Source organism: Empidonax traillii, unplaced genomic scaffold, assembly GCF_003031625.1.
Source record: "Empidonax traillii isolate 1590-97213 ecotype Southwest subspecies unplaced genomic scaffold, ASM303162v1 scaffold1156:size184309, whole genome shotgun sequence".
Taxonomy (NCBI): domain Eukaryota; kingdom Metazoa; phylum Chordata; class Aves; order Passeriformes; family Tyrannidae; genus Empidonax; species Empidonax traillii.
In genome coordinates, this window is record NW_020956349.1 from 72,269 (window position 1) to 142,294 (window position 70,026).

The following is a 70,026-nucleotide window of genomic DNA, read 5'->3' on the forward strand; positions in this document are numbered from 1 at the left end:
AAAAAAATAGTAAAAAGATAAAGCTTCCTGAAACTGAAATACAAGGAAAATCGCTGGTGAAAGAATCTCAGCTTGTGAAATTTAAGTCAAACCAGTGAAAGTCCTCAACAGAGCAGCTCCTCAAACAACTATGATACTCAGTAAAATATTCATCCCATGTTCTTTAATCTGTGATTTACTTCTGTTCCCTTCACTACTCCGGGTACTCTTCATGAATTTCTTCCAACAAAGGAGTAGCTGACTGGAATATTGATCCTGTCTACTTTCTTGGCTTGGCAAACTGACTACTGGGAAATGCTGCTTTTCAGTGTTTTTCCTTAGAAATATGTGCACTGCTTCTGAATTCTTCAGTGTTTCTGACATGGAGGTGGTCAGGATCAAGAACCAACATCCATAAACATAGATAGAGTGTTGTAGCTTTGTGGTTAGAACCTGGAACCTTTTGCCCTGGAGCTGTCACTGACCTGTAACAGCTTTGAGCTAGAAGGTCAAGGTGTGGAGCAGAGAGAAAGGCTTTTATCTTCTGTGGGAGCAGAGTGGTTCTTCTATTGTCTGAATAGCGCTGTTATGTGGCAGTGAATAAAAACATGACCCTCCTGGGATGGTGAAAATGGAGAGACTGCTTTATTAAAACTGAACAAGTTCCTGTATTCAAAAAAGGTGAGGTTACAAAACATGGGGGGAGCAAACACAGTCCTATCCAGTCACTTCAAGGCTCTTCCTGGGACACCCATAACTGGTCATCCTTTTGCAGGCTTCCATCAGGACTTCAACTTTAGCATCTGTTATACATCCTGTAAGGATTTCTGTATGAAGGGTGCAGAATAGTGAGGTAAAATGTGTTATGGTTATTGTATGTGACTGGATCAAGAAAGGAAAATAATTTGTCAGTGTGTACAGGATAGGGTATCAATATTTTCATCTAAATCAGTTTTATTTTTCTAACAAAGGCCCTCAGTGAGTCATATAGTATTTTTCAGGGCCTACAAAAGATGACTGGGAAAGGTATAACTGATGTAAAAACCCCTTAAATTTGCTGCACTGTGATCTGTGATTTTCCAGAAGAAAAGCTTTAAGAGTGTCCATTCTGCAAAAAAACCCAACCAACCAGAGAGCACATAACCTGCTTAGTAAACGGGCTCTGTTTAAGAAGAACAAGATGTAAAAAATAATAGCTGAATAGAAAAAAACCCAGTGACTTAGAACCTAGCATGTCTCTGAAGGGAGAAGATAGTGTTTTAGCTGATTTCACCTCCACAAAACTGCTAGAGTTTTTTGCCAACTAACTAGCACATCACAGGATATAAAGAGTTAAGTGTCCTGCACTTAGAAGCAGAAGGCATGAAGGAGGGGAGAAAGATTTAAATAAGATTTGAAGATTTCTCCTCTTTCAGGCACAGAGAGAAATATTTTGTGAGTTAGGGACCAGGATCAACTGGTGAGACCCTAAAGCAGAAGTACTCAAGCAATAGCTCCAGCACTGCTACAAAGCAAACTGATGTTGATTGGACTTTGCCAAAGTGCTGTGCAAACTAAACTAATGAAGGGTGGCTAGCTGCAAGGAAGTACGGGGTCTGGGAACTAGGAGTGCTCCCTCCTCTTCATGCCCACATGCACACCCATGGTGGGAGATGATCTTGTCAGAAATTGGGTAGCTCTGCCCATAGGTTTCAAGGCAGAGACTGCAGGTGATCTGACCCCAAAATGTTCTGTTCTGCTTTACAGTCTAAAGGTTTGTTCCGAGGTTTTGAGAAAATTTGCCCTGCCACTGCTACAAGCAGAAGCAGACCTGCCTTGTCATGGCTGGCCTGCTGAGATATTTACAGTCAGCAGGAGGGGAAACACCTCCTGGCCCTGTGTGAGAGTAGAGGTGATGATTCAGTACCGGTTTACGGGGATATGAAAAGGACTTGATAAGAAGACTCCGAGTATAATCAGCAAGGCCACAAGAGGTCAAAAGTGTGTGTAAATCATGAATCATAACAACCTTGAAGCAATAAAATAAGACTGTGGAAACACAGTTTCCTTGAGAATATCCTTTATTTAAATTCTCTTCCTAATTCAATTTGCAGATAGACAAGGACAGTTGAAAACACCTCTGTTTGAGCTCGTGGTGGGTCTCTGCTGGCATTATGGTATTGAAGTTTGGCTTTGGAGTATCAAGCAGCTAGAATGTACTATTACTCCCATTCCTGCCAAATCTAGTTCTGCAACTTGGTGCTGGGGAAACCGTAACACCTTGTGTAAAGCAGTTAGCATAATGGGAACAAAAAGGCTAACCTCTCCAAATTTTAGAATTACTCTAAATGACCAACCTCCCTTCTCACATTTCAGGAGCAAAGATCCTAAGGGAAGTGCTACCAATGTAATGATTAGCAGGGAGTAAAAGATATACACCATAGTTTCCTCTGCACTGAGGACAACATTTTGGTAGTTTCTACAACTGCAGTCAGGTCTCACAGCGGGCTGACTGGACTTCCCTCTAGGTCTTTGTATTGGATTTACTTCCTAATACTACGAACTCACTGTTATATTTTTACATAGAATATAGAAATAGTTGGTATCAGTAACATAGGAATGTTACACACTACTAAGCTGGAAAACAAAACAAAGGGAGCAACAGGAAGTTTCCTTTTGCTGTAACTTTCGTAGTTGCTGCAAGTCCTTCTATGTTGCACGTGAAAGCTCTTTCACCCCTGGCTGGCTTTCATGGAAAGGTAACACTGTCCTCAGCTTCACAGCTAAGTAAAACTTCGTTTCGTCCTCTGTCCATGTCAGAACCAGGGCATTGTATTAAACAGTGAACAAGAATCAAAATAAAGCAGCTTCAGTTCAAGGTGAAACTTACTGTTTCAAGCAGGACAATACGGAGGCAGAAAGTTGAAAAAGTGAGCTCTGCCACTTCCTTTCTCCCCTGAGAGGAGGGATGTCTGCCCTGCTCCAGACACCCCACACTGCAGCAGTGTCGGCACTCTCTTAGTGTAAACAGCGAGTCAAGTCCACTGGTACCAACAAGCCCATGATTTTAGGCTTCTGCAACATTGGAGGGGATTGCTTTAGATGGAGTGGGCTGAAAACGAGGGCCGAGTCAGGCCCAATACATCTGCCCTGGCTGGAAGCAGAGACCAGACCTTCAGCATTTCATTCAAGCTACACAGGAAAATCCTTGGCTGCAGCCTGTTCCGAACGCATGACAGTCTCTGCAGAAAGGAGACTGGGCATGCCTGCCAGGAGCCTTGAGGAGGATGCTCTCTCCCATTTACCACGGTACTGCATCATGTCCTAGGCTAAACCGTGTTGCTGCCAGCATTTGCAGATACACTGAGATGCGTCAGAGTCCCCCGGCAGAGCCGCTGGACCGCACAGGCTGCCGCTGGGAGATTTAGTGTGTCCCCAAAGTGCCGGGAACAGGGAATACAGGAATACACACGCGGGCACACGCACGGGTGCGTGCGCGCAGCCCGGGGAGGTAAGTCCAGCCCCCGACAGCGGGGCCATCCCTCTGCTGCTGGATTTTTCCAGCCGGAGCATCTCGCAGGCTCTGCTGTGATTTATGGAAATCGGTTTCTGATGCGGGGGTTTTTCTGTTACGACAGGGACCCACGGACTGGAAGAGGCAGAGCTGCAGTCAGGGCAGGAGAAGTGAGAGAGGAAGAGGCGGGGAGCAGAGGGACACGGTGGTTTGGAGAGGACAGAGAGAGAAACAGGCACGGAGACACTTCAGGGATGGGTGAGTTATAACTAAGAGCAGGAAGAAAGTCAGAGAAAGCAAGAGAAGGAGAGCTGTGGGGAAGGGAAAGGAGATCAGAGACTGAGTCAGCCTACAGAGGGCAAACAGCAGGAGACGAGTTCAGGGAACACCCCAGCATAACAAAAAGGACCGATTTTGTCTAAATCTCCACCATGAGCACAAGGAAGAGCTGCTCCCTGCCATTGGGGCAAGGAGACCAGGAGGAAAAGCAGAGTGAGAGCACTCCTGACCTGGAGCGACAGGAGTGTGAGATGGAGCTGAGGAACAAAGCTATTCTGCAACAGAAGAGGCGCCTTAAACAGGCCACCCAGTTTGTGCACAAGGACTCTGCTGATCTGCTGCCCCTGGATGGCTTGACAAGGCTTGGCACCTCCAAGGATCTGGTGAGTCCAGTGGGACCCCATTTGGGAGGGAATCCTCCTAATAGCTTTCATTCCAGTTGGGAACTGCTGCCAGGTTTGGGAAAGGGTCGTGGGCAAAGATGAAACTTCCCTTCAGGATCAGCTAGAAGCAGGTCAGGGAGGAGGGAAAGAGTCAATCACTCATTTATTTTCATCCATATTCTCATGCATCCCCATAGGAACCAAACTCCTCGCAGAGGCAGGCAGATATGGACTGGAAGAACTCTCCAGGATCCAAGTTTCCACTCACTAGTACCTATATATGTTCATGTGACACGTATGTTTCCATGTGAGACATCTCTGAAAACCCCCATGTATTCCTGCATGATCCAGCTCAAACGCAGACTGCTTCCTGGACTCAGCAGGGAGAGAAGCACAGTTCATAAAACTTTGAGAGGCTTATGTTTGACCTTGTCACCTTTTTGCATTGTTTTCTCTCCCCCCTACTCTCTGGATCTGTGGAGGGGCAAACACAGGGAAGGACCAGTAGCTGGGCATGCAGGGAGATGCAGTGCCTGGCACTTGTGGATGACATCTTTGGGGAGGAGGCACAAGAGTGTGGCCTGTGGGCATCTCCTTGTGGAGATATTGAGCAGGAAGCATCAGGGAGAGAGATCTGTTCCAGGAGCCTGGCCAATCTGTGATCTGGAGGGACTTCCCCAAGGCTAGAAGCAGTTTCCCTGCAGGATCTCTTGCTGGCTCGACTGCAAACATACTCTCCTTGCTCTGGCAGTTTTCTTGTCTAACTTATTTCTGCTGTGGAGTTTAGCTGCTCAAGGATGCAGAGGTCTAAACTATTTTCCCAAAAGAGTGCCTAGGTCTAGTTGTGATGGGGGCACAACCACTTTTTCCGTCTGTGCCTGTGGGTGTCATAAAAGATCTTGCCCCTCCTTGCAGTCTGTGCTTCCCTCTGTATCCTCAGACAATCACAACACCGCAGATGCTCATGTGTGTGTGCCTCCCATCATTTCCCAGCTCCTGGGACAGGCTTCAAGGCTGCTGGAAGCAAGGCACACCGGAGCACGTGTGTGAGGGATGGGCAGGGTCCCTGGCACTGGGCCTGAATGGGAGATATCCACCTTGCTGAACCCTTCAGGTGCAGCAGCTCTGCCCTGTGCAGACGTGGTCAGTGCCATGTTCCCATGCTGGAACACCGTCCTGTCTCCCACACCCACCCCACAGCTGCCTCAGCAGCTGCTGAGAGTCTGTGGCTCAGCAGGGTAAAGGATGGCTCCTCAAAGTCACCCTGAGCTGTCACCTCATGTTCTGCTGGCCCCTCACAGCTGCACATACATGGACGTCAGCAGGGACTGGTCTGGAGTGTCCCTCTGGCCCTGCACACTGTCACTGCTGAAGTACGAGAGGGAAATCACAGAAGTGTTGTCTTAGCAAGGAACAGGGACTCTCCTCCCCGCAGGGAAGGAGATCTGGGCACGCTGTAGCCCGGAGGGCTCTGCTCAGGCTGGCAGCACAGGCAGGCAGGCACTGGCCCGCCAGGCCTGCAGCATTGCAGCTCAGACATCCCCTCTGGAGGGCATAGCCGGGCACACCCCTGGGCCTGTCCCTGGACAGCTTTTGGCAGGGTACGGGGAGGAGCCACTTCTGAGTGTTTTAGTGTTTGTTTGTTGACTCCAGCCACCAAGGCAGAGAGAAACACGTTTACCTGCTTTGCTTTGAAATTGACTCCTGTCACACCATGCCCCGGAGTGACAACTGGCACCCTGAAGCCACAAATGCTTGCTTGAGCAAGACAGTCCTTGTCCAAATCACTTGCCATGAGCAGCTCTCCTGGTTGAATTAACCATTCTAAGCAGGAGAATTCCTTGTGTGTAGACAGCATGCAAAACTCTGCAAAACACTTCATACTCCATGTTTGGTCCATAAGAGAATAGCTGAAACATTTTTACCATGGAGCTAGGGGGCAGCAAACAAAGCATAACATCTTTTCTGACATGGAGATTTTGCTCTGGCATTAGAGGGCAGAAAATAAAATATGGCCCCAGTGTGATGTTTGCATACATGGGATCCATGTGATACCTCCCTTTGTGCTTTATCCTGGAACAAGAGGAGAACTAGGCCTTAGATTTCCAAGAGCAATTCAGAAGTTCCTGCAACTTGATGGGATGCTCTGATATTGCTGTGACATTTTGGGGACTGCAAGTTAGAGTCCAAAATATGCTTTTGGTATATATCTCCAGGCATTTCTCCAAACCTATGAAAACCCCATCTATGTTTCCCAAATTTATCTGGATCCCTCCTGGAGGACAGGAATACAAAAAAGGAATGTACTGAAAACAAAGTGCTCAAGAGTTTGATCTTGGAGAGAGAGCAAAACACCCTAGAGTCCTATAGCACTTACACTGGGAGGAGAGTTTAATTGATTCCCCAAAACAGGTTCCATTGACAGTACCAGAGACTCCAGCTGTAGCCTTCCCAGATGTCCTAAAATTAGAGCAAGGCCACGTGTAATTTAAAACTAAATACCTGTTTTCTTTTGCAGTCACAGGCTGTTACTTTTTGCCACTCCTCTCTGTGTATTCTGGGAGTGATTCAGCTTATGCAATACATCCAGCAGTGCCTGAAACTTGATGGGCCCATCATGTCTCCAACGAGTAATTATATGTTTTTGTGGAGATCTCACATTTCCAGCTTTGTGGCAACAAGCATGATTTATTTTTTCCTAATGCCAAAATAAAATAAGTAACTACATGTTAAGTAACTGCATGAACTACATATTCGGAAAGTACCAAGAAGGTCTGAAGGTCTGGCTTCTTGCCTCCCAGAAATCAAGTTACCCAGCTCATACAATGTCACTAATCATATCAAGGCCTTGAGATTTCCTACCAGTGAGCCTGAACCTTCCCTAAGTTGCACTGGGAATGTGCTTTGACCCTTCTAAGTGCCCTGAGAGGGCTTCCTTTCCAGCTGCTGGCCAAAACACCCTTCAGGTCCTCCCTCACCATCCTCTAAGTCTAATTGTTTCTGATCAGTCCAAGAGGGACAACAGTCTCCTATTCTTCATCTTGCTGGTGAGAGAGAAGGTAGGAAGGGTCCCGGGAGTCTGGTCTTGATCAAATGACTCCACAGTCCCAGCAAATCCCCATCAGCACTTGGCCTCTTCCCAGCCTGAGTGGCAAGATGGAGAGAGAGGTGGCAGCTGCAAAGGGCCTGCTCTTCCTGTGGGAAAGGTTGCAAGGAGAGGGAAATGTCAGATTGTGAGAGATAGGAGGGAGGATGGGAATTCGAAGACCTGCTGTTTGTTCCCTGCCCTTTTCCCATGGCCCAGATGTTAGCTGGCAGCCAAACTGGCACTGTGCTCAGAGTATTTAGGAAGTACAATGGTCAGCTGTGCTGTGGGCCAGCACAGTAGGCTGGGAAAAGACTGGGAACAGAGGGATATTTTTACCTCACTTTTTCAACTGCTGCAGTGCCTCCCATGCAGCATGTGAATGATCTGACCCTCACCCCTTGAGTGACAAGAAAACAGAGGCATGAGGGACTTGGCATCTTACAAAGAGCGATGCTGAGGGTGACCAAAAAGCCAATAATATTTGTTCTGCTCCAATCACTGGGCAAATCTGACCAGTCAGGGTGCTTCAAGTGGCAATTTACACAATTCTCTGGCCTCAGTCCTCTGACCAAGCATGAAGCTGGCCTGAAGCACATGTACCCTGTGGGTGCCCATCTCATTGGCAGGTCTGGTGTAATTCACGCGTTCGGCCTGCACATTGACAATATCCTACATCAAGCTGCTGCACCATCTGGGATTTAATTTATCTTTTAATTTATTTTTTTTAAGAAAGATAAAAGCAACAGTTTATGCTGTAGCATATTAACCTCATTATATTCCTTGCCTTTCTTCACTTAGGCAGTTGTTATTGAGAATGCCATGGTCAGCTGCTCTCCTGGAGAAGGGCCATGGGGTCAAGTACATGGAGAGTGGACAAAGCTGCCTCCAACAGGCCTATTTCACTGGTGTTGCCCACTGTTGATTCAGTAGCAGTGATGGATCAATATTGGGCAAAAACTAGAGCATCTGATGTGGGGGAGCAGAGACACACTCCAAAGAACATTAGAAGCCAGTTTTAGTTTCCTCTTCAGGGGAAGCTTTCTGGATCGCTACAAATAATTGCTTGTACACCTAAAATTTCTGGAGTCCTGCCTTCTTGCCCACGGGAACGCATCACACACATGCTGCATCCTCTGTCCCCTCCCACATTAGAAGTTGTGAATGTGCCTGGCTGGTTGTCAGCACACACACACCCAGCAGTGTATGGCAGTACCTGAACAGATATGAGACTGCCCAGTGCATGTTTAGCTGAAGGAACAGATATGTGTGGGGAGACCATGCATTGGGCATGTTTTTCTCCTCCAATAGCTGCATTCCAGAGATCTGCCTGTCACAGATATCCCAACACTTTAACATCACCTTAGTGGCTACAGAAAAAAATCTTAGGATTTAAAGTAAGTTTTTTTGGGATAAGCCTATCTTTCATCAGAATGATCGGTTGGGTTAGGCATTTGCAACCTGCTTCCCTGAGCTAGCAAATGTCCTTGTCCTTAGCTCCATACTTAGCTGGGATTTCTCTTTCTTTGTGATGGAGACAGCAGCCACATAGTGTGGTCCAGCGGCGCCTCTTGGAAGGCAATCTGAACAAGCTGCGGGTTCAGTCTGCATGGGTTCAATCTCCACTGGCAAAAGACCGGGATGAAAAGGTGGAAAAGGGAGAGAACAGGAGAAAAGAGACTTCACCCCTGCTAATACAGTGCCAGGTAAGGCAAAAACACGGTGCTGCTGATTTCACAGTGATGGCAAAAGCTCAGAGCTCCAGCTGCCTCCCTCCTAAGGGCCATGCTGAGTTATAAATTGCAATGCCAGCTGCAGCCAGAGAGAGCAGATTTTATGCATGGCCTCTCCTAGAGTCTGGATTCAGGTCTTTCAAAATCCAGAGGAAAGCCTTTCTGCTACATGCATTCTAGTTGTCCCTATTTGAGGATAAATTACCTTAATCACATCTCCTTCCTTCCTTTAAAGGCCAGCTTTCCCATGATATGAAGTATTACATAACTGCATATAGAAGCAAGGAATGTCTCCTTATCACTTAAAGACAGGTGCTCCTTGCTGATTTACATTTCCTGGATCCAGTCTGGTCTGATTCCCTCGGGTGTCAAAGGACCTCCTCAGAGAGTGGCTAACTGTGCTCCAAATTAGCATTGCTGAGTCTCTTGATGGAAGCAGTATTTTTAGCTCCTTTGTCTTCTTATACCTCCCTATCCAGCAGAGCACACTAATCCCAGACCTCTGAACTTAGGAAAGCACATCCAAAAGCTCTGCTCCATGAAAGAGGGTTGCATGGTTGAAGCTGCTGAGTAATATGCATATATGAGATTTATCAAGATATAGACCTCGTACAGGGTGGATACAAATACATTTTAAATCTGTTTTTAATTCAGTTACCTGTCCTAAAAACATCTCCCATCTTTAAGAGAGTAAAGGCTATACTTCCAAGAAAAACACATACACCTTTTAAAATTCAGTTGGCACAATAAATTACAACATAAACACAGCATGGTAGCAAGTTTCTGAAAGGTAGCAAACAAAGCCACTGTCTAGTTTGTTTCGCAGCCTTTACTGTTGCAGTCAGGCACTGCTTACCCTGGGTTTTAGACTTTAATGTAGCCAGGTTAACATAACCGTAATTGGGAACAGACTAGTAAGTTAAATGGCTTTTTAGTGTAATTTCTCCAAATACCTGGAGCCTGGTTTTGAGCAAATAAAGGTGTTTCTTTTTCTTCGATAATCACCCTTTATTGTTCTGTATGAAGAAATTCAGTGGCAAAGGGTGGGTTTTTTTTGCCAGGCATGCACATTGAGCAAGGCATGTACAGGTATTGTATCCCAGGGGCAGTAGCTAAGTCATGGCAGGGTCCACTGGCAGACCTTTTGTGTTTCTAATGGACTGGACCCCAGCTGTCTCACACATTTTATTTTCCTTCACAGAGGAAGGTTAATGAACATCACAGTCAAGGAAATAGGTCTAACACTACCTGAATTATGCACAAGCATTTCTCTCTTTTTCTGCCCTTCTTACGAGCCAGTCACTGTTTGTCACACTTAATCTTCTTACACTGAAGGAAGGGAAGCTCTCCTCCTCTTCTTTTTAGTCTTGCTGCTTTTGATGTTCTCATTTGTGAACTTCAAAAAGCCTCTCCTGTCAGTAACAGATCTGTGGCAGGAAATAGGGCTCAGGCTGCCAGTTCATTTTAACCAGAGAGGTGAGCTGGTACCTTTTGGAGAACTTGATTATGGTGCAGTTTTTATTAAAACTGGAACACGACCCCAGTGAAGTCTTTTTTTCCTGACAGCACCTCCTTAGAAAAGATAGTCTACGAGCAAAAAGCTGCCATTTGAACACAGGCAAATATGCTGAAAATTTCAAAGTGCTAACAAATGAATCAACTGACTTGGAATTGAACTTGCCTGGGGAATAAGCTCAAATATCTGTAGAGTTCAGTGCTACAGGGAGATTCAGCCAACAAGTGTTTTCATTCTAACAGGTTATAGTTGCCCTGTGCCTAAGGCCTTTTTAAGTATCAGAGATCAGAGGCAGGCCCAATTTGTAAGACCTGTACTGCAGAGTCACTCACCCTCCTATTTACTTAGGTGGCTTGCCCACACGGTATTTTAGCAGAATCGTCCCTTCTTGTGACAGCTTTTGCAAAGCACTTTGGAAAGCTTATCATGACAGGCAGCTGCATCATAAAATCAAGCTGTTATTTTTTTCTTGTGGGGCTTGCATCTTGCTGACTTGGAAATAGATGCTGAAAGATTCCAGTGCTGTCCCAGGCTGCTTTTCTTCTATGCCAAAGCAACCTGGGGTTAATCAGCCTTTTGTTTGTTAAAGTTTTTAGACTTTGGAATTTACATTATTTCGGAACACATAGCTCTTTAAGTGATCCTTACTGATTCCTGTTCCCCTCTTTCTTGGAAATCCTCATAATTGACATTTAGATAAAGACTAATGGTGACTGGCAATAACAAACTGAAAATCCTGGAACAGAGATGAGAGTGGGTAATGTGATGAAAATCTTCTTAGTCCAAGAAGGCTTGCAGTTCTCATCAGCTGCCTGTGTAGTCCTTACCTCATCTGTATTGTATTTGTGATATGCTGGATGGAGGACTTTCCTCAGGCTCCTGGTGAGTTCTCTGGACAAACAGTTAGTGGTGTAATTTGAAAGTGGGTAACTTTTGTGAGGCTGCTGGAGCTGATAACTGTGCTGGGCTGTTTACAATGAATGAGATCAAATGTAATTTTCTACAGAATAATCACTGTCCTGTTATATCCTAGCAAGTTTCTAACTTGCAACTTTCCCAGCCTGCTCTGAAACAAAACTCAAGAATCTGCCTGGTGATACAGTTTAGGCTTATTATAATACAACAGCTCATGCTTCTCAGGTCAGCCTGCTCCCAAAGTGATTCCTTAGCAACTGCTATCCATGCTCCTGCTATTCTGTTTCTGAGAAGCTGATACAATGCTTTTTCTGCAGCTGGGCAATGAACAGTTGGCTTCTGAAAGCCACAGGGACAGTTAGTGCTCTCCCAGTAGAATCCACGTCTGTCACTGAGGAAGAGCTGTTTCAGCGTTGGCAGGTTGCAGTCTGGGCTAACGTGGTGGCACACCTGACCTGAGACTCATGGCCAATATGCCCACTTAGGTAGTGAGGAGGCACAGGGAAGCCTCTTCGGTGAAGCACAGTTAAGAGCATGAGGAGACAGACATTTAGGATGCATCTGCACTCTGTGCCTTTATCTTGCCTCTCTGCTCAGTCTGGCCACAGTCCTCGCAGGCAGGGCTGATTAATCAGTGAGGACCAGACAGCACAGACATTGCAGAGCTCTAAAATCAGAGGGGAGGCATTTTGTCATAGAATCACAAAATGATTTGGGCTGAAAGGGACCCTGTTGATATTTTGTCTGCAGCATTCCAGTATTTCTCACAGAAGGTATTCTGTTCTTTCTTTTTATTACTGCTGAAAAATAGTCCATTTTTGAAAACGAAATCTTGCAAATACTGGAGTTCATAGAAATCCTGGAAATAATGTCGCTCTCTGTGATGATTAATAACAATAATTAATTAATTATTGTTAGTTTAGTTAACAAATCATGAAATTGAAACATTTTCCTTGACCCTAATGGTGCTGCACTAAGTCTCTCATAACCATGCTGGTCTGCTTAAGGTGATTAAGCATTTAACCTTGTCAGGAATGAGCATAAGGGAAGAGGAGCAGTGGGAGGTTTGTTGCTGCTTCTGAGTGGCCAATGGCACAGAGCACCATAGTGGATGAAAGAGAGGGAATCACAGGAAAAACACAAATTACAGTAAGGAAAAAAAAAAGAGCCTCCTGGAAGGGAAGCTTTGTGCATGGGTTTTCGTGGGTGTTGGTGTAAGATAGAGCCTGAAGAACTAGGTAATCAAGAATGGGTATTAGGCACTAGAGATAGGTGAAAAACATATTTTGTAGATGGCAGTTACTCCATCTTTTCTAGTTCTTTTACTAAGTCCTGCTCCTCTTTTTTTTCCCCATAAACATAATTCTTACCAATGTCCTTTATGACCCTATTTTTTCAGACCTCTAACATATGTGAGACCTGATGTTACTTCATCACCTCTGGCCTGCCATTAAGGACCTCTGCACAGAGGGGGCAGAAAACACATGGCAATCACATTTCCTTTTCCCTTTCAAGTGCAGAGGGGTGAAGAAATGAAGTGAGTGAGGCATTGGGGATTATTCCAGTAAGATCAAGCCCAGGTGACTGGGGTGCAAGGCATCCAGTCTCTTCCTTTACTAAATGACATCAGATATGACTATTGTAGTTGTAATATCATGTCATACATCCTTGAAGAGCTATGTAGGAACATAATGCAAGTCCTACACAAAATAAACACCTCTTGATTAGGCTGTGTCTTGGATTCAGGAGTCACTTGAATAAGTCAGTTTATCTCAGGGGTATTTGTCCTGGGTGCTTCTGTTTCAGACTTCTCCCTCTGAAAGCTCTTCAACTGAGAACAAACATCTAGCCCTTGAAAATTGTTACCTGCAACACCAGAAGAAATGGAGAGATGACAAAGGCTTAGCAGAGGCCTGTATTCCTTTAGAAGCTTTTGTCATATCAATTATTGCTCTGCTAATAAAGTCCATGGGGATTTTCTGAACAAATTCACTAATTATGCATCCCTTGGCTGGAACACTGTTAAGGTAAAGTCCCTAATAACAAATAAGTGTCTGGGCAAATATAAATGAAAGAAGACAAATTCAAAAAGAAGTCTTTGGCAGAGGTTTGCAAGCAAATGTGGAGACCACCATAGTCTTGGATAAGTCTCCTGCCTTCTGACTACTACCTAAAACACCATGTCTTTGGCTGTGTTGCTCGGAAAGCTGGAGGAGTGAGTATGCACAATTTGAGCCTACAGTAATTATCTGTTGTTGTTTTTTCTAGTGCCAAGGTCAGGTATTGAAAGCGACTGTTAACACTGGGTGTCTACCAAACCTCATCTCCAAGAGCTGTTTAAACCAGCTGGGGTAAGTCTTTGCACAGTAGAGGAGGAGAGATCACTAAAAGAAAATCTATGGCAAGAACCTAGGCACTCTTGATTTCCAGCCCCAATGATTATTAGTAGCAGCTTTGCATGTGCACACAGCTGTTTAGGAGAAGGTGCAGAAGGTGGGATACAGGGCAAGGCATCAGGAGCACTGGCAAAGTTGTGTGCAGACCCCAGACTGGGAGGCAGAGCTGTGTCATTCTGTCTGTGTGTAGTGAAAGGCAAAGCTGCCCAGCTGATGGCTAGTGGTGAGGTTTTGCTTGTTGAATCTGCCTCCAGACATACTGTGTGAAAGAGTTTCCTCCTCCTGTGGGCCTGTTACCAATGAGAACAGGAAGAACTGGCATCAGTGGCAAGTCCTGTTTTTCCTACTCTTCCTCCACTCGAGGCAATAACACCTCTTGTGTCCCACAGGCTGCAGGAAGTGTCTGCCATGGACTGTGGAGACCTCTCTCTTCCCATCCCCAGCGTTGTTGGCCGAGTAGAACATATGGAGTTGCAATTTGGCCCAGAGACAGTGCTGTGTTCGGCACTGGTTGTAGGTGAGAGTGTCAGCCCCTCATCTCTCATATTTTTCCTGTGTCCCTCTTGCCCTGCCACGGGCATTTAGAAGGACCTTTAAGAAGAGTGTAACGTGGTGGGAGGCTTGGGGATGTGGTCACTTCCACTGCTGGTCAGCATCATTATGTGCTATGAATACCCTCAATCTAACCAAATGCAAAGGGCATAGGAAGAGTACAGAAAAGAGAGAAGACACTGAAAGTGGGGAGAGATTATGTGCTTTTTGGTCTTAACAAAGGATGTGGAAAATTCTCATTTACATTCTAAAATGTAATTTCTTAAAATTATGTACAAGACTTGATTAGTCCTCCGGTGCCCTATGTTCTATTGAGTGAGCACTTGTATCTCTGGCTGGAAATCATCAGAGAAGGTAACAGAGGGGATAGCTTATTCCCCAGGGTGTTTCTCTGTGTATTCATCTGCTTCTGCTGCAGGGAGGATCAAATTCACTGGGGAAATATAAACACACTCAAGTCTTTCTAGTTAGTGGCATTTCGACCTCTCGTAGCTGTGCCCTGTCCTCTTCAGTTGCTGACTTATAAACCTAAGGCCCTTGTGACTCCAGTCAGAGCTGGTAGTCAGAGCTCTCTTGCATGCTGAGCTCTCCAGTTGCTGGCACCAAGACCTACAAGCTCTGTGATCCATAGTAGTCAAGATAATCATGGTTTCTTCCTCTTATCAGCAACAAAGTTAATTTTGACCATCTTCAGGACTGCGCCTAAATAGCTCCTCTAATGGCTTATCAGTCAGTGCCAGAAGAGTGCTGATTTATTATTGTCACTGTTACCACCTGCTTGTTAGTGTTTGTGTGTTTAACTCATCATTTTCCTCATTGTTTGTTATCTACTTTATACTGAAGAGACCATAATCACATAAGTTTATGAATCAGATGTTATTGTATTCCATATTGTCTTACAGAAGAAACACTTGTTTAGATGGGCAGTATTGTATAATCCTAAACCTAATCAGTGTCTTCTCTCTTCTCAGAAGATGAAATGCTGGAGTTTTGCATTGGTCTGCAGACTCTGTGGTCTCTCAAGGTAAGGAACAGGTCCTTGCTTATTGCAGGGCTCATCTCAAGAAGTTCTCCAAGATCTATCTGGTTGCTGTAAGCAGCCGAAATACTCACATCCAGGTCTTTCAGGACAGTGCTTGTCACACAGCTGCCTGACTGGCTGCAGTATGTGCCGAGTCACTGATTCCTTTCCACTCCCGCTTAAGAGTTTTAAGAAAGGAAGCTCCCAAGAGGATACTATAACATCTCCCATTCTGTGTATTCCTGACTGTACAAGTTGTAAACAGGAAGAAGAAACTGAAGAAGAGACAAGAAAAGGCAATGCAGTAACTCTGCCATTAGATATGTGTTGCCTTTTGATGGCAGATATGAGCAAGCTCTGCTTTTGCTTTAAGCCAGATGAAGCTGTACAATCATATTCAGTGTGCAACACTAGCTGGCCGTGAGTGGAAAGAGTCCTCTCCTTTTATCAGCTCAGCTCAGGGTCAGTGCTCTGCTGAGCCTGATTGTGGGTGGCTCAGAATGTGGGTGCAGCAACCTGGCTCCTGCCTGTCACATATTTGTAGCCACATGTCAGACTCATGAAACAGGAAGAGCATTGGGCTGAATTGGCTGAGTGGTGTGAGGACATCAGTTCAGAGGGAATCATAGGAAGAAGGGAGGGGAATGGCCCTGTGAAGGGTTTGGAGAGGAATCCATTGCAGGAAACAGGACCAAGGAGGCAGCATGGGGAACACAAAGGGAAACTAAAATCCCTCCAAAACCAAAGTGGTGTTACAGGTTTTCCCCAGTCACAGACATCATGAGACTTGTGATCTGAAATGTCCAGTAAGTAACTGGCTCTCCCCTTCTTCAGTGTTGCATCGACTTGGAGGAAGGAGTCCTGAGATTTAAAGCACTGAGACAAGAGCTGCCTTTTCTACACGCCTCTGAAGAGCCTGGTCAGTGACTGGCTGTGTTCCCCATGTCTGGGGCTGAGGAGACTTGCTGCCATGAGAGAGAGATGAGGGTGAGGCTCACATGCCCCTAACCTTGCTAAGTACTAGGCTGAGGCATTCACTGGGGAGTGAGAAAAAGGCAAGTGGGTGCTGGAAGCTGTTGTTACTGTGAGTGCCTCAACTTCAGAGATGTCCCTCCTTTCAGTGGACCCTCTTGCTTGTCCCAGTGTGCCGAGTGGGCATTTTGTTCTTGCTTTTCTATTTGTCCCTAGTCACTCCAATTTCTGTTTCTATAGTAAATTTACCCTATCCCTTTAATGACTACAATACCCTGTGTTCATGAGACAAGAGAGTCTCTGAACAATCTCCAGTTGCTTTGTGGACAAGAGGATGGCGTTTCTCAAAAAAACCCTCCAAAGATTGCCATGAATGTTTCCCTTCTCTTTGCCTCAATGTGAGTGGATACTCCTCCTGTTTCTTTGTGAGAGAGGCCCTGTTCCCCTTGCCTGTACTCTGGGAAGCTGGATTTTGTTACTTTTTCCTGGCTCAGAGCAGAACAGAAGTATTTTCTTGGGAAAACCCTGCAGCAAGAACCTTTTTAGAGTTCTTCTTTTAGAGTTCCCAATTCTGAGCAACCCTTGCAGAAATGCTGAGTGTAGATGCCTAAAGTACACACAGGGGCTTGGGCTTTGCCACTGCATCCTTGGGCACTAAGCTATATTATATGCATGGCAATGCTTATCATCTCTTGGTGTCATACATAGCAGCCAGACTTGCAGACCCTGTTCTTCTAAACAGGCCTTTCCTCTCCGCACTCCAGCTGCTAGAGCTACATTCTGTTACCTCTGTTCCTTCATCAGAGATACCGTTGTTCACTTTAAGTGCTGCAGTAAATTAGAGCACCAAGTCTTCTGCTCTGTCACCTCCTTTCATTCAACATGAAATCCAGTGACTGAATACAGATACATCATCAGCCTTAAGTCCTGGCATCACACGGCCCACCAACTTTGCTACTCTTGCACAAAACAAGAACTAGACTTCCTTGCAGTACCCGCTCAGGTCAGAGAACTGTGAACTCATCTGAGATGTCAAGGGTGATTATTAAGTCACTTAATAATTGTGTTTGTTTTTTTTTAAATTTCCATCCTAGAGGGTAGCTGTATTATAAATACATGGTCTATTCTTTACTAGCTCTAGGAAAGATGCACTAGATCAGGGCTTGTTCCGTGCCTCATGACTACTGATTCACTATCCACACTCTGCACAATGTACCTCTTTCCACCCTTAAAATGTCATGACAACCCAATTTTCCCTCTCTTTCTGAATTAAACACTGCTGACTCTCTTCCTCTTTTATCAAACTGTTTGTGTTGTGTTTCTCAAAGAAGTTGTGTATGCATTTTTACTTTTTTTGTTAGTTCTTTCCAAAGTCAGATGCTGTATGCTGTACTTTACACATGCTAAGCACAGCAAAGTACAGCCTGGCTGATATGATCTGAGATACACTTACCAATGTTAGTTGGTGTGACTATCATCTGCTCCTCCTACATGGAGCATTAGACTACTGACTTTTACTGTTAGTCATCACATCTTGCATCTTCTGATCTGTTCCATGACTTCCACTCTTCTACTTGTGTATCTGATTATTTCTGCATGAACTGCTTTCCATGAATCTTCTGAATGGCACCAACAGTTGTCTCATTTAGTCAGGAAACATGCCTACTTGATGAGCCTGTCTTCCAAAGGACCAGTAATTCTTCCTGGATTTGTATCACTTGCATGGCTGACTGGCTCCTCAAACCCAGGGGTCTTTATGACAGTTCAGACTTGTACTAAACCATCCTGTGTGTCAGCTGGAACCTATGTGGTACCTGGGTCAACTGCTGAAAAAAATCTTGTTACTGATAGATGAAACACCCGTTCCTATGTGCAGTAACTCACCCAGTTTCCAATTCTCCTTGCACTCTAAAACTGGCATGTGGAATAAGGCAAATAATCTGTTAATTATCTGCTAGATACCATATCCATTAAAATTCTTATTTAAAAAAAAGGGCAAACTCTAAACTGTAATCCTAAAGCTCACTCCAGCCCTAACCCAAACATTAAACCCTAACAATGACTAAATTTAACCCATAAGGCTAAACATAACACTAAATCCTAACACTAAACCCCTAAACCAAACTCTAACCCTAAAACTAAATGCTAACCCTAACCTCTAAACCAAACCACTATGCCCTAACTATAAAACTAACCATAACCCCCTAAATTTAACCTTGTAATCCCAAATCTAACCATCTAACTCTAAACTTTAAACATAAACCTGATCATAAATACACTAACTATAAACCCTAATCCCAAAACCTAACCATAATCCCCAACGCTAAACTCTAACCACTAACCCTAACCCCAACTCTAAACCTAAACTCTAAAGCTTAAACCTCACTCTAAATCCCAAACCATAAGACTAAACCTAATTCCTAACCCCAATTCTAAACATATTCCTAAGCCTGCACCTGACCTCAACCACCTAACTTTATGTGATGGCTTTTATCAGTGCCCTGTTTCCCTTCAGAGTGCCCTGGGGCTTGTGCTTTGGCCTGCAAGGGGTGCTGCTGCCTTCTAGAGTGTCCTGGGGCTTTTGCCTGGTTTTGTGAAGCCCACACAGGGTTCTGCTTCCCTCTGGAGCAACACAGAGCTATTGCTGGACTTTGCTGATGCCCAGGCAGGTCTCTGTTGCCTTCCGAAGTGTCTGACAGCTTTTGCTGGGCTTTGCTGGCACTCACATGTGGCTGTCAGGGGAAGGAGAAGGTCAATAATAGCTTTCAGTCCTGGCCACCTCCTTGTGAGAGCCGTGCCTGATGGGTGTTCATTTTGGAGCTGGGCTCTGGTTAGGATGAGGGTGTAGGTGAGTTGGAGTCTTTAGACTGAGGCCAACAGGAATCTTTCCAATGATTTAAAGGGTGTTGGATGGGATTCTACAGCAAATTGGCATGACTTTGAGTTGACAGTTCTATTTTGACTACTGACTTGCACACTAGCTGCTGTCTGAATTCATTAGGCGCTGTTCCTACATGTCTGTCTTGGGATAACTGCTTTTGCTCACATCCAGCACATTCTCCAGTCCTTCTGAAGCCTTTCCGTGATTCACATGCCTCATTTCTCAAAACACTAACAGTTCAGGTTCCTCTGTTAATTAATGTGCTACAGCAGGAGAAAATCCCCAGCCCTATCTGTCCCTCTCTTCTCTGCATAATGAATCCTTCTTTGCATCCTCCTTTCCTTCCCCTCACACTAATCGACAAATTTGCTTCTTCCAAAAGGAACTCTTTCCTTTTACATAATCCTTTTAACACTTTCCTGTACACTGGTTGCTAATACACTTGCATGTTGTGCCACAGTCTTGCCAGCCTTTCCTCTCTGCTGTTATCAGCTGGATGTATAAATGTGGATTGTGACACTTTTCAGTGACAGAGAGGATGTTTCCAAGAACGCACTAAATTAGCATGTGGGAGTTCTCTCAGCTTTGAAATCAGCTCCAGGGCAGAAGACATGCTTTTCACCTTCCTCCTGTCCATGTTAGTTGAGCATGCAGATCCACGCAGTAAAGGTCTCTTCTACCCAGACACTGAGGAATCTGTTGCCAACAGTTATCCTGGAACATCTCCCATCTCCCTGAGATTAGCTCAGTTGGTTACAGCACAGTGCTAATAACGCCAGGGTGGTGGGTTAGATCCACATATGGGCCATTCACTTAAGAGTTGGACTCAGGGATCCTTGTAGGTTCCTTCCAACTCAGAATATTCTATGATCAAGCCTTGCTGCAGGCAGAGCTTGCAGAAAACCACATTTATATGACTTGGAACTGCAGGTGATAATGCCATGGCAGACACCTCACTTCAACTCATTCCCTAAATCACAGTCTCATCCTACAGTGCCAGGACCTGCTTTACTCACTGAAAGAACTTCTGGTGGGTTTCTATCTCCCAAAGTTCCTTGGCATTAAATGGCATGCTGTTACTGACTTGAACACACATATTCTAGCCCAAACTGGTATTCTCTCCAAAGATCAGCATTTTTGTGTCATTACATGGAAATCTCCGCTTCCACTGTGAAAGCAAGAAGTCTTGGCTTTAAAAAAAGTGATTAGAAAATAAGACAACATCTCAAAGAAGCCAACTCAATTCCACCTACAAACACGGTAATTTTTAAAAGTCTTCCAGCATGGGAAGCCCAGTAAGTAATTTTTGAGTGGGTTGGCAAGGCTGAAGATTGTCTCAAATGCAGTTTCTTTTGGTAAGCCTGTTATACAGATACAGTTCCCTACTCCATTCCCAGTCATCTCTATCGCTTTGGGTGGACAAAGGGAATGAAGGAGCTATCTAAAGGCCTTTTCCACTGAAGACCAAAAAATATTTCCATACTTTCATATGAAAAGTAGAAATTCAGTACAAACTGCCAGCTCAGAGCAGGGCATAGGCACATCCTGTATGGCTTCCTCATGATGAGGCCCATCCCTTCAGCATAAACAATGGAATGTTATTATTTGAGGGACAAACTCTTTGAACCACCTTTGTGGTCAGCTCCTACTAAGGTTACTCTCCAATGGAGTGGGCACAACAGCTGTGGAACACTCTGCAGAGAAGCATCTGTCAAAGCAAAGCTCTGAAACAGAAGCAAGTGTGAGATACACATGGCTGAACCTGCTCAGGAATGGGGAGATGGAGTTCTGAGGCCCCTTCCAAGGCCTATGTACAAAGATGTGTAAATCTATCCTGAGAATATGCACTCTGCCTAAGCCATAATCAGAATCATTTCCAGGAGCTTGGGGTGACTTGGTTTCAAACAGAATGGGAGCTCCAGCCATCCATATTCCCAGAGACCTGCTCCTTCTTTCAATACTAGAAGGTGACCTATGGAACTGAAGACCACTGAGTCACATATGTATGTTTGCAGTCACTCCTCCTTTCAAGAGACCTCACTGGCAAATGCCAGGATACACATGAAAAGTTAGAAAAATAAGTAAATTCAGCAAAAATATCATAAAAATGAGGGCAGGGATGGCCAGCAGGTTTATTATGTCTCAGGAAAATAAGGCAACCCCTCTCCCTTTATTTTTTTGCTAGTAAGTTGGCCATCACAACCAAAGCCATGAATCATTTATCTGCAAATACCCCCAGTGCCTGAGAACACTGTCAGACTCCTCGCTTGCTGTGCGCTGGCACTGGGACATACAAAGGTGTCTGGCCAATCTTGCCAGTTGAAAAGCTTCCCAGCACCAGTGGGTATGCCAATCTGCTACAGAGTAGGATACAGCGAACAACATTTTCTGCTGTGTGGGAAGGAACCACTTCTAATTCCAACTCCGTGGCTTGCGTCGGCTGGCAAGGACAAACAAGAAATTAGTTACAATGAAAGTATAATGTAACTCAGTCCAAAGACAGAGCCTTAACTGGCCCCTTTCCTGAGAAAATGTAGACTTCACAGGAAATTGTTGCCAATGGAAGTAGTCTGAAGCACTCACTTCAGGAAGTACGGGCTGCAGCCAGAGTATCTGGCACTTCGGAGTTTAGGGCAGGAAAAAGAAAGGAAAGTCATCTGTCGGCCAAGGAACAGTACGGATCTTCAACTAATTCTTCTTTTCATTCTCCTGTGTGCACAAGGGGCACAGGAGCAAAATGCATCTGCTAGTTATTATGTGCTGCATGCAATATAAAACTGTCAGGGAAACCCTCAAATGTTAGTATTTTTCCTCTACAATGGTTTTTAAGAGATGAAGAGTTTTGGGGAATGGATGTTTTTGTATTGTCCGTATCTTCTCACCTCTGCTTTCCACAGTGCACATTGCCTGGGCTTGCACAGCACACAGCAATGTTATCCTCAGGCCAACAAGAGAAGAGGGCTAGGGTGCACAGATGACCCTGCCCAATATATACAATGGTTTTGCCCCGTTTTCTTTTAAAGATGGTCCTTAGATAAATGTCATCTCTCCCTTGGTAATCCTTTCTCTTTCTCAACAATTAACAGTCCAACAGTGGATCAGTTTGACCTTCTTTCCTTGGAAATCATTTGACCTGTACAGCCAAGTCTGTTCTGCATAAAACAGTTTCAGTCATTTGTACACCCCTTGCGCTTGTGTTGCTAATAAAGGTTTATATTTGGTGTTGCTAAATAAAGGTTTATATTTGGCATGGACAGACAGCATTGGGGTGTTCTGTTACGAGTGTAGGCAATCCTGCTTCCCTGTTAGGCCCTGACTATTTGCCAGAAGCAATGGTGATTGCCTGCTGAGATGGGTGGCTGCACATCTCAGCATCATGAGAGCTGACAGTTTGTTGAAGTTACAGTCAAGATCTGAAAAGTTTCAAGACAACTCCTTGCTTTAACCTAAGACTAGATGGTCTCCATAGCGGCTTTCCATAGCTCAAGCACTGCTGCTCTTAACAACACTGTTAATAAGATCTATTACGACTTGAAAGCTCCTGCCTGAAAGGTCCAGTTTTACACAAGCACTTAGTATGACAGGGGAACATTTAAAAATGCTTCTCAGTGAGGTCATTAAAATGGAGAGAAACTTCCACTGCAGTTAGAGAGTCAGAGGATATGGTGGCCTGAGAAGCAAGTAAGCTGATACAGAGCAGGTCATACCGTTTTGCTGCTCCACGTTTCAACTTTCCCTGCTGCCAAACACAGAGGATAGTATTTGTCCTCTATAGAGCTTATATAAATCTACAGATGGAAAGTACATATAGTTAATGCTTATTATGTAAAGATCCTGCCCTTCTACCACATAGGGCTATTCCAACAACCGTCATTTTGACCCAAGGGCAAGACGCTCCTTCCCTCTGTACAAAGTATTCTCTCCCAATTAGGGCTGCCCTTTGCAGAGTATAGCACAGCAGGTTTTCAACTGCCTGCAAGGTCTTTAAATGCTACCATTTGCTACAGATCACTGAATTACCTTTGCTCTAACAAAGGCTGCCATAACAGTGAAGAAGGGACAGCTTCCTCCATTGCATTTGTCCTGTAAAACATCACTTAAGTGAGAGGAGATAATAGATGCAAACCAGCAGGTGAGCCTGCTGCCCCTATTCATGCCTTAACATTGCTAGGGAGCAAAATATTACTCACCAGGCAATTATTAGTAGAGAGAAGACAGAGAGCAGATTCTTTAATGAAGGCCTTCAACCACTGGGAGTACAGAGATGCACCACATGTCCAGGAGTTCCACAATTTATGGTATCGTCCATCCAATCCCAGATCTATCTGCCCCCTAGATCCTCCCCAGTTCTGCCCCCAACACGCCCCTCTGGAAATTGAGTTAGGGGTCCTGAGACTGCTTCTTCCTCATCTTCTTCTTATCCACAGCATGTATAGTCTTTTGGAGCTCCTTCAAGGTTAAGGATTTGAAGGTTGTTTTGACTATAGTGCATCTTGTTGTTCAAGCTATGGTGCAAATGTTATTAAACAGAATGAAGGTCTGCCTTGAGAGAAGTCTAAACAACCTTAAAGGAATTTAGAAAGTTTGATGTGAAATGGGGTAATAGGCTTGGGTAAATGTAAACTACTGTGCTAGAGAGTGACAAATTATACAACTACATTAAAATCTACATTTACTACACAGCTACTTCTAAAATCTACGAAAAGGTAAAAATTAAAGAAATCCATAGACATCACTATCCTAATAAGTTAGGCAAGGGGCAAGCAAGATAGGGAAAAGCACAACATCAGCAGCACGTGTGAAGGTTTGAGCCAGGGCCTTTGGAAATAAGCAGCCTTGGTGAGCAATGTCCTTTTCCAGGTACCTCAAGCCAGACAGTGGAACTTCACCTCCAGTCCATCTCTTTCAATTGTGCAGGACTCAAAACAGCATAACATTCTCCACAACAAGAGGCAAGTGTGGCATACTGCAGAATGGCCAGGCTCTCACAGCACCACAGATCCGTGGTTAAGTCAGATTCCTCTCACTGTCCACTTCACAGCTGCTTTGTTAAGTCACAGCCTTCTCTGGGATCACCCTGCCCAAGAAGATGGACATAAGCAATGCCTCTCAAGTACAGATGGGGTTTGCTGGAGCTGTAACCTCTCCACACCTTATTAGTGTATGTTGTGGTTCTTCTCATACCTGTCTCCAACTCCTCAGGACAGGAAGTGATTTGTGAGAAACCGCTGGCTAGAGCAGCAGTGGCAAAGCAAAGGCAATCAATGCATAGGTGAACTTTAACACACATCTAAGTGTGAGAGAAGGCCCTTGTCTGCTCCCTATTAAATTCCTCCACCTGCAATTCCTGCGCTGTAATCCTGCTGAGAATTCAGAAGTAATCACTGGAGCCAGAATGGAGCCTGAGCTCAGCTATTCTCTCCATCTATGTCCTCAGTGCTTCTTCACAGTGACCCATAAAGCACTTCAGCAAGTAAAGAATATGGAAACTGGCAATGGAAGGCCAACAAGCAAGACCCTTGACTCTTCCTGTTCTGACAGCTCCCTCTGCTAACAGAAAAATCAACCCATCACCTATGGTCCAGCCTACAAGCCAAGAACATCCCTCCACAGCCTGTACACCCTTTCCTGTTTGGAACTTTTGACAGAGATAGTAAAATAATAGTCATCTTCATCAGATGCCCCATTGCAGCTGCAGAAGACCTTTGCTGGTAGTCAAGACTCCATGTGACTTGTTATAAGGGATCCTGGATGGCAGTGCAGTGGGCAGAGGAATCTGTTCCAGCAGGATCCTGACTCTGCGAGGGGCTGCTCAGATGATATTTCTCAGGAAAATAGAGGGTTTTATGAATCAGATTTCTGACAGCAGAAACGTCATTTTTATCTATGGGAAAGAGAGAAAAACAGTTGTTTGGGATTTTCAACAGGCAGTATGAAAGCCTCTGCCTCAAAAAATACCTGGAACTCTAGTTCCCAGCATATCACCTGCCAGCAGCCCTTCCTCTCTTTCTTCCTGTACACTCTCCACTCTTTTGTACTCACCTACACCCAGCTGCTGCAGGAGATCTGCAAACTCTGGGTCACCCTCCAGGATTTTCAACAGGTTGGTGGACTCCATTCTCTCCAGCTGCACATCCCAGTAGATGTAGATCTTCTGGCTGAAGCTGACATAAACCAGGCAGGGACTGTTGCTTCCTCCTTTGCATGCATAGAGGCCTGCAGAAAGCAGAAGTGAGGAGATCTGACTACTTCCAAAAGGACAGTGAAAGCAAACAGGTAACGTCTCATGATAAGGTAGCAAAGCTGTTAGCAGAAAACAGCAAGCGCCTGAGCAGAGACATGGGCTTGGGTATACAATATCCCTCTCAGACAAACCAAGAAAGTGTCTCTAAACTGCAGGAGGCTTGGGGATTTGCAAGCTGCTTCTTGCAGGTCTGAGAGAGGGGACTAAGCAAAGCCAAGGCTCGGGCTGGTTCCATGGGGCTCCTTATATCTACTTGGGAACAGCTTAGAAGCCTGCAAATTCAAAAAGCAGTGGGCAGGACAAGAGACTCCTGTAGCACTCCCAAAAAGGACTCCCATCAAAGAAAAACCTCAGCATCACCTCCTCTCACCCCTACTTTTCCCAGATGCCACCAGAGGAAAGACTAGCTGGGCCTTCTGCAGTACAAACAGAGGGAAATTATTCTCCACTGCAGACAGACAAAGGATTCCAGGTCTCCTAGACAGGAGTAGTAGCCTTGAGGGAAAAATGCTGTGAGGTCTGGCTTTGCAGTCAGGCTCCCCACCTGCACAGAATGCACTGACATTCTCCTCTGCTTGAAACCTGGCAACAGTCCGATTGTGGTCGATGATGTATGTCTGACCATCCCACGCACAGGCAATCACCTCCTCGTGCCCGTTGCCCTGCAGGAACCAGAAGACTGCATATTAGCAAGAACATCACCTACTCCTAGGGACTGTCAAGAATCTTTCTTGCTTGTTCAGAGACAGAACATCAATGTCTGAACAAAATGTGACTCTGGGACATCTTGTCCAGATATTTTGCAGTTTGAGATCATCTCTCTTCTCTGTAGTAATCATAAGAGCAATTCTTAAGAGTTCATAGACAATCAGGCTGTTAGCAGTGTGCAAAACCATTCAACTTTGCAATAAGATACGAGAGCAGTTGGAGAAAACATTTTTTGAATGGAACAATGGAAACTAAGCTCAGTAGATCTAACTGGCAGGCACAGCTCAACCTCTTGCAGGTGGACAGACTGACATGAGTGCAGAATGTACCGCTACAGTCAGTGCACTCTGTGTCATCCTGGGATAATCCCAGCCTTTTTCAGATGAGTCACACTCATTCTGCCCTTCCTAAATCCATATATACAAAGCCATGTTGAGTTTTTGCCTTCATCCCTCCCAGCCCTATTCAGATGCTCACCGTAACATCCAGCTTTTCCAGAGCAAACAGCTGGTGATCAACTTGAACAGACCAGAGCAGCTTGTCTGCTCCCTCCATGAGTTTCAGTGTCCCTGAAGGAAGAAAAAATAATATTGTCTTGAAAACATTAAAAGGGAGCAATATGTTTGCTTATGCTGGGCCCTACACACTCCTTCAACACTCAGGGTTGCTGAGAGTTGGCTGCTACCAGCACAGGCATGGTCTCTTGGCTGCTGAGTCCCTACTGCACACTTAACTCCACTGACCATTTGTCTATTATCCAGATACACTGTGACAATACTGGGCAGGGGGGAACCAGCCATGAGAGTGGAACATAAACATGAGTTTGTCTTCATAGGGGCCTCCATGCCTTCATAAAAAATATGTCATGTCAGCAAAAGAAGTCTTTGGGTCAAATTCTCTTGCCTGACCCAGGAAGGGTTTCTGAAGCCCAGTTTCTCCTTCCTTCAAAAATCAAAAGAACTGAGTCCCTGGTTCCCTGCTTTGAATTATTGTCAGGCCTTGTCCAGCCCACAGGCCTTTCTTTCAGGACAGTGGTGGGACTTACCATCCAGAGTACAGAGGGCAAAGAGACCTGAGCCACTATTCTCACTGGAGCCACCTGTAAGTACAAAAGAAAATTGCTGGAGTTGATGCCATCTTTTAAGTGTTGTCCCCTCTTTCTCCTGAAAACAAAAAAAAAAAAGATCCAAATCAAGCTGATCCATCCTGCCTTCTTTTTTTTGCCCAGTTGTGTGCAAGACAGCGCTGACAAATGCGACTAGTTAAATCTAAAGAGACTCCCCTGACCACTCAGCTGCTTCAGCCCTTCAGTAAACCTCTGCCTAGCTACCAACCAGCAAACACATGCAAGGTCAAGTTTTAAAAATGATATCACACTTGGAGAGAGAGGGGACTGGAGCTGTGTTCAACTAAAGCTGCATTTAATCCTTTCAGTGACAACATAGGAGAGACACTGGCTCCGTGAGGTCTGCAGGAGCAGTCAGGGACAAGTCAACAGAGCTGAAAGCAAATAGGCAGTCTCCTCAGAATAACTTGAATGCAAGACTACCTCCACTGCCCACAGACAGCTCCAAGCTACAGCCCTCTGCACACTCCTGAGTTGCAAACTACCCTGTTTCCACGGATCAGCTTAAAGCAAAGTCAGCTGGTTGAGTGCTCAATTGCCTCTTGTTGCTCATTCACCCAGACAGGCTCTAATCCAAAAGATCTGCAATGTCCCCCCTACAAACTGGTCAGCATTGCACTCCTCAGCTGTTTCCTTACTGATGGTCCAGCATCAGTGGGCTTTTTTTACAACATTATCTTCATGCCTTTTACTGTGTGCCTTCATTTTTCACAGACATCTCTCAATAGATGAAAGGCTTCACATGCAGTGATATAATTGATTTCACGCTCTGTTGACCATGTTGCTCACAGCAGCATCAGAGATGCTGAAAACATGATAAGCTTAGGAATCAGGAAGGAAAGGTACTCTGAGGAAGGGGGCGGGGGCGGGGTTCAGTGGACTGCTCTTCTCCCCAAGCTCTAATTACCTTGGACAACCTAAACAATTCCCAGACAGCACTGCAGGGGGCAATACTTGGGCAGAAAACAAGAGAAAGTGATCTCCACTTGGAATTTTCTGCTTTCAATTATGCACATACACACTCCAAGGGGGAGTGAAAGCTGCCTACTCTCCATAGGTACCAAGAGAGGGTTCAGCAAGTGCACCAGAGACAGGTCAGAGCACAAAGCAGTTACACAAGGAAAGCAGTGGCAGTGTGTAAGTAAAGTCTGGACACAATAGCAGTGTGTCAGGACTGAGAAAAGCCAGCAAATGTGGACATTTTAGATATAACTGCTGAACAGAACACAGTGGAAGGGGACATAAGACAACAATATGGAATACAGAAGCAGCTCTGGAGATGCTGGGACTGCATAGGAGAAGGAGGAGCAGCATGTAGCTGCCAGGTATCGAAATTCCAATGCTAAGAGGTAGTAACAAAGGTGAGGCTGTGGGAATGAAGAGATGCATCTTGGGAATAAGTAGAAGGCATAAGCTGCAGTCATGCAAAAGCAAAGACCAAGGACGTCTGTAGGAGCACAGCATGGCAGCCATTCAGACGGACTAAATGCAGGTCAGCGGAGACTGCAGAGAAACTGTTGTGCTAGGTGAAGAATAAGCACTACCTAGGAAAGGACAAAGGCTATAAAAAGCTCACATGCAAAAATACAGCTGTCGTTCTTTGGGAGCCAGCTAACTCAAGATCCCTCTGTTCTTGCAGCTGCCTCCCACTACCGCCGGAAATCCAGTTTCTTCTTGGACTGGTGTACTGAAAAACTGCCCCCTGAAAATCAGGGGCAACTGCTGGGTCAGACCCCAAGCTGACAATCTCTCACCTCGGGCAATGCTACCAATTAGATGAGTGGAGACATTCTTGTTGTGAATTCGTCCAGATGTTTGGTGTAGAATAACATCTCGAACAGGGGCCTCACTAGGCAAAAGAGAAAGACATCAGGGACAGGTTAGGAACTATACCTGAGTCTATGCCACAACAATCTCAAGAGCAACGTACTCCAAAGCTCCACAAATCCAGAGACTGACAGAGTTTCTGAACAGGTTAGCCCTTTAATGGTAAAGGCTAAGTAATAGGATATGTGCCACCCCAGGTACAAAAGGAACCCACAAATGTTTAAAAATCTAAAATGAGAATGATTTTATGAATCAAAAAAAACGGAAAAAGCTCAAAAAGTGTAAGGCATGTATTCCAATGAAGGAGAAAGAAAAGACAATGTTTATTATTACTGTCACATAAATCTGGCTGCTTTTCACTCAAGAAGCATCTGCCCGGGGTTCATTCAATAAGCTCATAAGTGACTACGTCCAGGCCTGGCTTCTGCCAAAGAGGGTACCATTCCAGCAAGGTCTTTAAGACATCAAGGATATTTGCCCAGCTCCCCTGCTGCTGCAGTTTTTTGTCTCTGCCTTGAATTCTTATAGAATACCACAGAAGCACCCAAATTCCCCACAAGGATCCTTCCAGCACCAAGACAATAACAAACACCTCACTATCATTCTGATTGCTCTGTTGTCATTTATAGGACTGGCTGCCAGGGGTCTGTCTCATTAGGACAGCCTCTAATTGCCTCACTAGAGAAAAAAACCCAAGCAAATAAAGCTAAAATTTCATTCTGGGCTTCAGGTTAATTCGGCTTAGCCCAGCCTTTTAGTTGTTGCCCTTCCCACCATTAGATAGGTCACCGGACTGCACACTACCCTTTCTCTGGAGATCAAGATCACTCATGTCCCTGCCTTAGCTCCCAGTAACCCCCTCCTCAGTGATCTTGTTTTGTCACTCCCCTTGCCCAACCCAAAAGTGTGGAATACAATGAAAGCAGCAGTATTCATCTTTGTGGCATACATGAAGAGTGTCCTTGGAAGCTCTGGTGCAGGTGGGCTTAAGTGATGAGCTCCCAGCAGTACAGCAGGACACCGAAGCAAGGACAGTGACAGCACTGCCCACCTCACAACAGCTGTGTGCTGGCACCCCCTTGTGACGGGCCTTCACAGCAGCATTTCCTCGTGTGCCCGGCAGGAATGCCCCTCACCTGCTTGAGGCAGAGCCGTCCCTTCCCGCGGATGCGTCCCGCTGCTCCGTGTCCCAGGTGCACAGCAGGATGGCATAGCCACAGCCTGGCTGCGACACCATCAGCTCCGGGGAGCCATCAGGGCCCAGGTTCACAGAGAGGCTGTCCACCTACACTGGCAGAGACAAAACACTGCCAGAGTGTTTTTGAGAACTTTGAACACCTCCAAAAAGTTTACAGTGCTCCTTGAACCTAAATCTGGATATGGCAAATCTTCTGATAGAGCTGAGCAGGAGCTGAACAAATTCAGCTAGAAGCAAAATGTCCGTGTTCAGTAAAAGGTTGTTTCCTCACCAAAAAACCATTTTAGAACAACACTAGTACTTTCCACTAATGGTCTCTAGTTGGGCAAGAGCAACTGTTTCCTAGACCAACCCAGCAGTTGTTCCACATGTACAGGACAACCATTGGGTGAATTCCATTTTAAGCCATCAACATGACAACTGTTTTGTTCATAGGACTGAGATTTCATACTTCTTCCCTTGGAAGAGACACCTCTTAAAGACTGTATGACAAGTACTGCTGTGAACATCCTTTTTTCTTACCTGACCTTCCAGCAGCCATTTCTTCAACAGGAGCAGCTGCCCAGAGACATGGTCTGAATTCTCTGATGAGTCCTCCCAGCGGAAGGCACGCACCACCCTGTCAGTGTAACCCACCACCAACTCACACTTCCCATCTCCATCTGCAGGGAACAGAAGAGGATAGATGGACTCTGTCAGGCTCAGTAGCCCCTAGAGCCCCAGCATTCAGAAACCACTGTGCTGGTTTCTAAAGGCATTATCCCTGAGGATCCCAATCCTGTAATGAAAACTCACACTTCAGAAAAAGTCCTGAAGTTCTTGCCTCTTTTCTCCATCACTTGGCTGTAGTTTCCTAGAGTTATCTTTTTTCAACAAGATAGTAATTTCCTTCTGCAAGTTCCCCACAGTTTCTCTCCCCTCCTGCCCCACAAACAAACTCCCTCACCCTGCACACCAGCTTCGTGGCTTACCAATGTCATTGATCAGCATGACCTTGGTGTTCGCCGGAATGTGCTGCCTGAACACTGGGTTCTGCTCTTCTGCTGCTGCCAACTCATGGTGGCCTGAAGCATCTGGGTGTTTTGGAGAAGTCAGGTCAAAAAGATGAAACCAGCCTTCTGCACTCACCGCCACCACGAAATTCTATACATGAAGAAAAAAACTTTTTGATTCTTCCTCTTTTAGGAACTGCAGAAGCTGTCCCACAGCAGGGCAAGGGAATATAAAAGGGTAGATCCATCAAGATCAGTGACTGCTACAGGAGGTTTTTGGCCAGCATACAAACTACTCAGGTGCTGGCAGGGACAAAATTTCTTGTTCATCTTTGTCAGACTGCGATATCAAGCTGATGTGTGCATGCAATCCTCAAACAGCGTGAGGCTTTCTCAATGCTCACGTCAGCTCTGCTCCCCACTAGGGCAAACACAGCGACAGTATTTTGGGCATGGTGCCTAAACTGGGACCTTCAGACTCATTGGTCCTGGCTTAACCCCCAGAAACAGCAATCCAACAAAAGAAGTCATATTAGAGCCAGTTGAATTTGCTTGGGAGTCCAGACTATTCTGTGTCTCGGTCTTGTTTAGATGACCTTAAATGCACACAGCCAAGTGGTAGAAGGGCCATGGCCCGCAGCAGGCATCAGCACAAGCAGAGCAAAAGCCACTGAGCAAAATAAGCAACCCTCAAACCACCAAAGCCTTGTGGTGCTCACATAGAGGCACATGGAAATGAATAGTGTTCTCTGAATATAGGATGGATTTCCTTGCTCACTAAAACCTGCATATGACTCATAGAAATATACCAATTACATGTAAACAGAAGAAGAGTTTAAAAACAGTAGTGCTAAAACTCCTTGAACACGGGCAGATCCTGATGCGAAAGCACCAGCAATCTATCCTCCTCCACACTCAGTACACGACATGACCCTGCTCTCCTAAGCACCTCCCACATGCCCTACAGACACAGCTGGGAAGAGCTGGGCTCCTCTCACCTTTCCTTTATTGCATACATCTCCCACACCAACGCACGTGAGCTGCAAAAGAAAGAAGGCCATACATGAGAGAAGGCAACAAAACCCAGCACTTTGGGCTAAGCCTCTGCCCTACCCCTCCTCTCTCATAAAGCATCTCTTGAACTCTAAACAGCTTTTTGAAGGACAAGGAGACTCAGGGACAGAAACACATCTGTCACACAACTGGTCAGAGCCCTGGGTCAAAATCCACAGCGCATAGAGTGGGGTCAAGGTGGGACAGAACTCCAGTTCCTGTGTTTATTCAGCTCATTAACTTCCAGCCCATGGGGCCAGCTGTGGGCAAAAGCAGGGTCTTGCATAACTACATGAAAGGCATCAGATCCAGTTCAGGCCTGCCACTCCCCTCTGCCCTACATATTCCTAGGCTATGGACAAGGATAGCTGGCTGCACATACACCAAAAGGCCTGACCATTTAGAAATTTTGTTGAGAACTGACCATTCCTTGGCAAGATCGCACAGCCCAGGGTTTGCTGTCATCGTTCTTATAAACGTAGAGTTTTCCATTGGTGTCTCCCACCACTAGTTCATTCAGCTGTACAAGAGAATTGGGTTAGTAGGAGGAAGTCCACAATTACAGTAACAATATTCCCCTACAGCAATCAGAACTCACATCTAAAAATCACTCAGTGGGAAGAAGCAGCAAAACAAAACAAGAGTTAAAGGGACAGTCTTGAATCAATAGGGAAAGTCTGGAAAAATATAAAAGCCCTAGTTTTACTCTTGCAGATAGGAGAGTCTCCTTAGAGTAACATCTCATTACCCACTGCTTCTCTACTCACTGTTTCAGCATTGTGACACTGATCATTTTAACATCCTGCTCTGCTAATCATCATCACCCCACCTTCCATCCTCCAACCTAGATTGACTTAAATTACCCAAGGAAGACGACGGCAATGAGGAAAACATAACCATCCAGAAAGAGGCTGCAAGAACACTTCACGTAAGATTTAAACTCGATGTTCAGTCTCACTGATGAAGCGGCAAAGGTCTTTCAGAATGGTGATTATTTCTTCAAAGATGACTGCTAAAAATCACCAACCACCATTGCTGACAAGCCTACTCCCACTATCCCACCTCCTGCATCATGCCTCTGTGTATTCAAATTGCATGCATTCCATAATTCCCTGCACTCCTTACCCCATATAACATAACTTCTTGTGAGAATATTTGTTTATCTACCTCATACCTAGCCAAGCACTTTTCAGGATAAGGCCGTAATAAAATTTGACTGTTGATGAGAAGGAACAGTTTACATATACCTGGTTAAGCTAACTTCTTCCTAGTTACAGACAAATCAGCCACAACAAAACTAACCATTTGTGGGGGCTGACAGCAACATTCCCAATGCGCATCCATCCCTCGCACAGTTTAAGAGACTCTGAGTCTTGGCTCTGCCCTGTTTGTGATCTGCTGTGCCCCAGCAAGGTGCTTTCCCACACCCCTACATCGCCGCCACCACCGCGACGGCAGAGTGTCTCTCTCTTCGGGACCAAAAGCCAACCTCCCCTCCGGACAGACACCATCCAGGCCCCACGCCAGGGGTTCCCGGGGCCGCCGCCCCCTGTCCGAGCGCGGCCCAAGCCCGGCCCCCGCCCCGCCCCGCCCGCAGCGCCTCCCGCCGCCCCCGCGCTGCGGACCGAGTCGTTGTCGGCGTCCCCCAGGCAGATGGCGTGCGGGAAGAGGCTGCCCGCGAAGTCCAGCGCCACGCACTGCACGTAGCTGACCGAGCGCATCCCGCCCGCCGGGCCCGCCGCACCCGCGGGAACCGAAGGAGCCGGGAAGCGCAGGCACCGAGGGAGCCGGGAAGCGCAGGCGCGGCAGGGAATCACGGGAGCGCGGGGCGGAGCTCCCGGCGAAGAGCCCCCCTGCTTTCCTCTTCCAGAGCCGACAGCGAGTCGGGATGCTCCTGTTACTCCAAAATTACCGCACGGTTATCACACGAACACCGCCCGGGATGAAGTTGTTTTTTTTTTTTTTTTTTTTTTTTTATAAACCGAGAGAGACAGATGGGTGTGGTTTACAAAGTCAGTATCGTAATTCTTTATTTTGAGCATTTTTTTTCCTCTATAAGGACATACATAACGAATAGTTTATATTTGAAGTTTACATGCATGACCTCACTGATAAAACACTAGTATGCCACCTTCTGCTGGCAACTAGACCCATTTGTAACGACAGCACGGAACATCCTTTCAGCTGCCTGAGTAAAGCATGTTTAGTGTCCTTAGTAGGTTAACATTCTTAAACATTTCATGGTTCGTTATGTAGTAACAATGAGGGCAAGGTAGTACTTTTAAGACTGCTCACACTTAACATATCCACCATTGACTCTAGAATTTTTCAGATGTGCTACAGAAATCATCTCACTTTTTGCTTTCACAAACATGTAGTAGAACTGTCGTGCCTGTGGGAGACCTTTGAAAACTGCTGTTCAACAGCTTATCATTAGGACTTGGTGCTATGGTTATTTCAACAGCAACAACAGTTTCCGTCAGAGGCTGTTATTTCCAATAATAATTACCAACAAATCAAGGTATTTACTTGCTGGAGAGAAAGTACTCTCGCTTGGCATTCCTGCCCCCTTTCACACTTTTCCATGTCTATTAAGCCCTTGTTGTAACTCCAGTCGACACTCACACTGTGTTGTTTCCCACAAGAGGCAATAATGCTTTGGTACAAGTTTTTCCACATACACATACTGCTATCAAGTTAGAATTCATGAAAAACACCTTTATTACCTGGCAGCACCAAGATTTTATTAGGCAAATCAAATCAGCATTTCCTTGAACATGATCTACCAAACACTCTATCCTGCCTCTTCTCCTATCTCACCTGCACATCACTGAAGCTCAGAGCACTGCTACCCTGTGCAGAGCAGTGCAGCTCAAAGCTCCCTAAGCCAGACAGCCGAGCAGCAGGTGGTGAATTTATCATCTTGGACCCAGTACAATGTGTCAAGCAGCTCTTACCATTTTGGTGACAGTCCAGTTCTACAGCTGCTGTTTCTGAGCTCAACCTCCCAGCCCCAAAGAACCCCATAAGTAAGCACTTATACAGTATTTCTGTCTCAGGAAAGGAGACTGGGAATTCGAACTAAGATTTCCAACATAATTCATGTTAAAACAGAGATACTCTCTGCAATACATACACAATTCCAGCCCATTGCATGCCATGCAAATCTTTCTCACCATTAAAAAAAAAACAAAACCAAAAAACACCCAACCATTTTTTTTTATCTGAGAAGAACGGATTAACTACCTTCCTTCTGCAGAGCAGGAAAGATGTGCCCCTGCAGCTAGAATGGTCTTAAAACAGGACACTGGAGATGCTGAGTTTAACACTACACGACAGGATAAACAGAACAGCTGAGTTTGAGTACTGTGTTCCATGCCTGCAAACAAAAAACCCATCCCAGCAAAAAGCCCCCACAAAACCCAAAAGCACACCCACCCCCAAACAAGACACACAAACTGCAGAAAGAAGCAGAATACCAAGTAATTGCTTTCTTGTGAGATGGGGATAAGCAGATATTAGAATCACTCAGGAGTTTATAGTTCATTAGGATTTATAAGTATTTGTAATACGTAAACCATTATCACTTAACTTTCTCTTCACAGCCAGTCACTTTCAGGTATAAATATTGTAGGGTTTTTCCTCTGGTCCAATTTTACAACATGGAGGGGCAAAGAGGAAGGTAGCAATATGAACAGATAATAAGCTCTATGCATAGGTTACAGACTTGCTTTTTGAACAGTTTTCAGCAACATATTTTTTCCTCTTGCAAATATATGGGTAAATATTTCATCAAATATTGTGGGAATTTTCTATGGTAATGAACAAACAACACAGAAAAATAATCAAGACACTGTGGCTATGTGGATGAGAAAACACTGAATGAGCAAAGGGCAGTAAATTCTCTCAATTCTGTGCAAATTCCAGTAAAAACCCACAAAAAGTTCAGTTTTCTTGAGTTTAATTGGAGCTTTATTACTTAAGCTGTGACTTCAGTCTTCACCTTCAGCAATTTGCAAAGAGGAGGCATACAAGAAAAGTTACAATATTTAATGGAAGGGACTCCCTACTGAACACGGGGAAAGAGGGTAACCCTAGGGCAGAACTGGGAGTGCCAATTTGTTCTGAAGTCTCGTGTGAGGACTCCTGGAAAAAGCTGATTACTTGAAAGAAATCAAGGAAATAAATGTAGAAAGCAGAACCTGGGATTCAAGTAAGCTGGAACCAGAAAGAAACAAACATCAATGACAGAATGGGAACTACCGACCTGTCAGCCTCAGCTCTGTGCCTGGGAAGATCATGGAACAGATCCTCCTAGAAGCTTTGCTAAGGCACGTGGAAAACAGGGGGATGATTCAAGACAGCCAGCACAGCTTCACCAAGGACCAGTCCTGCCTGATAAACCTAGTGGCCTTCTGTGATGGAGTGACTACATCAGTGGACAAAGGAAGGGCTACAGATGTCACTCTTGTGGATTTCTGTAAAGCCTTTGATGCAGTCCCCCACATCATCCTTCTCTCTAAATTGGAGAGATGCATTCAGTGGGTGGGACTGTTAGATGGATAAGAAATTGGTTGGATGGTCACATCCAGAGGGTAGTGGTCAATGGGTCAGAGTCCCGATGGACATCAGTGACAAGTTGTGTCCCTCAGGGGTCCGTACCGGGACCAGTGTTATTTAGTATCTTCATAAATGACACAAATGAAGGGTTTGAGTGCACCCTCAGCAAATTCACAGATGACATTAAGCTGAATGATGCACTTGACACACCTGAAAGATGGGATACTATCCAGAAGGACCTGGACAAGCTCGGGAAGTGGGCCCATGGGAATCTCACAAGGTTTAACAAGGCCAAGTACAAGTTGCTGTACATGTGTTGAGGCAAGCTCTGATATCGATATAGGCTGGACATAAACAGATCAAGAGCAGCCCTGCTGAGAAGGACTCAGGAGTGCTGGCAGATGGGAAGCTGGATATGACCTGGCAATGCGCACTGGCAGCCTAGAAAGCCAATTGTATCCTGGGCTCCATCAAAAGTAGCATGGCCAGCAGGTTGAGGGAGGTGATTCTGCCCCTCTGCTCTGCTCTGGTAAGACCCCATCTGGAGCACTGCATCTATCTCTGGAGTCCTCAGCAAAGGAAGGACATCAACCTGTAGGAATGAGTCCAGAGGAGGCCACCAATTAGAGGGATGGAGCACCTCTACTTATGAGAAAAGGCTGAGAGAATTGGGATTGTTAAGCTTGGAAAAGAGAAGGCTTCAGGGTGACCAAATTGTGGCCTTCCAGTACCTGAAGGGAGCCTACAAGAAACATGGAGAGACTATTTACAAGGGCAAGTAGTGGAAACACAAGGGACAATGGCTTCAAACTTAAAGAGGGTAGGTTTAGAGTAGATATTAGGAAGAAATTCTTTACTGTGAGGGCAGTGAGGCACTGGAACAGGTTGCCCAGAGAAGCTGTGGATGACGCATCCCTGGAAATGTTCAAGGCCAGGTTGGATAGAGCTCTGAGCAACCTGGTCTAGTGGAAGGTGTCCCTGCCCCATGGCAGGTGGGTTGGAACTAGATGATCTTTGAGGTCCCTTCCAACTCAAGCCATTCTATGATTCTATGAAAATGCAAATAAACCAAGCAGAGTAAATCCAGACAGAACCCAAACAGTAACAGAGGCTGAATGAATAAATAAAGTCATTAGGATTAAACCGGATTTATGCTGCCACAGCTTCTTGAACAGCCACATAAAGCTGTAACTGACTGTGGCATGGTGGCTTCAGCCTCTGCTCCCTTGAAGCCACTATCCAAACAGGTAGAAAAATAAAGGTCTAATTCACTGGAAATTCTTTCATTTACAAAACTAATGGAATAAGGTTTGTTTTTATGCTTCTGCTTCAACTTCTGATTTATCTTCAACTCCATTCTGCTCATCTTTCATTTCTGCATCTTCAGTGTGGCTGGTCTGAAGAGTAGCAGCTGACTAAATGGGAGAGACAAAGAAAATATATTAGTATAATTACAAAACTGCTAGCACAAACATTGATTCTTATCACTAAGAAGCCTAGTCTCCCCTGCAAGACTGAATTAATATAGTAGGATCTTCAGCCAAGAGAAATCAAAAATTTCTTTTCATTTTTCATGCATCTAAGAAACCAGATGCAGTTTAGAAGAGGCTGAGATATAATATTGATATTAGATGGTTATGATTCATAATGCCTGCACATGCTTGCCATACAACACTTTCTTAGAGAAGTCTTTTAACCAAAATTCGTTTACAAAGCTTCTGCACAGAACTGCTTTTGTCCTGCTTCAGTTTCAATGTGATTCACTTTTAGCCATTCCCATAGCCTACCCCTCACCCCCGCCAATCCATAGGAGGCACACTTGGGCTCAGCATGTAAAGAAGTATCTTCGCTGGACAACTTGTTCCATGAAGAGTGACTTCAACTCAACAGTGATTTGGATGTCGTCTGTAAAAGCTCATCTGGAAGAAAATATGATCTGACGAGGTGGCTGCTCTAAAGCCCTTTCCCTTGCTGCATCTTCCAGTCCACACAAAAAGGTGTAGAAGGCAGAGAGCCACGTGGCAGGGGTCCAAGGTTAGTTTTTTCAATAGGACATAACCAGTACATCCTGACCTTGCAGTAATTTTCAAACACAGTAAAGGGAAGTAAAAATTTTCATCTCAAAAACTAGTGCAATGAAATTGCTATTCCACCTGCCAGCCTAGTACCTTGAACCATCTCTTTTATTATGATGTTGGCAGACAAAAACAAGCAAAGTCTTAGGCATGCAATGCTGGGAGAGGTGAACAGGAGGGGAAAAAGGGGTAGAATCCTTTAATGTTACATCAACATGGCTGCAACCACAGTTAAAAGAACAGCCAGGCATCAAAGGTCAGCCTTTCACCCTTAGAAGCATTCTATAAAGCACACAAGAGCCAAGTCTTCTCTCCACAGAAAACCTGATAGCTAGCAATCCTGGGCTTAAGATAAAGTAATAAATGACCTGCCCTTTAAAAATCCACACTTTACCTATGTGAACTATTTGAATTCATGAAATGAACTACTGATGCAAGAGTGGCTGGTGAATTCAACAGACTGTAAGACACACAGTGTCAGGAATTTCAGAACTATGGTCCAAGCTACCTTCTTAGCAAGCGAAAGACATTTGGTAAACAGTCTTCCCCAGAACTTTGATCTTCTACTACCACCACTAATGGAGAAACTGTTGGAACTAGAGCAAAGCAAAATTATAAAAGCATTAATAGGAAAACAAAGTTTTTCATGTAAGAAAACGACCTTAAGACTGACCTAGAGAGTAAGTGTCCTTTACAGTTTACAGTTCCATCAATCCCATTTCATATAAAACCATATCCATTTAAGGTAGGCCAGATGGCTTGGAGACAGAAAAAAACAATTCACATTCCCAAGACCATCTAACTTGTTGAGAAGAATTCACCAGGCCAATGGCATCCTGCTTTGTATCAGAAACAGTGTGGCCAGCAGGACCTGAGCAGTGATTGTCCACCTGTACTGGGCACTGCTGAGGCCACACCTCAAGTACTGCGTCCAGTTTTGGGATCCTCACTTCAAGAAAGACATTCAGGTGCTGCAGCAAGTCCAGAGAAGGGCAACAGAGCTGGGGAAGGGTCTGGAACACAAGTCTGATGAGGAGCAGCTGAAGGAACCACAGGTGTTTAGCCTGGAGAAAAGGAGGCTCTCTACAACTACCTGAAAGGAGGGTGTAGCAAGGTGTGGGTCAGCCTCTTCTTCCAGGCAACAAGTGACAGGACAAGATGAAATGTGCCCCAAATTGTGCCAGGAAAGGCTCAGATTGGATATCAGAAAAAACTCCTTCACTGAAAGCCCAGGGCAATGCTTGAGTCACCATCCCTGGAGGTATTTAGGTGTAGATGTGACTCTTGGGGATGTGGGGTTAGTGGTGGACTTGGCAGTGTTGGTTTGTTGTTTGAGATCTTTCATTTACATTCAGTAGAATTCCAACCTAAAGGATTTTATGGCTTTAAGCTGATTCATCCCAAGCAGACAGGAAAACTGGAACTAAGTGCCATGTCTTTCCAGTATCCCAAACAGTCGGCAGTGCAAAGATTGTGAGACTGCCTTTTGTCAAGAATATTATGCTTGCTTCAGCAACCCACTCGTTCTCTCTCAACAGCAGATCTTGCTGTGTCCCACACCTAGAGGAGGAAGCAAGATTCCTAGCAGCTGTGCTAGCTGAAAGGAACCTTCACAACACAGCCTGACAGCTGGCAATTATATCCTGCCATTTCAAAAGTGAAGATGCCTAAGAATGAAATAATTCTGGTTAGTTGCTGTATCTTTACCTTCCTGAGATTTTTTCATTAAAGCCTACCAAAACTAAGATATTGTGTAGCTTTATGCCACTATGTCTAGAAATACAAAATAGTTTCTTCCAAGCTCCAGTAACCAAGGACTGTTGACACCAGGCTGCCTTAGCCAAAGAGTAAAAAAGAAGAGATGGTTGTGAAGTGTTTCATGTAGGAAATTGTCAGCTGACAATCTGAGATGACTGAACTGTCAGGATACACTCATCTGAGGACACTAGGCCTCTGGAAAGACTTGATGACACAGTTAACCACATCTAACAATTTGTTTATATTCTCCATGCGTATTCCAGAAAGGTGGACACAAAGATCTGAAAAAATAACCTCACAAGATGCAAGCTTCTGCACTCCCCAATGTTACTGAGGCAATTTGAGTAAGAGGAAAATCCCAGATTTATCTTAGAAGTTACAGTTCTACCTAGTCCTTCTGCACCATCAGATCTAAGGAAAAGAAACAACATTGTCTTAGGATATACGATTTTCACTAGTAACTTGGAACGTTCCTTACTAGCTGATACAACCTTGTTATAACCTGTATCCACATACTGCTGTTATTAATTGAATAAGTATTTACTGAAGTTCTAGTGAAAGCTTATTAGGAAAACCATCCATTCGTAGGATAATCAATCTGTGGTATTTGAAATGGAGACCATCAGCCACATCTTAATGTCTCCATGAGAGGCAAGATGCTGCTCAGCACCATCTGTATGGCAGACATGAGGTCTCACTAGATGGGCCACCCAGGCACCAAGAGACAGCCTGTTCTTTAGAACAACTGGTCCAAGGAAAAAAGGTGCTTTTTTAACTGGAACATTACCATGTTTGTATCTCATCACTTCAGTTTCTTTCTGATTAACACTGGTCTGTTGCAAAGTCAGTTGAAATAAGTAAAAGCATTCTGTGCAGTGCTTGGTACTGCTAGCTTCTTCTTCAAACAAGATGGTCTCATAATTTTGACTGGTGGCTATTCTGAGTTCAACTTCTGCTCCCCAAAGGAGTCTACTTGAATATTCTCCTGCTATAATTATCTGTTCTAAGAAGTAAGCTGAATACCTAAACCTCTGTTCCTTGTCTAACACATGACACCATGTTTTGTAGTCTTCTGGAGTAATGTTACTTACCTTTAAGTCTTTGTCTGCAAGCCTTTGGAACATGTTGGCGTACATCTTTTTCTCCTTCTCATGCTGCTCCCGTATTTTCTGCTGACAAGTTACCAGCTGCACTTTGGCAGCTTTGTTACTTGGATAAAGTTGTATGACTTTCTGGAAATCTCCTCGGGCCAGCTCAAAGTCATTGACAGCCAAATGCGCTTCTCCACGCCGGAAGAGGCCTTTTTCATTGTTGCTATCCAATTCGAGTGCCTGCATTAGAAAAACAAAACCAAAACAGATACAGTAGTGACTTTTATAAAAACTACATGCAGTCAGAACACCAGAGATTGCTTGGAACTGTATCCTCTGATACAGACTCATGAATCTTCTCAGGGCTTACTAATAAGGGGAGTAGAATACAGTAGAAGTTAGTACAAAGAGGAATGAATATAGTAGGCTGTCTGACAGAGAACCAGCATGTCTAAGATTTAGTCCTGGCTCTAATCCAGCTCTTTGAAAGATGTATGCCAACATGACTGCCTTCTCCGAGTGCTTATAATTTCTAAACACTTGAATATTCTCCATGTAGTGGCAAATTAGAAAAAGATGTGGACAGTAATTATGAAAATCTGTTAGGTATTTTTAGTGTATTCAGTACTACCCAAATGCCAACTGATAAGAAAGGCAAGAGAAACCACATAGCCTGTTGTTTGTTACATTTCTAAAGCAGAAGATAAACTGTCAGACTGCTTGTGCAGTTTAAGAATAAATAAACCCCTACTACCTTGTTGCAGTTTTCCAAAGCCTGTGAGTACTCCTTTAGCTTGAGATGGCACATAGCTAGATTAAGGTGCGCAGCCAGCCTCAAGCTTTTGGCTTTTGATTCCTCCTCATCGGAGAGTCCTGATTCATGCTCCAGCCACGACACAATCTTCTTATACTGTAACGCTGCTCGTTTGTATTTTCCCTCCTGTAAACAAGGCAGTTCAATTATCACTCAGCTCATTACAGTAACTTTTATATCCCTCTTGCCCCTTCTGCTTATCTTGAGCAATAGATCTGAAAAAAAAAAATTGATCAGAAAATAACTTCTATCATCAAAAACATACTACTTCTGAAAGCCATTCCTGCATAGGATCAGAAAATCTTTAGATATACCTATTAGTTCCCCACTAAAGCTGGAGGTATATACTTCACTCTGAACTCCCACCTTTTATTCAACTTTTGATACAAAGAAAAAGGAAGATGGGACATTTTCATAACGTCTTACAAAGATAATGGGAAACTCTTTAGCTGGTTAAGTTACTTGAAACAGCTTCTTCACAAATCTCTACCCAAATGAATGTTGTTCATTCACAGCACTATCCCACAGCAGAATCCTAAATACTGTAACCTTGCCACTATTTCACATATGCCCCATGTAGGTACAGCAAACAGCTTTAACAGAGAACTCCCCGCAGAGTTAGTTCTTTGGGTAATCCAACTGAGTTTCTTTTTTTCAGACAACTTTCCCTCTAGTTCTCCCTGTAAAATCTCACAGAATACCATGAACACCACTCAGAAACGACAAAAGCTGTAATCATCATTACCAGCTCATGACAGACTAAGAAATGCTATTATCACTTGGGGACTGTAACTTACCTTGAAGTACTGAGTGCCTCTCTCCTTCACAATGGAGCTTTGTTCCAGCTTCTCATCTGTGTTCATTTCCCAAGACTCCTTGGCCTACCCAAAAAGGAAAAGTTCAAGTCAACTTTGGTACAACAATACAACCTCTAGGGAAATCAAGTGGCTATGTTGCTTCCCATAGTGAGATAGAGAGGTAGAGATAGGTTTGGCTTTGCAGAGCTTTGCACTGCTACTGGAAACCAGCCTAGAGCACTAGAGACAGCAACAGACAGGGATCCACTAAGAATAAGGGCCATTTCAGCCAAGAGCTCCAATGTGTCATCATCTCTGGCAACAGTGGCCTCCTTATTTCAGACCACAATTCAAGGATTCCACTGTCCCTGTTTAAGCTGCACTCGCACTTCTTCCCCCACTGCCAGGATCTCTTTGGGGTTTCATCTCTTGCTCCTACCTTTTCAAAGCTTTTGAGTTTCACTTCATACTGCAGCTCTGCATCTGGAGGGATCTGAAATTTCTCATTCCCAGTGCTTCCGAAACCATAGCTGTAAGACGTGAGTGGGGAGGGGAGGGAGAAACAAAGAAGAGAGTTCAGAACTGTCCATTCAGCTGTATTTTCTACACAGGAAGATGGAGACAAAACCCCCAGGAAAACCTGGGATGCCCATACATCATTATTACAAGACATAAAGACTTGAAGAATTCTAGGTACAATTCTAAAATTAGCAGCATAAGGTAGAAGAAATCAAGAGAAACCTAGTATTGATTTCATTTATCTCTTACCAGTTCCTATTATTGGGGTTTTTTAGCTTAGCTGAAGAAAAAGCAAGTTATCCCTCCAAGAAAGAAAGAAAGAAACAAAAAACCCACCAAAACCAAAAACCCACAAAACCAAAACCAAACAAAACAAAACAACCAGCTTTCAAGGTACATACATTTTGCTTTATATTCATGGTCTGAAACTCAGTGTTTCCTTCAGTGCACTGGTATTTTAGTACTATTCTTAAAAGCAAAGACATTAAATACGAAGATTAAGTGAACAGCTTATGTACACTTAACATACTGCTAATGAGCTGATAAACAGGAAATGCCTACAGAAAGATTCTGTGAAGCAACTCCAGTAAGAAGCTGCATATTAGCAGGAAAACCCTCAAAATCAGATTGCTTTGCTTTTTGCTCTTACTAGGTTCAGTTCAAGTTTAAAAAACTTAATAAATACTGAAATTAAAATTAACACTTGATGAAAACAATCCATGCAACCCCTCTTGTTTCAGATGTGTTCTCACTGTAATGAGAAAATTCTGCTTATATCTAGGACCATATATGCACTGTTATATAGTAAGCACTAAGAGAGACCACAAAAATCTAAGTTATAGAGCAACAAATTTTTTTAAAATATTCAAAGAGATCAACATTATAGAGACTTAACTAAAACTTGTTTCGTAGGGCCTCTACTTCAATATGAAGTGGCAAAGAGATCTTAGCTCAACACCTCTCATACACCAGTTTTTACCATAGCACTGAAAAAAGCTGAAAAGCATTATAATGAAACACTTAATTGTTCCCAGATTCTTAGTATAGGCCCTTCAAGTGTCAAAAGAGCAGGAAAAGTGTACCTGGGTTTGAGATAGAACACGGATTCCTCCGATTTCTCCATTTTTTGAATTGCTTTCTCCAGACCATGAGGAAGATCAAAGTTTTCACCTTCCCCGATCTCAAACCGCAATTCCCGCTTGTCAAAAACACGATCTCCATATCGGCCTTCAAACTGGACTAGTAACAAAAAACAGAACACAGATTAAAATTAGAAGATACATACATATATATATATATATATATATGATAGGTGGGAGGTAGCAGAGTACACTGGGAGTTCTATATAGGCAGGTAGCACATACAAAGTGCCAAAGCCTCCTTCTAAACAGTCTTTTTTAACAGCTACCTATGCATGGTGGCTACTGGCAGGAAACAGAACTTCTGCTGTGAAATTTAATAACTCCCTTTTACTTGTTCATCTGTTTGTTTTTTCCATTCCAACAACAGGTCCCAGAACGATTCCCCCCTTCTTCCTCAGCAAATGGAAATACTTTATTAGACTCATCAACCTTTTATGATCAGATAAGCACTTAACAGATTCAGTATCACTGGAAGAACACAGTTGCTGCTGGAAAATGTAAACCTTGCTAGAAATAAGAGAATGAAATCTTACTCTAGGTTGTTAAGTTACTTGGTAAAGGAAAGAAAAGCCACATATTCCTCTCTCTCAGGGCAAGGAGTTGTAGATTGTGAAAAAGGTTCTGTCATCTCACATGGTAAACCCATTTACGATTTGTGTCACAACAAACTTACTCTCTACAAGTGCATCCTCATTGGGCTTGGAGTAGCCCTCCCCTTTTTTACGGATTCTCCGGATGATGCCACCATCTTCTTCATCAGTGAGGTCCTCCCCCTTGAACTCAAAAAGTTCTATCTGTGGAGGGAAGAAATGCCTTGCATTTATTCTCATTACACCAATTTGGTAGCTCACAGAATTTGTTCTACAGTGACCTTCGAAACTATAGCTATGCAGGAAGTCACTATCTTAGTCCTGTAAGATATGGGATAGCCAAGGCTCTGAAGATGATATTGGATGGAAACCAGTAGATCCTGAATAGAAATCTATTGAAGAACTTCAAATTTCAGGTTATATTCAGGCCTTTTCAGCTATTTTTCTTGACCAATCTTGGTCTCCCAATACTAAAACTTAGATCCTTTAAATGAAAGGACTGTGAACTTGGCTTCTGAATAAAGCTTACACAAGCCACAATGCTTAGTTTACTTAAAAAAAAAAAATTATCGGCTTCTTTAATACTATTTTTGCCAATGTTTGCAGGCAGAACTATGGATAGTTGGTTTTGGTTGAGGTTTGTTTTTTTTCTAATATGAGAAAAAATACCTTTTGGACACATTAAGCCAGGAAGAATTTACTCTCACTTGCCACTCTGCAGTGCTACCGCACCCATCAGCTGTCCCACCTTCTTACTCTACAGCCAAGTAGAACCACAAACTAGTGTCACTGCATCCACGGGCCAAGGAGATTTTTAAGTAAGGCAAGGACAAAAGGAGCAGGACAATAAAACAAAGATGTAATCCTTATCCTTAATTCATGATTATACCCTTAATTTCATCAGTGGTCAAATTCAGATCAACTTTAAAGTGTTTGGAATGAAGCTTTAACTGATTCCAAATGCTTGTCCTGAAACATTAAAGCAAATTCAAGAATGTATTTTCAAACTTCAGCCATTCAATACCCATTTCTTCATCCTCCTACTCTTGTGCCACAGGACAGTAGTTTCAAAACTTCTGTGCCCTTGCGTGCCTGGACAGAGCCAGTGTTCTCTTTTTACTTGTTACATTTTCCCTTCTAGTCTCTTGTTGTATCACTGTGTATTAGTGGGATCATTTCAGAAAAAAAAAACCCTACCTTCCAGAATGCTAAAACAACAAAACCATGATCCAGCCCACCTTTAATCTAAACTCCCTGCTGCAATAAATTGCTTAGAATTTTTAAGAGCTCGTGTAGGAAATAGCTATCCAGTTTGAATCTTCACATGTCCTCCCAAGTCTCTAATGTAAATCATAGTTTCATGTGGGAGCACCATGATGAGATGGAAGAATAATGTAGTCACAAAAGATATTTGTGTTTGCTATGAAATTAATTAAAAAGCTATTTTGTATCCTATGTTTGAGTAAAACAATAGTAAACACAGCATAAAAGAGCAAGCCATTATGATCAGAATTGTTTAGACTATCTCATTCAAAAAAAAAAAAAAAGTTCAGGGCCAATGCTGTGAAGGTTCCTGACACTGGACTTAAGATACCTGAAATGTAAAAGGAATTGAATATCCACCAACACAAAGAGTACTTTAACTTTTTATTCTGATGGACACCTAGTAATGAATAATATTCTGGTCTTTCTCTTCAGTCTGTTTGGAAAAAGTCAAGTCATTCCTGAACACTCTACCGATGGTCATACAGGTATGTGTGTCCCTTTATTTTTCTCCCAAAATCGAACAACAGTATTCTATGGAATAATCTACCTATTTATATTGTTCTGCAAAAATAATCATGAGGAAATAAAAAAAAAAAACACCAAAACAACCAAACACCACCAGATCAAAAAAACAAATCATAGGATGTCCATTACTTCAGGTCATAAAGAAATGCTGATGTGATGACACAGATATGAAATCTTTTAATGTATGTTTTAGAGAGTACATTTTTCGGCAACTTGTACAAAATTTTGGTATGGTGTTAAGCAGGTGCAAAGGACCCATGCTGACATTGTTTCAAATAATAAAAAGGAAACACAGAAGCAAAAACTAAAACAGTGGAAACTTAAAAGACTAAGTGTCTGAGAGTCATACTAGTCAGAAACTACTTTTACCTGTTAGCACTCAGGAAAACTTTCTAGATCTAAGTTCCAAGCCACACCCCCAGTCAGGACACACCCAGTACTATATATTTGTTGCCGCCAGTCAGCTCCAGGCTATTTTGTTAGGGAAGCACAATACCATCATAGGCAGCTTCAGTGCTTTTCTTTCGTTCTCCCTTTTTTCCTTTAATATTACTGCTTAGGAAGGCATTAGGGGATATCAAGGATCATGAATGAAACACTGATTACCCGGAAAATGATGGAGAGATCAGACTGGCATCATTAAGAAAAACCCAGTGGCAAGTGAATAACCTGGATGACAACTTCAGATAGACTCAGTAGTTATCTGATGGAACAAATTCTGTCTTGCTTTGATTCATACTTTTATTTATGAAAACACCGGGCATTATCTCATTGCAGGTCAATGAAAGCTTCTCTGCTTTGTACTGTCCATGCACATTCTGTGTACTAATGCTAAGCCTTTAAGAACGCTCCATTGTGCTGCCAAGGTACAAGGTCTTGAGCTTGCATTTGAATCATCAGATCAGTGTTTTTTCTCTCCCTCTTGAATCCTGTCCTGATTACACTTAGTATTACGAGCATATGTGTGAAGCACACAGCACTCCAATATGTAGTTTTGATCCAGTAAGTAAGCCATGAGTAACTTAAGATTTATACATGAGAAGACGCTGTTTACCAACAGCTTTATGAGACACTATTTTTCAACAGCCAACTACAGAAATAATGGCATTAATTTTCATGTACTCAAAATGAGCAACTCGTCATCCCTTAGTGGACACTACCTATGCTAGCACTATTTTTTTTAATCCTTCTGCACAAAATACATCTTTAATCCTATTACTCACTAGTGCATGGAAAAAAAAAAAACCAACACAATACACTATCCAAATGTAATACAAATACAATATCCAGCTATGTGATTAGAAATAGTGTGGCCAGCAGGACCAGGGCAGTGATTGTCCACACCTCAAATTCCTTGTCCAGTTCGGGCCCCTCACTGCAAGAAAGACATTGAGGTGCTGGAGCATGTCCAGAGAAGGGAAACGAAGCTGCTGAAGGGTCTAGAGAGTAAGTTCTATGAGGAACAGCTGAGGGAGCTTGGGGTGTTCGACCTGGAGAAAAGGAGGCTCAGAGGGTACCTTCTTGCACTCTACAACTACCTGAAAGGAGGCTGTAGTGAGGTGGGGTCAGACTCTTCTCCCAAGTAACAAGTCCCGGGACAAGAGGAAATGGCTTCAAGGTGCATCAGAGGAGGTTTAGATTGGATATTTGCATTAGAACAGGCTGCCCAGGGAAGTGGTTAAGACACCTTTCTTGGCAGTATTTAGGTGTAGATGTGGTACTTGGGGACATGGTTTAGTGATGGACTTGGCAGTATTAGATTTAAACTGGACTAAACTGGTCTTAAAGGTCTTTTCCAGCCTAAATGATTCTATGATTCTATGTATAATTTACTCTTCTTAACAGATGCTACTTGTTTCCAATAAAATCTAAATAGACTTTCGCTCTCTACTTCATGAGCTATTTTTACCTTTCTTAGATATTAGATAAAACATTCAATCTTCGAGCAATCATCAGAGTTTTAAAACTTTCCATATGCCCCCAACATAGGAGTCCATTCAATTGATTAAGTATTTTAGAGCAAGGTAATTTTAAAAATCCCACTTAAAAAGAATCTGCAGAATTTATTTCAAATTGTTGGAAAATCGAACTGTTTCAACAGTAGGAAAAATATATCCTCTCTAAACACTGTTGAGACTGTCAGAGCATGCTTCAGAAATGGCTTTAGTATCATCCTCCACGGAAAAAATCAAACACAAGTCTCAGCATTCTGAGTAACCATTCCCACTATTGAAATAACACACAAGAGACAGCTGCTATTTCCACACCCTTTTGGGAAGGGGGTTGGGGGAGTGACTTTAAGATCAGTAGGAGACAAATTCTCTCCTCTCCTGGTGAGGTTAAGAGAAATAACTGGCTCCATTTCATTTTCTCAGCTACTTCAGAATCTGTCACTGAGACAGTCCACCCTCCCAGCCTGCTCTTTCCTACTGCAAATCATTCCATAACTAATGTTAAAACTGAACACTGGAAACCATTCAAGTATTTTAAAAATGCTAAAAAAAAAGGAACCCGCGCCATTGCAGATCAGCAGCAGCCAGACTAAAACTTTGCCCACACTACCCAAAATTGACTATATTGTTTTCTTTAGAAAACCTAACAATCCTTTCAAAATCTAGTTTTGAAAGCATATTGCACCACACATTTTCAGCTGTGAAATATGACTTTTGCTTGGTTTTTAAGTGTACAGTTTTAATTACCATCTCTCACTTACCTCAAAAATCAGTGTAGCATTGGGAGGTATCTTTGGGGGGCTCCCAGCTGAGCCATAGGCATATTCTGGTTTACATGTAATCCGACAGATTTCGCCAATCTTCATGGTCGCCACAGCAATGTCCCATGCTTTGATCACCTCACCTATACAAATCAAATGTCAGTCACATGACTGCAAGGCACACATGAAAAGCATGATCAGCTGAAATTCAGCATCATCACTTTTAGTATACAAAAGCTAAACCAGCAGAAACACTGAAGGACTTGTGCTCACTCTCACCTGCCTACATCAGTTTTAAGCCTAATTAAATTCTGAAGTTTCCTGGGGACCCAAATTTTGCTACATTTCTTCATTCCAGGTGTGGTAACTCTTTTCATAGAATTATACAACGGGTTGGATTGGAAGAGACCTGAAAGGCCATCCAGTTCCAACCCCTCTGCCAGGGGCAAGGACACTGCACTTCCTTCCTTAGAGAGAATACAGGTCATTTGAACACAGACACTGGCTGAAGTGCTTGGCACAGCCTCAAGTGTGAGGAAGTAACAATAAACTCTTCCGAAAGGAAGGTCTCAGGGTGAGAGATTGCCTGATCGTGTTTTGAAAACAATCCAAACCAACACGCTTTTCTCTCTGTACTTTATCAGTTGGCAATGAGCAGCACTAATGGTAACAAAGTTACAAACATTTGTAACAAAAACGGGGAGGAAAATAGAAATAGTATTCCTTCTGAAGCCAGAAAGGAACAGAAGTTGTAACAAAATCCTCTTTTTTTCAAGTTCTCCTACTTGCTGCTCTTTTCAACTCTATCAAGCAGCCTATTAATCTTGTATTAATAGGTACACTTATTATCTCAAATTTCAGTACAATGAATTAATCTCTTTTTTTAAAAAAGATATATTACCCACTTATTTAAAAGCAGCAGGTAAGGAACTGCCAGGGAAAACCGTAACATTGAGGAATAAGATTTGCTGGAAAAAAGATGCTTGGATTTTTGCATTCAAAAAATGAAGGATTTTGATAATGTAGAGATGCAATGCTCAAAGATTCATATTGGGGTTAACTTGGGAATTTTGTGGAAAAGGGAGTATATTTCATCATGCAGCAGCTGACAGCTGGTTCTGTGCACCCTGTCCCAGTATCCGGTCACAACGGAATACTCTTGAATTGGAGTCTGCCAAACCAAAAACAAACAAACAAACAAACAAACAAACAAACAAAAAAAACCAACAAAAAAACAACCAACAAAATGCATATTGTGGCTATTTAACTACCCTTTGTCACTACACTTCAGGGCAAATTTGCTCCCCAGGAGTGCTTTGTCTGAGGCCTGTGAACCCTTCATCAGGCCTCAAGGGGCTACACAGTTTTCTTACTCAGAAAAATCTCAAAGACACTCTGACCGGGCAATTCTGAGAGAACAAACTCTGAAAACAAGTTTAAGTAGTAACTTCAAAAGGCAAAGGAAGCACACATGCATGGAAATCCTACCTCAACTTATAGAGAAACTAATCAATACCAAACACAAGATATTACCTTTCCCCAAGTCAAATGAAAATTTGTCTCTTCTGTCCAGACTGGAGTCAAATTTTGTGCCATCAAGAAGCCATCCTGTGTAATGGACAGTCACTTTATCACCTATCATTGGAGACTCTGTCCCGCTGCCTTCTCTCTTGACAACCTGAGAAAAACATTAAGCAAACAACATTAGGATCATGGAAACTAAGTCTGCCTATTGGACATTAAGTCCATTTACTTAGATGCATGCATTATCATCTTCAGTAGATAAAGGATTTGGAGGTTTACTTCAGTTATCTGGAAATGGACTGACTATTCTGTCTGCAGATTAGCAGTGCTGCAAATGCAGAACCTCAAGATGGCTGTGCTGTGATACAAGAACTTAATTGGCAACAGCTTGCAGATCTCTGCATCTATAGTTAGCCATGTCACTTACCTTTCCTCAGTAAGATTTTAAATGTTCTTGAAACTCAAACTGGTAAAGTATTAGGCAGCAGGTTTTCGCTTGATTCAAGTATTTGCCTCACCACCTTTTTATCATTACACCCGAGTTCAGTGTTCTAAGCAAAGCATTTAAACAAGAAGACAAGCTGGTTGTTTCCATGCAAAGTCTATACTAACATGTAGTCTGAGATTACTTGAGTTAAACCAGGCAGTTTAACAAAGGTTAACAGAATCGCACCACAGAGCAGGTTAGTTTTATCAGCTTACAGAAAAGTACTTAGAAATTATTATATTGCACTAATTTTGTCTTCGTGCAAATCTGACATGGATTGTCAGCACATCTCACATACAGCTGCAAGGATCTGATCTTCTTCTCAAGAGGTTCCCCAGCCTGCCTAGCAAGACTGGTACCAACTACATCTACACTATCCAAAAAGCAAGACCAAGCAATCTCTCCAGTGTTCATTTGAAATTCACACAAAAATAGAGAATGATATTGACATATCTCATAGGCAAGGAAGTGAAGCCTTGCCCGTAACAGGATTCCTGAAGTTCAGATTTAAATTTTCTCCAATACCAATTGAAACCATCTAGCTCTGAGCCAAAACTGTGCATCACTTCGGCTAGGCAAAAATGAATGACCCTATTTGCTTGGATCATGGAGAACTGGAAAACATCCTGTTCATACGAGATAAACATTTATTCAAGGCCACTTACTCGAAAGTATGGATTGGCATCCCTCCTTCAAAGAAAAGCTATAGAAGTGTCATGTTTCTACACCATTCACATTTTCATTGAAGGAAGCAGACCCTTGGGGGTCTCCTTCACAAATTTCAACTTCTTACAACCCACCACTGTCCATCTCCTACTTTGCCTCCCACCATCCCTGTACCTATACAACTGAAATGCCAGCACTCTCCATCCAAAGCCAAGGCAATGTTAGCAGTTTCTGTCAGACTTTCACCAAGCTGAAAGCACCTCACTGGATTCATAAAACAAAGAAAAAATCAACAAATGAAGAAAACTCAGAAAACGAAATACTACCTCTGCTGCTTCCTAAGGAGAGAAGGCTTAGTGTAAAAAAGGATGTCTGACCTCACACAGCACACCCTCCTTTTCCCCTGCACTGCCTCAGTGCTACAGCGGCTATTAGCATGACAAAACTAATCTACTGGTATCTCTCCCAAGGAAGGCAACTGTTCAAGCAACCACTCTCAGAGAGATAAAGAAACAGGGAGCTATGAAAAAAACCCTCTGAATGTGGTAATCAACCTAACCTACACAATGCTTAGATATAGATATATATAAATATATGTATATAAAGTGGATCCAAACTAGTTATTTTAAGGCAGCCAGTCTGAAAGGCTTTTGAAAAAGTAATTACATTTAACGGAAATTTACTAAGCTTTTCCCAATACCATATTCTTGTAGTGTCATACCAAGGTATCCTATAGTAGTGAATATCTCGTTTTCATTATTTATACAGTATTATTCTTTTGCAATTATTTCATTTTAAGGAGACTCAAGTTTCATTTTTTTCATAGACTCAATATGGCAACCCTATTTTTTGTAAGGTTTACATTTCCCTTTCAGATGGAGAAACAGGATTTTCCAGTTCATATTGTGGATTTCAACTAGTTTATTTCTAAACTAAGAAACAGTGCAAGCACATTCAGCAATATCAGGTAAAAACCTGTGGATACTATTCTGATACAAAGCTAATGAACAAATAAGCACACTCCTGGAATCAGTGCAATGATACCAGTACAAAACTGGTGTAGGTTTGTTCAGAGCTAGACCCTTGGTTTTATTGGGTGCATTCTGCACTCCAGAAATTACTAGCAAAGAAAAATCCATGAAGGCTGAACTTCATGACCTCTACAGTATTTTGCTTATCAATTCACCATCTCACTTTCTCTGTGGTTTTTACCACCTCAGTTATTTTGCTAGTATTTTTTACTCCTCTCCTTAAAAAAAATAAAAACAAACAAACAAAAACCCAAATAAACAAAACCACCAAACACCTGCTGCTTCATCATCTAAAGTAGATACTGCATGGATTAGGCAGACGATTACTGCCTTCCACTATGCTCTAGGGGCCTGAGCTGTGGGAGACCCACAGACACCTTCTGGGCAGCCGTGCAGACGAGAACTCTGACCTGATTATTTTGCTATATGCAAAAAACAGAAATTCTCACCAAAGCATGCTAGCAGGAAAGATGAGAAAGCAAGAGCATAGAAGACAACATCTACAATCCATTCCTTGCTATCCCTCCTGAATGGGAGACGGTGACTCTGTGACGAACCTAAAATTTTAAGCCAGAGGGCTCTAAAGGTTAAGACCAGAATTTTGCTTTTCCTGTGGCGCCACTTTTTTCTTCTGAATACCATAACTCTGTTCTTCTGAATACCGAAATTTTACTGCGGTTGAATAACGCTACTAAGGATCGTTAGAGGTTTTAGCAGAGACTGAGGAAGTTTCTAGAGATATGGAAATAGGCGACGTCTGACAGAGGAAGTTCGTGCTACTCCCCCTCACGGTATAAATTCTGCTGCCCTTATCGCCTGGCTTCCCAGTTTACAAAGGGGAGCAGCCGCTCCGCCGGAATGCGCGGCACCGCCGGAGACCTGCCCGCCTGCCCAGCGGCACCGAGGGGCGGCCGCCCCGCTCCGCTGCTGCCGCCGGGCCCGCCCGCACCGCGCACCCCCGGGCCTGGGGAGGCCGCCGGGCCCCGACAGAGAGCGCCGTGCCCGAAGAGCGGAGCGGAGGGCGGCACGGCCGGGCACCGGCGGGGACCCGCACCGCGCCCACGTGCCCGGCCGGGGCTCCATCTTTAATTCCCAGCCCCAAACACGTGCTGGCGGGGGGGGGCGGACCTGGACCCCCGAAACCTGCCGTGCGGGCAGAGCCGCGGCGTGAGAGCCTGGCCTGGCCCGGCCCTCCCATCCCGCAGACCCGGGGAATAGCCCGAACGGAGCGGGAAAGCGCCTCTCCCATGCACCGCAACCACCCTTGCCCCCTCCCCCCCCCCCCCCCCCCCCGCCCCCCCCCCCCCCCCCCCCCCCCCCCCCCCCCCCCCGCGCGGTTTCCCAGCGGGCAGCCTGGGCTCCAGCTCGCCCGGGCCAGGGAGGTGGGAGCCGGGAGGAGAGGAGAGGAGAGCCGCCGGCAGCCCCCGCGTGGGAGCCCCCGCGGGCGGGCGGGCAGCGCTTGCGCAGCCGGGCGCGCTCCCGCGCTCGCCGCCGCCGAGGTTTAATCGCCCGCGCTGCGCCAGCCCGGCCGCGCTGCCCGGGGACCGCCTCGTCCCCTGCTCTGTGGGGGACATAACGGGGCAGGGCGCCCGGGGAGCACCCGCTCGCAGGCCAAGAGAAACGCCTCCCGCTCCCCGCTGGCGCAGGGACCCCCCCGAGACAGCGCGGGGGGTGAGGATGGGAGACAGCCGTCTCGTACCTTGAGGACGCCCTCATCCTGCTTGGGGGTGATGTCTGTCCCTTCCAGGGGAGCCCCGTCCGCTTTCATCTCCTCCGCCGTCATCCCGCCCGCCGCTGCCACCGCTGCGCAGGGAAGGGCCGCCTCGCGGGGTCGGTGCTGGACTGGGACACCGGGAACGGGGCTGGGGGAGCGCCTCGCTGCACCTTCGGCTCCGGGCACCGCGGGCGGGGGCGGGCGCCGCACGCCTCCTTTGCCTGCTGCTCTCGCCGCAGCGCCGGCCCCTGATCGGCGGGGAGGAGGAGGAGGAGGAAGGGGAGGGGAGAGGGAGGGACCGAGAAGTTTCTAGAGCAGCCGCCGGGCTGCCGCAAAGCGCCTGGCCGTGCCAGGGGCCGGGGTGAAAGTGTGCGTCGCCCCCGGGGGCGGAGAGGCCAGGGCTGGTGGGGCGGGGGTAAGGCAGCCGCCTGGCCGCATTACACGACTGGGGCGGCGGGGGCTACGGAGAAGAAGAGGAGGAGGAAGAGGAATAGATTATTCATGGCAGGAGGAAGGCGGGCATTTACAGCGCTGGGCTTGCGGAGCAGGAGCGCCCACCGCTCGCAGGTGTTGCAGGGGCGCCTGGCCCGGCAGCAAGGAGGAGCTGCTGCGCCTTGCCCTGCCTTGGATGGGTTTTCCTGTAAGCTGCACTTAGAGTGAAAGTAACCTTGCTGCCCTCTCAGTAGCAGCAGCCCTCCTCGTCCCCCTTCGGTATGAGCAGCCCCGTGTAAGTGTTCTTTTCGCCCACAACGCGGTCGTGGAAAGTGTAGGAAAGGTTGTACAAGTGGGCACGGAAGCACCGCGCCGGCAGCGAGCTCAGGCATCCCTTGGCTTGCAGGGCTGGGGATCACGTTAAGAGCCATGCGCTGGAAAACGATTTGTTACCCGGGACTAGGGAAGGTGAAGACGTGCTTAAAGCACAGAGTGTAAGCTCTGTGTTTTGCCCATCTGTATGCATCCGGATAAAGTCAGCACCGTTTTATTCCTCAACCTGCCGGTGGAATATTTGGGGATGCATAAGTGAAAACGATGTACGGTGCTTTTGGCCAAATCATTTGCAACATCCAGTGATCTAAAATCAGACTAGAACCTTGTCCATCCTCTTGGGCATAAATAACTACAGCAAGAGTGTTACAGGGATTCAACCTTCCACTGCAAGCCATTAATACCGGCCGCCCTGTGTAGCTTTGCCCCCTTCCTCCCCCCCCCCCCCCCCCCCCCCCCCCCCCCCCCCCCCCCCCCCCCCCCCCCCCCCCCCCCCCCCCCCCCCCCCCTCCCCCCCCGCGTAGGGTGACACCTTTCCCGGCTCTTCTTGAACTTTCCACTCTCTCCCTTCGCTTTCCCGCTGGATGCTGGCTCTGGGCGGGTGCAGTGGCACAGCAGCCCCGCCTGCCAACCTGCTGCAGACGCTCCTCCGCGCCGCCGGCTCCAAAAAATGCACCGGGGCTGCGCAACCGCGTCCGTACCGCACACGCTCGCTGAGCGGCGGAGGGATGGACAGCTGCTTGCTTCTTGTGCGCGTTCTGCCTTTGCATCTTCAGCGTGATGTTTGAGCTTTCATGAACAAAACCTCTGGAGTACTGAGGTTGAAAGGAAGGGGGTTCGCAGGCAGGTGTTCAGTGCTCTGGAGTTGCTTTTCCCCTCGCAGCACGGGCCCATACAATGCAGACCTCATAAAGTCAGAAGGGATCCCTGGAAAGGATGCAGAAAGTTTGGCAGTGTGTGAGCTTGCTCTGTGAGTCCTGATCCTGCGTGCAACCTAGATTTGTTCTGTGCTGGTATAAAGCTGTATCTGCATGGTGCACAAAAACTCCAGCAGCCTTAGGTGGGCTCTGCTGATGCCAAAGGAAAGTAGTAGCAATAGAGCCTAAATAAAGAACCTGTAGTTACTTCAGCAAGTGGGTGTAAACTGCAAAATCTACAGGTTGCTTTTCAACCACTAGCAAACACACTTTGGTGCACTTTCAAACTGAGTAAGCAGGGGGAAGGTGGAGAAGGAAAGAATTGTGGTTTCTCTGTGCATTTGGTCTAGAAGCTTCTAGCTGCTTTCAGTTTGCAGTTTAACATGGATGAGTTATTTGATTGCAGATTAGATCTGTGGGAGGTTCTGTACGTAGACTCTAGACCCCGATAAACTGAGGAACACAGAGAGAAGCATCTAAGCTGGTTCTGGTCCAGCAGGTCTAGCAGGTCTTGTTAGGGGAGGCAGAGCAAAAATACAGGAGATACTTCTTCATCTAATGAGTCTGTATGGCACTGAATTTACATTCTCCAGTCAGTGCTAACACACAAGTTCTCTACAATCCCCATTCATCAAGTCTGACCTCTTTCTTTTAATCTAAATTTTCTAATAATAAATCAACTATAGTTGATTTAATATAAATTTTTGCAGAACCCCTGCCTCATGTTTGGCAATGAAATTTCTGTTTGGGACTGGTCCTTTTTCAGCCATATGATGTATACATCGTAATCCAGCATTTAATAATTGCAGCATGTCGAAATGATGCCAAATTATCTACAGCAGTCAAACATGCTCAAATCAAGTTTAGGAAAGTGATAAATTGTAGAAAGGAAAGGATATCTCTTAGTGGAGATCATTTGCAGATGTTATATGTATCCTATTTTCAGCCAACTCCACGTTTTCAGCACAGCAGTGCAACCTCCTAGGTAAGTAATTTAAAGCCAGTACTACAAGCTATGTCCCTTAGTAACTTTCTAAGACTACGTAGATACTGTTTAAGGCCTTTCTTAAGGGCTGTATGGGCAGAGCTTTATGGATCAGGGGACAGAGATAGTAGCAAAAAGACTGAGCATTTTAGGTGATATCAGTGTCATAATGCTTTTATTAGGGTATGGATGGAGGGAAGGCAGGTTAGAAGCAGAGACTCCTTTAAGGCATTGTAAAGGAGCCTCGTGTCAGGCCTGTCCTCAGAACATACATTGTAGAGACAATTTTGAAACTAAAGACAGTCGCTAAGCAAGATGGGGAGAATACAAAGAAAAGATTTCAGAGCTTGATGGATATGCTTAGGTGAAGTGAAAATGAAAAATCTGACAATAGCTTTCAGGCAGAGTGGAAGACAAGTGAAATGATTACTCCAAACAGCAAAGAATAGCCCGGGCAGTAAAATGTCCTGAAAAATATCTAATTGCAGCAACAGTCTGGAACAGCCTCCCAGGACACAAAGCCCATCTAAAGCTGGTCAGCGACGTGCTAAAATTATGAATAGGCTTATTCAAAGACTAGCTAGAGATAACAAGGTTTGGACATAAAACATATAAGATGGCATAGGGCAGCACAGCTCAGCTGGAACTTTATTGGCAGGTCCTACACAGGCAAGGGCAGGACTCAAGGTGGGTCCCATCAAGAAGGGAGGAACTTGGGGTTGCTGTCAAAAGGTCAATTCCCCAGGTATGCCATGGCTTGAGCCGCTGCACTGTGTAGGTTGATCAAAACCCCACCAGGACAGGCTGTGGCCTCAAGTTCACTTGCCCAGCTGTGTTGGTCATGCTGGCACTGCACTGGAACTGGGAAAAGGAATGAGGAATGCATGTCTGCACAAGCTCAAAGATGGCATTACGAGATAACAGCAAACAGAATAACCAAAAAAGGAATGGCCCTGGCTATTAATTTGTGATTGGAACAGGAACTGAACCCAAGCTCATCGTGAGCACTGGGTTCACGCTTGACTGGCTTGGAAGGGCAGAGCACAGGGTGTAAGAAAGGAATGAAGACAGAAGCCACACACTGTATCGACTTGGACTCGCCACCAGCTTGCAGATGGACTGACAGCCCAGCCATCAGCAGGGACACCCCTGATGCCAACTGCAAGGGAAGACAAGATTCAACCCAGTGTGGCTTGAGTGGGGTGAAGGCGTTCCCGGGGAAACTAATACCAAAAGGAGAGCTCACAGGACACGAATGAGAGTGATAATTTGTGCACCCATGTTATTTGAAATAAGGCTTTAAAACTTTGGTCAATTGTAAATATCTAGCTAGCTAGCTGCAATAATGAAGAGCTAAGTAAAATTGTCAGCTTTTAAAGTTGGCATATGTTTCTTCTGAGGTATTGTTTGGTTAGTCTCAGAATCCAAAAGAAACTCACAATGTGTCACACTTCTGCTGAGTTGGAAAAGAATTTAAGAGATCAGGGATAGCTTGTAGTTACTTCTGCTTGTTGCATTATAAAATATAACAGTGCTAGGGAGGAAGTTATGCTCGGTATATAGAATTGCACTTTTTTGTTGCAAGATGCAATGCTACCCTTGAAGTCCACAGTAGGGCACAAACCTTCATCAGTCTAACCGTAATTTTGTGTGAACTGTCTGTGACAGGCAATTAAGAATGTCACCTGCTGCGTCCCACCTGAATTATAGCCTGCCTGTTTTTCATTCTCAGCTTTTCTGAGCTGTCCCAGTATCCCTGCTTTCCCTTGCGCCCTGACAGTGTAAAGCAGATCAATTCCTATCCTTTAGTTTAGAAAGGATAAAGTTGTTAGTTTTCCTTATCCTTTACCACATCACTGCAGACTGTAGTAGATTGGCATGACCCACATGCAAGGACCTCTTTTCTGTTCCTTTTCAAATGAAAGCAGTGGTGATACACTAATTCCCTGCTTTAAAACCAAACAATATTTAAAGGGGAGTGATCTGAGCTGTTGTACAGCAGGCATGCATATGGGACTCAACCCTCCAGCACCGAACAGGAAAAGTGCTCTCTGTATCTCAGGGATTTCTGAGCTGCCCTGCTCCTTGTTCACCAACAGATGTCAACATTTTTCTAAAACTATGAGCCATAGGACTTGCAGATAGGCAGGGTTTAATTTTTAGAAAATTATTTCCTAATATGGTTATGATTTCCTTTGCTTCTGTACATTACCTTCTATTTTTATGTGATTTCATTTATGTGACATATGCACTGTCCTTTGTTGATCACAGATGGAGATTTTCAAAAAGACTAAACAGCAATTTTTTTGTATAGACATCTCTTCTGATTCAGTATATCTGTGTCTACTGATCATAGCTCATCAGCCTAATTTCATTTCATAGGAAGTTAATAAAATTAATTTTAATTAAGATGTTATTTACCTTTCCAAATGCAAAGTTATTTTAAAATACCTAGTCAAGTTTCATCAGCTGCTTTCATTTTGTTCTTTCCTTGCCTTAAAATCAATCAAGATTACTAGACAAATGTGTGTATGTTAATACCACCAGAAAGGATGGGCAATTCATGTTTGGCTTTCTTTTCCTTAAAGCACAGCAACATTTTACTAGGCTCAGAAATTTTAATGTTTGTAATCTATTGCTGTGAAGTGCCATGTGAAAATAACAGCAATACCAGTAATTACAGATGGCAATTGCCTGATTGATTCTCCTGTACTTTTACTAAAAAAAAAATACATTTTTTAAAGGTTTTATCAATTTTCAATCTCTTTCCTAATAACTCTTGGGACTGTAATTGTAAAAAAAAAAATAAATACAGTTTGTAATTTCTTTCTTAATCTAATTTTAGAGTTCTCATTAATTTGCAGCCTAATCTACTTCTTTGGCTCTATTTCCCTAAGACATATTTAGATTTTAGGTTTTTTGCTTTTATTATGTAACCTTGGAAAGGGTTTTTTTTTAAGTATTTTTTCCTAATTTTGTCTTTCCTGTGCAAGCTTTCGTGCTTGACTGCCTGCACCTTCTCCATCTCTCTTCTCTGGCTGTTTCAGGGGAAGTTCAGACTGGATGTTGGGAAAATGTTCTTCACAGCGAGAGAGCTTGGTCAGGAACCAAGCCTGTCAGAGTATGAGAAGCATCTGGGCAACGCTCTTACTCATATGGTTTAGTTTTAGGCAGTCCTGTGAGAAGCAGGGATTTTGACTTGATGATCCTTATAGATCCCTTCCAACTTGAGATATTGTGTGATTCTATGATCTGCACTAGGTGCCTTCTTTTGCCATAGTTTCAAGCACTTCGGTAAGGAAGGGGGTTGCCCAAGTTGAAGTGTTGTGTTCTCTTTTGTGTGCATGTGAATTTATTGCTTCATCTCACCACCTTTTTTGCACATTACTTGATCTTTACATCTCATGGCTTACTGCTTTAGCTTACCTAGGGTCACCTAGGGGTGACTTCCGGGTGCTTATACTTTCACAGGTATAGGGCAAAGAATGTTCAGTTCTGGGAGTTGTCATGTCCAGGGAAACAGAAGTTTGAGCCCATTCAGAAGTGGACCAGCCTCACAGTTACCCTGGATGCTGTATGTATGGGAGCACTCACTGGCTAAAAACAAGTTCCTGATTCTCCAGCAGTGAAGGCTACTGAGCACATTACTGCCCAAACATCAGCCCAGGCTCCCACTTGAGTGCTTAGACCAGCTGCAGAGCCCACTTGGTCTTGCCATGTAGACACTGCTTTTCTTTATAAGAATGTGCCGTAGAGCTTTGAAGCATCCTTGCAATTTTAATGTATGTTAAATTTGTATTTGTGCCACGCAGCGCACAAGTCACAGAATGTTTTGGGTGGAAGGGATTTCAATGATCACCCAGTCCAAATGATACCTTGCAGTGATACCTTCTATTAAACCAGGTTACTCAAAGCCCCAGCCAACCTGCCTTTGAACACTTTCACTGGTGGGGCATTCACAGGTTCTCTGTGCAACCTATTCTAGTGTCTTACTACTGTCATTATAAAAAATTTCTTCATTATAGCCAATCTACATCCACCCTCTCTCAGTTTAAAACCTTGTTGATGACTAACAGGTATAATGAATATAATTATTTTTGTCTCTTCAGCAATGCCAAATGTCAGCATGCCTCTCCTTGCTCAGTTTGTCAAAAAACATGTGAAGAAGCAAGAGTCCAGCAATTCTTTACTAGCTGCAGAGTTTGCAGTACACTTGGGTTTTGGTTATTGTGCAGAAGACAGCTAGACTGTAAATTTGAAAGAAAGACTGGAAAACCCGTGGGTCTACTTTATTTAGAAGAACAACCAAGTCCCTAGGAATTGTGTGTCTTCGTCACTTAGGCTGCCTTTGTTCTTAACAGGTGATCCACCTCACTGGCTGTCCTGTGTCTTTTGTCCTGTTCCTCACAGGTACTCCACAATCCCGTACTTTTGACTCGTGGAGATCCTCGCGGGGTTTGCAGGGACCTTAAAGAATCACGCCAAAGTGACTGACCACTTGACACACAAAATCTATTCTCTTACTCACCCTTAGAACTCCCCCAGGTCATCTGTCTCACAGATATTCTTCCTGAGTGGACCTAGGGGTATTCTTTCCTTTGTAGCACATCTCTTTTTGCTTGTGTGTGATGGCTTCTGGACAGCAGATGATACAATCTCAAGTCTGTATTTAATGAAATCCAATTATCTTCCCACTGCATATTTGTCCCTTTTCCAGAGACAGAAGAAAGGCTAGGATAGAGTTAGGCATCTTGCAGGATTTATAAATGTATGCTCCAATACTTACTCTCAGTACTCTCAGCTCTGCAGGGAGTAGGAACTGTCTGGAGGTGAGAGGTGTAAGGGGCAGGAGGGAAGACGAGATCAAGGATCTGTCTTGAGACACTGTCATGGAGAATTTGTATTTCCACGTTAAGAAGAAAGGCAGCTAGGAGCTGAGATCTTCCCCTTCCTTCTGTGTGTGCCCAACAGTAGTTGTTTCCTCCTGACTGACATGAGAGATCCATCTCAGTCTTCTGTCCCTGCTGTGTTTTCTCCCTTCTCTCTCTTGAAAGAGATCATCAGTAGTTGTGTCTGTTCTGGGCCTAATAAGTGTCCTTCCTTCCCTCTGTCCACACTGAAATCCTTAACACAATTGAAACGGAGAAACTGTGATTACATAGGAATTGGGAATTCTCTTATGTGGTGACAATTGCTTTCAGTTAAGAGAGAGTTAAAATCCTTCTCAAAACAGCCACACCTTGCTCTGGGTAAATGCTAGGGAGGAGCAGTCCTCCCAGGTCTAGAGTCTAGGATGTTAGCTTTCAGATCCTGTGATAAGAAGAAAGGTGGGGGCTAAGAAATTTTCTGAGTTTACTTCAAACCTAGTCCTGTAGGGTAATAATCATGTAGAACACCTGAAGAACAATCCTAAGCATAGATACAGGCTACATGGAGAATTAACTGAGAGCAGCCCTGCTGAGAAGGACTTGAGGGTGTTGGTTGGCAAGAAGCTCAACATGACCTGGCAATGTGTTGCAGCCCAGAAAGCCAATCGTGTCCTGGGGTGCATCAAAAGCAGCGGAACCAGCAGGTTGAGGGAGGGGATTCTGCCCCTCTGCTTCACTCTTGTAAGACACTACCTGGAGTACTGCATCTAGCTCTGGAGTCCCTAGGAAGGGAAGACATAGATCTGTTAGAACAAGTCCAGAGGAGGGCCACCAAAATGATCAGAGAGCTGGAGCACCTCTCATATGAAGACAGGATGAGAGAGTTGGGGTTTTTCAGACTGGAGAAAAGAGGGCTCTGCTGAGACCTTAGAGCCCCTTCCAGTACCTGAAAGAAACTACAGGACAGCTGGAGAGAGGCTTTTTACAAGGACATGGAGTGATAAGAAAAGGGGTACTGACTTTAAACTGAAAGGGGGCAAGTTTAGATTAGATGTTAGGAAGAAATTCTTTACTGAGGGGATGGTAAGGCACTGGAGCAGGTTTTCCAGAGAAGTTGTGTGTGCCCCATCCATGGAAGTGTTCAAAGCCAGGTTGGATGGGGCTTTGAGCACCTGGTCTAGTGGAGTGGAGTGAAGAGCTCAGCAGCAGCATCAATCCTTATTTGGACAAAAAAGCTTCCTAGATCTTGTTTTGCCCGTTTTCCATTGTTTCAGGGCTAGGGGGAGGACATGAGACTGCAGAAACTTGTTTGCCCTGTTGCTTTTGTTCTCCTGAGCCACATGGTCCAGTGGATGGAGAGGGGGTCAGATACCATCTTGCCTTTGTCTGAGAAAATGATGGAGGGCACTCTCTATGGGAGGTGGTTTTGTTCGTTCGGTGGTGGATACCCTTTTGTAAGTAGAGCACTCTCTCTTTTGTTCCCTCTTTAATTGATATTGATGTGGTTATGGTGAGTTTTTCAGTAAAACTGTGATTTCAAGTTGTGGTCTCTCCAAGTGTTTGCTCTGTTGTTGTAAGGGATTAGGGGAATGGGCAACTCGAGTGGGGTTAATTTTCCTACTGGGTTTTTAAACCAGCACAATGGGCAGTGTAGTTTTTGTCCTATGTTAATCAGCATGTTTGACTCATAAATCTTATGTAAAACAACAATGGAGTCTCATGATAGTTTGGGTGGAAAAACAGAACTTCCAGGCATGTCTAGAGGATAAGAAATGAGAATGATGCTGTCATTCTTGATCAAGCTGCTGTTTCTAAGCACCCTGGGGCTTGTGGCAAATCCAAATCCAGGATGCAGCTGCCCCAGGACTTACCATTTCCCTGTGTTTGCATGACAAGGATTTGCTTTCAGGGTAGCCAAATATGAAATGCACGTGAAGATCGGTGTTGGCGCGGGATGCTGTCCAGGAGAGGGCCACGCCCCCTCGGTGCAGCTCCTCTGCTTGCAGTAGGTGGTGCACTCCAAGTCACTCCTCTGAATCTTGAATGACAGAAACTGAGTGAGAGTGGGTTGTACTCACCGTCACAAAGCCTTCCTGTTTGCACAGTCACAGCTGCTGCAGCTCAACAGAAGAAAACCTCAGGGAAAAGCTAAGCCAAACTTTCAAACTGAGGGAGCCTCAATAGAGCACGTGTCACCCATAGACCCCGAAGGGCTTGGCAGTCAAGGTTAGTACCACCCTCCTTACTTCATAGATGGCAAAACAGATGAAACAAAGCTACGGAAAAGGGAAGTTATTTTCTTGAGATTGCAAAGCAGTTTGGGTCAGGAAAGTAGGGCATGAATCTCCTGGGCCTAGACCTTCTCTCCTAGGTACTGTGTTACTTAAACTGACAGTTATTCCAGGGAGCTGGTCGTCTCCATCGTCTGTGCTCGCTCTCCCCCAGCCTCAGAACAATTTTTAATACTAAGCAAGAGCTTATAGTGCCAAAGTGGAGGTAGAAAAATACAATTTTGGAATAGCACGTTGCAGCAACTGTGTGTAGCTGTAGAAAAATACAATTTTGGAATAGCATGTTGCAGCAACTGTGTGTAGCTCTGTATGTATCCAATTAGGAGCTAAAATGTGAGCTGCATGTTCGAATTATGTTGTGTTTTCTGTTGATACAATATTTTCATTTTCTGTCTGTTTCTGTGTGAACCATCTCTACCAAGCAAGTTCCTAGTAGACTTCCTGGAACCTCTGGCACTCTCCCTCTCCAAATAAATTGTTAATGGGAAAGTGAATGCCTGTATTTCCTTATTTTGTCCCATGACGCTCAGCAGAATTTGTTGAAACAGTCATTCTCTTTGCCTCCATCATCTTAATATATTTGTCAATTTAGTTTTTTAATTTTTAAATGTAAATAATATTTAAAATTATTTTAAATTTAACTTCGGTTTAAATTTAAATTTAAAAATAGTGTAATAACAAAACCAAAAAAGCAAACAAATAAAATGCCAAATCCCCAAAAAAGTTGTGTCCACAAAGCTGATTCCTGTTTGTTTGGAGTTCCTACTAGACAAGACAATTACTCAGCAGGGTTGTTACAGCTGTCCTTTGTTGCTGAGCCATGCTGTAATGGATGTTGGTCTTCTCTCCACCAGATAGGAGCTTCCTGAAGATGAAACCCTCTGCCACCTATGAGCTCTTAGTGAACAGTGTTGGGCCATGGGACTTCACTGGCAGTTTTGTTCCATGTGAACTGCTCCTTGTTGGAGAGGATGCCTTCCCTGTGCTCCTGAGCGCTAAGAAGCAGGTTCTGATTGCTGTTTCACAGTATGGGAAGGGCCGGATGGTGGTTGTTTCCCATGAAGGAATCTTGAAGGACTCCAAGTTTTCCCAGTTCCTCAGAAATGCTGTGGAGTGGCTCAAGCCTTGCGCCGAGACCCTGGTTGGGGTGCATTCTCAGTTGGATTCCCTCTCCCAGGTGCTGCTCAGGGCTGGCACTAAAGTACAGGCTGGGGCAGAGCTCAGCCCCTCCCTGGGGGTGTACTGTGTGGATGCCTATGACAGCTCAAAGGCGAAAGACCTGGTTGGCTTTGTAAAAGCAGGGGGAGGGCTTCTCATTGGAGGCCAAGCCTGGCACTGGGCTAGTCAACATGGCAAGGAGAAGGTGCTGTTCGAATTCCCTGGGAACCAAGTGACCAGCGTGGCTGGCGTGTACTTCACAGGAAATGCTGTGGAAAAAGGCATCTTCAAAGTAGCCAAGAAAATTCCCAAGATCCCGTTAGTTGTCTCGTGAGTATCTGAATTGCTCTCTATTTAAACAATGGTTCAGATTGTGCAGTTGAGTTGTTTGTAGAAGATTTGTGAGGTGAGAGTTGAGGATGATGGTGAATGCTGGTTCTTTAATAGCCAGCATGGGATGCAACTTTTGTCTTCCAGTTTAAAGGGGACCTTTCCACTCCTTGTAATTGGAAAGAATGGCGTTTTGGGAAGGACACTGAGATGCTGGAGCAGGTCCAGAGAAGAGCAACAAGGCTGATGAAGGGACTTGAGCACAAGTCCTATGAGGAGAGGCTGAGGGAGCTGGAATTGTTTAGTCTGGAGAAGAGGAGGCTCAGGGGAGACCTCATCACTCTCTACAACTCCCTGAAAGGAACTTTTATCTAGGTGGGGGTTGGTCTCTTCTCCCAGGCAACTATCAGTAAGACAAGAGAACATGGTCTTAAGCTCTGCCAGGGGAGGTTTAGGTGGGATATTTGGAAGAAATTCTTTCCAGAGAGGGTAATCAGGCATTGGAATGGGCTGCCCAGGGAAGTGGGGGATTCTCCATCCCTGGAGGTTTTTAAGATGAGGCTGGATGTGGCACTTAGTGCCATGGTCTAGTAACCACAATGGTAGTGGATCAAGGGTTGGACTCAATGATCTCAGAGGTCCTTTTCAACCCTGCTGATTCTATGATTCTATGATTCTATGATTCAGCTGCTTCCAGGGCAGCTGAGACAGGCTGAGGGAATCCATTCAGGAAAATGAGGGGAGCCATCTTTTAGAGTATTCTACCTGATCAAGTGTACCTGAGTGCAACACACAGCAACACAGGGACAGGAGGAGGAACTCCTTTCCCTCTTCCCACACTGCACATTTAGAGCTATTTTACCGTAGCTGAAAACCAGGTTGGTGATGAAGCACCAGGCCAGCCCTCTGGGCCAGTCTTTGGCTGACAGCTGCTAAACCTGTTTAGCCTGTTACTTGCAGGAATTCACCTTCTGCAGGTGAGACCTTGGGGCTGCCCCAGAGGTGAGGAGGCAGGCTGGGTGCCACCTTCCTTTTCAGTTCTCACATGGGCTGAGGGCTGGAAATCTCAGTGCTCACAGTTTGTTTGAGATTCCAGCCTGTCCCCTTGGGTCCTGGAGCATCAGGTGTAAAACTCAGAGCTGTTATGACTCATATCACACAGCCAACCAGGCACTGGAGTCCTGGGCATTGCTCTATCAGCCTCCTCCCCTTGCCAGTGGCTGTGCCTGCTGCCACTTTCTGCTGAGTTACACAAGGCACAGCAGGTTTTCCAAGGAGCATGAGTGCTGCTGTGCTTCCACTGTGTGGCAGCTTCATTTCACTGTGGGGAAAGCCACAACAGTTGCAGCAAAATGCCCTGCAAATCTTTCCTTCGCAGCCTTTTCCTTGTGGATATCTAATATTAAATTTCTAATATTTTCAAATTGTTTTATTTGATACTTTCTGGATGCTCAATTTATTTAGCAATAAAGGTAGTATAAATCTCAGCTGTTGGATTCAGTGAGGTGCTTAGAATACAGCTAACAAATTAATAAAGTTATTAATTAAAATTTGCTGGTTGGTTCTTGTCCCCACCTGCATTGCACAGACATGTTCCCACTGCTTCATGCACAGTATACAGAAGAGGGAGAGGGGTGGAGAATTCAGCAGAGAAAAATTGCATCACAATTAACATGACTTTAAATTGTAACTAAAGTGAAATATACCTTGTTTAGGTTGCTTTTGTGGTGACTTTGATTCGATCCAGAGCCACAGAGAAATTTAGATATGTAATTTCTGTGTAAGACAACAGCTCTGTGCATCTGGGCCTTCCTGCCAGCTTCGTGTACAGAAAATCTGAGTGCAGTCTGAGGCAAGTGCTGTGACATAAGCCAGGGCACATACTCTGTGTGACAAAGAGTCTCAGTAAAGTAGCCAAAGGAGAGCTGCAGATTTAATTCCTGTGATACAGGTGTGCAGAAGAGCAGCATCATTTATTCTTACTGAGTTGCCTGCAATGGCCATGTAACAACAGGTACTTTATAGGTGTTAGGGGGAAAACTGTGTGGCTAAACTGGGAGAAAGTGTGCACAAAGCAAATGAGAGTCGTTCAGCATGTCAGTCTCCACAGTGACATAAAGGAGTTATATGGAAATAGCAGAGATATTGCACAGCCTAATCTCTTTATATTGTGGAAACCAGTAGTGTGAGGTAAGGTGAGGTCAATGTGTTAGGACTCCGATTCAACTTCTAGTCACTCATTGTTTGTCTAGCTGTGTCTCTGCCTGTCCGTATAGCCCAACTGTCCTAGCTCTCCTTCTTCAATTCTCAGCAGTGGCAGAGGCTGGGAAATGGCAGAGAGAAATCTTTTGGGCTTGCCTAATTGATAAAGACTAGGGTGGGGCAAATGGAGAAAGTTTCTGTTATAGGAGATTTGCCAATTCCCACATCATTTGAAGTTTAAACCTGCAATTTAAAAAATACAAAGAGTCTGATTGTTGAGTTTCTTCAACTTCCTTTTGACCTATTCTTTCCTTTTTCTAAATGAGTGCTGAGATTCCTACAGATTTGCTTGGCTGAAGAAACTGTAGCTTTAAAAGGAAAAAAATGAGATATTGCCGGATTTTTTTTTTTTTTTTTAATGAAAGAACTGACAGCATGACATACTAGGATGAGGGAGGAGGGAGAGGCAAGGATGGATGCGATTAACCTTTGAGCCAAGCATTCTGGGATGGGGGCTAATCTGGACCTGTCTTGGTTCTGCAGGCACCAGGCCGACCTCAGCCTTGATGCTGAGTTTCTCCTGCGTGGTGTGCTGGAGCTGGATTTGATGACGGGGGGCATTCCCTCCACCCTGCTGGTGCACGGTGTCCTCTCCTTCCCCCTCTGCCTGGACAGCTCACACGGCTGCCTCTTGGCTGCGGCACACTATGGCCGAGGCCGTGTTGTGGTGGCGACCCATGAGAGCCATCTGTTCTCCCCTAAGCTGGCCAGATTCCTGCTCAATGCTGTCTGCTGGCTGGATGCTGGGAGGAAGGGGCTGGTGGGTGTGAATCCCAGCCTGAAGAAACTGTGTAGCCTCCTCTCTCCGGAAGGGGTGAAGTCACA

The 70,026-nt window shown here is 44.5% G+C and overlaps 4 protein-coding genes across 9 annotated transcripts in view; 2 read left to right on the plus strand and 2 right to left on the minus strand.

Annotated features, from left to right (window-relative positions):
• The first annotated feature begins 2,805 nt into the window (after positions 1–2,805).
• NRIP2 (nuclear receptor interacting protein 2) lies at positions 2,806–22,458 on the plus strand. 2 transcript variants are annotated; one of them, XM_027905458.1, is made up of 7 exons: positions 2,806–3,469; positions 3,597–4,134; positions 8,761–8,925; positions 13,652–13,734; positions 14,169–14,296; positions 15,303–15,355; positions 16,187–22,458. In XM_027905458.1, exons 2-7 carry the CDS (start codon positions 3,904–3,906, stop codon positions 16,277–16,279), a joined length of 753 nt encoding a protein of 250 aa, XP_027761259.1. In that variant the 5' UTR covers positions 2,806–3,469; positions 3,597–3,903; the 3' UTR covers positions 16,280–22,458. The 2 variants fall into 2 exon arrangements, with proteins under 2 accessions (XP_027761259.1, XP_027761258.1); XM_027905457.1 differs by lacking the exon at positions 2,806–3,469 and having other exon boundaries at positions 3,482–4,134.
• A 947-nt stretch (positions 22,459–23,405) lies between these two features.
• ITFG2 (integrin alpha FG-GAP repeat containing 2) lies at positions 23,406–34,106 on the minus strand. 2 transcript variants are annotated; one of them, XM_027905455.1, is made up of 12 exons: positions 33,979–34,106; positions 32,778–32,873; positions 32,299–32,340; positions 31,280–31,451; positions 30,831–30,970; positions 30,247–30,395; positions 29,038–29,132; positions 27,203–27,256; positions 26,635–26,726; positions 25,994–26,111; positions 25,248–25,421; positions 23,406–25,089 (listed from the first exon to the last, which is right to left on the minus strand). In XM_027905455.1, exons 1-12 carry the CDS (start codon positions 34,072–34,074, stop codon positions 24,941–24,943), a joined length of 1,377 nt encoding a protein of 458 aa, XP_027761256.1. In that variant the 5' UTR covers positions 34,075–34,106; the 3' UTR covers positions 23,406–24,940. The 2 variants fall into 2 exon arrangements, with proteins under 2 accessions (XP_027761256.1, XP_027761257.1); XM_027905456.1 differs by lacking the exon at positions 33,979–34,106 and adding an exon at positions 33,862–33,878.
• A 4,071-nt stretch (positions 34,107–38,177) lies between these two features.
• FKBP4 (FKBP prolyl isomerase 4) lies at positions 38,178–55,863 on the minus strand. Its single transcript, XM_027905448.1, has 10 exons — positions 55,611–55,863; positions 51,737–51,881; positions 50,204–50,346; positions 45,783–45,903; positions 45,050–45,206; positions 43,888–43,978; positions 43,449–43,532; positions 42,592–42,777; positions 41,838–42,077; positions 38,178–38,328 (listed from the first exon to the last, which is right to left on the minus strand). The coding sequence occupies exons 1-10, from the start codon at positions 55,692–55,694 to the stop codon at positions 38,230–38,232; spliced, it is 1,350 nt and encodes a 449-aa protein (XP_027761249.1). The 5' UTR covers positions 55,695–55,863; the 3' UTR covers positions 38,178–38,229.
• Positions 55,864–64,461: 8,598 nt separating this feature from the next.
• Positions 64,462–70,026, plus strand: part of LOC114068967 (TRPM8 channel-associated factor 2-like) — a 16,692-nt gene continuing 11,127 nt past the window's right edge. For 2 of the 4 annotated variants that reach the window (XM_027905450.1, XM_027905449.1), the window contains exons 1-4: positions 64,462–65,165; positions 65,266–65,386; positions 66,306–66,939; positions 69,685–70,026. The exon at positions 69,685–70,026 is cut by the window's right edge and continues 629 nt beyond it. In XM_027905450.1, the coding sequence (XP_027761251.1) occupies positions 65,115–65,165; positions 65,266–65,386; positions 66,306–66,939; positions 69,685–70,026 (1,148 nt within the window). In that variant the 5' untranslated portion in view covers positions 64,462–65,114. Of the gene's footprint in view, positions 65,166–65,195; positions 65,387–66,305; positions 66,940–69,684 lie in introns of those variants that run through there. The other 2 variants (XM_027905453.1, XM_027905452.1) reach the window with 2 other exon arrangements.

Coding starts and splice junctions, on each gene's coding strand:
- NRIP2 (XM_027905458.1), top strand. CDS start 3,904: ATGAGCACAAGGAAGAGCTGCTCCCTGCCATTGGGGCAAGGAGACCAG. Junction 4,135..8,760: donor TTGGCACCTCCAAGGATCTG/GTGAGTCCAGTG, acceptor TGATGGAGACAG/CAGCCACATAGTGTGGTCCA. Junction 13,735..14,168: donor AGCTGTTTAAACCAGCTGGG/GTAAGTCTTTGC, acceptor TGTGTCCCACAG/GCTGCAGGAAGTGTCTGCCA.
- ITFG2 (XM_027905455.1), bottom strand. CDS start 34,074: ATGCGCTCGGTCAGCTACGTGCAGTGCGTGGCGCTGGACTTCGCGGGC. Junction 31,452..32,298: donor ATGTATGCAATAAAGGAAAG/GTGAGAGGAGCC, acceptor CTTCATGTATAG/AATTTCGTGGTGGCGGTGAG. Junction 26,112..26,634: donor TGGAAAAGCTGGATGTTACG/GTGAGCATCTGA, acceptor TGGTTCCTGCAG/GGCAACGGGCACGAGGAGGT.
- FKBP4 (XM_027905448.1), bottom strand. CDS start 55,694: ATGACGGCGGAGGAGATGAAAGCGGACGGGGCTCCCCTGGAAGGGACA. Junction 50,347..51,736: donor TTCATTTGACTTGGGGAAAG/GTAATATCTTGT, acceptor TGATTTGTATAG/GTGAGGTGATCAAAGCATGG. Junction 38,329..41,837: donor TTGCAGACAAAGACTTAAAG/GTAAGTAACATT, acceptor TCTCCCATTTAG/TCAGCTGCTACTCTTCAGAC.